Source organism: Cajanus cajan, chromosome 8 (assembly GCF_000230855.2).
Source record: "Cajanus cajan strain Asha chromosome 8, NIPB_CcT2T_4, whole genome shotgun sequence".
In the NCBI taxonomy this organism is placed as follows: Eukaryota; Viridiplantae; Streptophyta; class Magnoliopsida; order Fabales; family Fabaceae; genus Cajanus; species Cajanus cajan.
This window is the reverse complement of record NC_138524.1, coordinates 4,245,369-4,307,902: the sequence shown is the minus strand read 5'-3', so window position 1 is coordinate 4,307,902 and position 62,534 is coordinate 4,245,369. Positions and strand designations below refer to the sequence as shown.

The window sequence follows — 62,534 nt, the reverse complement described above, 5'->3', positions numbered from 1 at the left end:
ATTTAATTATATATATATATTTTTTTTTCCCAACTTAAGAAAATAATTTTTTTTCCTACAATTTGAATTTTTTTTTAATCTTTCTTAAGTTTGTCAATTGAATTTATCTATAATAAAAATGACAAAAATATACATTCTTGTAGATATTTATAGATAAAATCTGTTACAGATAATAAATATAAATACAATGGATAATACATACAAATATTCTTTTTACTTAAAACGGGACGAGGATGGATACAATAATATTTATATCACAAGTACCATTAAATAATATTATTTAAGTATTTATATTTTATTTTACATTTTTATATTATTTTTAATATTTTTAAAAAATTATCATTAATTAAAATTTTAAAAATTAATATAAATTATTTATTTTTAATATTTTGATATACTTAATATTAAATATAAATTTAAAATTATTTATAATATATTTTTAAATTTTAAAAATGATTCATAAATATTCATGATATCTATAAATACTTATAAGTATTTATAAAATTTGTGAGTACTTATAAAAATAGATATCCACACATATATGAAATAAATCCAAAACAAATTTTTATCTTATAGGATGCTAATATTTCCCTCCATAACGCCCCATTGCGATCCTAATCTACAAGCTCATCGAACTGGATATAGACTTCAATTTTTTACTATTTATTTCATATATTAGAGTTATTGAAGCTATAGATCTAGAATTCACATATCTAAACCCTAAACCCAAAAATATCGGGCAATGAGCTTGTCTACTTCAGCTGGGAAATGACAAGTGGTGGGAGCCTCCACAATCTTCTGGAGTGCATATTATAGTGTTCATATATGAAAAACCAATTGGATTCAATTCATATGATGTAAAAGCATAAAAATTTAATAATGTTAAATGTGAAAACGTTTAGTGGCAACTTATTATACACTTGTATATATATCTTTAGTTATTATTCTTAAGAAATCATAATTTTTTTTATTACATTTCTCTTCATTAAAGCAACTTACAAAGTCTAATAATAAAGCCTTTACAGAGGGTTTGCAACAAAAAAACAACTATCATAGTGACAAAATTCACGTGGCATGCTAATGCTACACTGGTTTGGGGTGATTAGTGGATCTGGATGAACAGTTATTTTACTATGGAGGATATTGTAATTGAAGGAGAAGTGTTGAGAATAAATTAGTTTTGTAGAAATATTTTATTTATATCTTAAATATTTAAATTTAATTTATTTTAATTATTTTAAAATTTATTTCCTTATTTTAAAAAAATAATATCAATATTTGATTATTATATCATAATTTTTTTATATATAAAAATAACTTATGAATAAAATTATATTAATAAAAATGTATTTTTATAAAATAAAAATATAAAAATATCCTATCACATGTCAACTAGAATTCAAGATCACATTATCAAGAATAATATATTTGTTTATCAACAAGAATATTTCTCAAAATCATGTAACATTATCTCTAAGCCTAAAGAAATAAGATTAATCACCTATATATGAGGTATCAAGTATATCATTCTAACTCTAATCTTACTCTTAACTTATATTTTCTTTTAATTTAAACGTCATAGTATCTTTGTATATGTCCCTTCAGCAAAGAACACCCTTTCTCCCTTCGAAGCACCTACAAATTCTGGTAACTATCAATCACAAGAGTTATATAATTAAAAATATTAGAAGCATAAATATTATTGGATACAGATATATTTTTATGGAATTCTTTATTTCTTTTACAATCTGCAAAAGATCCATTTTCTTGATTCACACGAATTAGGTTTAGCACCTTGAGATTACACTTTATTTTTCTTAACTTTTGCGTTTCTTCATATTTTTGCGTTTCTTAACGTTATAAATGGTGTTATTTGAACTTCAAAATATTTTTTTTTATCTCGACATATAAGTTTAATTCATTCAAGTTTAAACAACTTTATTAGTTGAGATTTATCTATATTTTGGTAAGGATAAAATAGAGGTAACAAATGAATTTACTTATCTATCATCTATTCAATTCATTCATAAGTAGATTCACCCAATCCATTAATTACAATAAAACTAAATAATGGATCGAATTCAATCCATTCATTTAATTTTATGGATGGTTAGTGATCCATCCACTACTTTTTTATAATTCATTGGATTATAATATGAAATGTTTAATGAATTAAAATTTTAAAAGATAATTTTAACATAAAAAAGTATTTTGTTAATTTTAAAAGATTATATAAAAATATAATGTCTTATAAAGAAAAATGACAAAAATAAAATATTTTTAAAAATAAAAATGATTTAATTTTTAAATATTACTTTTATGGATAGATTGAATATCTATCTATGAAAAAATTATTAATAGATGAATTGGATGAATTTTTTGCTTTAAATAAATTAGATAGATTAATTTTTTTTTGTGAATTTTTAATAATCTAAATGGATTAATAAATTATTTTTATTTAATTTATTATCATATAAATAAAGAAATCCGTATGATAGGGATGTTTTATGTTGAAATAACAGGAGTCTTTCGGTTAAGCTCTGAGAGAAATGTGTTTATAGCAAAATCTTGAGCGTAAGAATGAGAATAGAACATGCATGTAGTATTATTAGTTGTTCATCTTATATTAACTGTAACATAACAATCATCATAATAGTATTCTTGAAACTATCTTGAACATTAATAATTTTCTTCCTTTTGAATAGGCTTTGAAAGAAGAAATGTTGGACCAAAGACTATTATTGAATTCATACAATCCAGACGATTAAAGCAACTCGTTGGGTAAGGCTTCCAAATACATCGTAAGTTAAATTATACCGACAAATGACCTACCTGAAATAAATAAGAAGGACATAATGTCATAATGATGTTATGAATAATCTAATATCAAATAATTATATATTCTTATCAAATCAAAATGTTGCGAATACCAGATTTAAACTCAACAAAAAAACAATAGTATTTCTTATTATTTTCTCTCGTTTTGCAAATCTTGTAATCAAAGATGAAAGTTCTAAATGACAAAGCGCTAGCTTGATGAGTTATTTTGTATTTGTTTATATGTTGGTAGAGATATTTGTCAAGAAAAATATTATATATTGTTTATTAGGTATTTTACACACATGTTGACAATCACATGATATTGTCTATTTTGCACTTTAATCTTAATTTATAGAATTATTTTTTATCATTATTCTAAAGGTCTCTTATTAATTTTCAATAGAATATCCGGATATTTTATAAAATTTTAATTCTTTTTTTTTTCTCTCCTCTTATTCTATGTAAAACTTAGTTTGTATTTCAGCAACATTAGGGTTGACTTAATAGTAGAAATTGGAAAAATATATATGGGATTTTAAATTTAAATTTTATTATTATCAATGTAATTGCTATGAATAATAAAAAAGTTTTAAATAAAATTCGTGGTTTCATTGTATTTATTGATACTGGGGAAAATCCCAAACAAGATCCATTAAGGCATAATCACAGTCCTATTGCATTGCAGTAGTGGAAAACCTTAAAGTTGGGGCCAAAATCACATTCATAGTGTTTTTGTTGGAGATACCATTTTGATTAGAAATTAGGTTATAATTGTGTATATAAAGAAAGATCAATCTCCATCTTATATGTCAATTTTATAAGATTGTATTAGACTCATAACCTACTTTCTTATGATTTTTTTTCCTAAAAAACTAAATTGAACATCTAGCCTCAAAAGGAACTTTACAATCTCAGTTCAGATCTGACAGAGTCTGATATAATTGAACTATTTAATCAAAATCAGGAATCTAAATCATAATGTAAAATGTCTGAATCAAGAAATCAACATTTAACGATTTATTGAACTCACTGTTATTGGCTTGGATACATTTATCATGATTCATGCAACAAGCATCAAGGTCATCACAAGGTCCTTCCCCAAGACAACCACAGTAAAAAAGTCCACAGTAATTGCCATATCTCAATGATGGAGGCACTGAACAAAAGCTTGACTTACATTTTCTGCTGCACTCACTCATTCACTCACTTGTCTCTGTAGCTTGTCATATAAATTAGAACCGTTATGCAAAACCACCCTTCAAAAACTTCCACTAATCTCACTCTCCTCTAATCTTTTCTTTCCATTTTAAGGGTGAAGGAAAGGTAAGAAGAAAGTGAGACAAGTGGAAGTTTTTGAAGAGTGATTTTGCATAACGATTCTAATTTATATGAGAAGCTAGAGAGACAAGTTAGTGAATGCGTGAGTGTAGCAAAAAATGTAAGTCAAACTTCTATTCAGTGCCTCCATCATTGGGATATGGCAATTATTGTGGACTTTTTTTACGGTGGTTGCCCTGGGGAGGGACCTTGTGATGGCCTTGATGCTTGTTGCATCAATCATGATAAATGTGTCCAAGCCAATAACAGTGAGTTCAATAAATCGTTAAGTGTTGATTTATTGATTCAGACATTTACGTTATGATTTGGATTCCTGATTTGATTCAATAGTTCAATTATATCAGACTCAGTTGGATCTGAACTGGGATTGTAAAGTTCCTTTTGAGGCTGTATGTTCAATTTTAAGGTATAAGAATTGTTTTTCACTTATATACACAATTATGACCTAATTCTTCGTCGACGTGGGATCTCCAATGGTTTTTTAAAACCTTGCTTGTAATGGTACCAGGTTTCTTTTCTAAATTTTCCAAAATTCAGAACATAAAGCCATTTTGTAATTATACCTGTAGTTTGGCATTCAATTTTGATATACTATGCTACCTCAATACTTTATCTCTAACAAAATAATAATCTCTACATGTTCGATTCTAGCATGAAACACTAGATTTTTTATTAAATGGATTTTTGGCTGGTTCTCGCAATACTCAATTAATTAGTTGAATGTAAATTTCTTAAAAGTTGTACATGTAACGAGCCACCATAGTCGTTGTTCTGTAAACGTACTTGATAAGTCCTGAGAATGGAAGAGTTATGTCTGTATAAGTTTCAAGCAAAAGGAAAACCATGTGTGTGGCTAAATCATTTCGCTAAAAGTGCATGTAAGCATTGATATTCGGCTCTTATTTTGATCTTAGTAATGTTTATGTTATAAATTATTCCACGTCTTCTATTTTTCTGAGACAAATATTTAATTTAGATGATAGGCTCGAATCTCAGACCTCATGATCTTTAACCATCAAACAGTTTTATATTAAATGAGATGCAACAAAAGACACAGGCTCAGATTCCACTTCACCTCCTCTTCTTTTCACTCACACGTAGTTGCCTTTATTTTAGAGCATTGGAACAAGTAATGCGATTCTTGTTTCTGCAAGAGAGACATGTACAACGGTACTGCACCATTGTTTTCACATCATAATCATGGAAGTGAGAGAAAAAGTATTAGTTGGAGAGTCTCCATGTGGGAGACACTTCTCTTACAATTTTATGGCAATGTTTAGATCCAAATCTCGATTAGTTAGCACTAATCGATATTAGTTAATGATGAGATTCCTTTTGTCCCCAACACCCTTAATATATATTGAGCATATGGCATTGGCAACCAGGTAGATCCAAAACCTGCATTCTAAACTCAACATCTAGGCTTCCCTTTCCCGAGGAAAAAATGGCATTGAACACAAAATCCCATTTCCATGCACGTTCAAACAGCTTGCCCTCTAGACCACACCCTCTCATCCTACAATGCAATGAGCACTTGGACAGGTTAAGGGCTTCCCATGAGACCTCTTCTTCCTCTTCATCGCTTAGCCATAAGCTAGGAGGGTTGCAAGATCTGCATGAATGTGTTGAAAAATTGTTCCAGCTTCCCCTCACCCAAGAAGCACTTCACCACGAGTCTCAAGAAAAGTGGGTTGATGAGCTTCTGAATGGATCCTTAAGGGTCTTAGATGTGTGCACTGCCACCAAAGACTCTCTACTGCATACAAAAGAGTGCATGCGTGATCTTCAATCAATTATGAGAAGGAGAAAGGGGGGTGAAGTGGCAGAGATTAAGAAGTTCTTGACTTCAAGGAAGGTGGTGAAAAAGGCCATCTCGAAAGCCTTGGAAAATTTGAAGGCTACTTCAAAAAATTGCAACATCTCTTCCACTAACAAAGACAATCAAACAGTGGCTTTGATTAGTTTATTAGAGAATGTGGAAGTGGTCACTCTATCAACATTTCAGGCACTAATGCAATTCATCTCAGGGACTACTCAATCAAAGTCAAGCAGTTGGATTTTGGTTTCCAAGCTAATGCAGACCAAGAAAGTAGGTTGCTCACAATTGGCAGATGAAAGTGAATTTTCCCAACTTGATGAAGCATTACAATCCTGCATGCTTTCCCAGACAAGCAAATTTGAAAACATGAATAAGCTTCAAAACCAATTGGAGAAAGTGGAGTCTCTTACTCAAGATCTTGAAGAAGGGCTTGAGTTTCTGTTTAGGCGTTTGATAAAGACTAGAGTTGCCCTTCTTAACATCCTTAATCACTAGTTAAGGTTATTTAGGGCATCCAAATTTTGTAATGTATATATACAATTTTACATAGTAATTGTAAATGAAAATATCTACTTATGATACATTGAAACTGTTTAATCAAATTTTAGTTTGTACTTGTAGTATCATAATTGAGCAATGATCATTTCGTGACCTAAGTTATTTCATGGCAATACTTTGAGTACATATCATAAAGAAAAAGTCATTAATTATCTAAACTGACTTCAATAATCTCCATGTCTCGAATTGATCTTCCATATATAAAATGGATATCAAAGTAGTCCTATGAAGTTTTTGGACATTAAATTTCAATTGGACCATTAATGTTTAAAACGGATATCAATTTAGCCCCACAATATATATTTTCACATCAATTTAATCCCTGGATTTATGCTTGTTTAATTTTACTGTTCGAAGAACCAAATTGATGTCCAAAATATATGGAAGACTAATTTGATCATATACTAAGTATCTTTGGAGGACCAATTTAAGTATTTAATTTAAAAACCATTTGTATTTGAACAAGACAACTCCATGAGTCGATGATGATGATTCAACCAAATCACACTTTTCTCTTCAGAGCATGTAAAACAGTGAAACTGTGAACATCCTTTTCCTTTCCAATTAATGCTGATATGAAGAATGTTTTGGTAGATTGGCTGGCGGATATTGTAGAGGAATACAAGTTTGTTTCACGTGCTCTTTATTTTTCTGTATCTCACGTTTTTAAACTCGAATTCTTTACGTAGACAGAGGCTCCAATCCTACAACTACTGGACATTTCTTTGATGTTGCTAATTGTTTCACAAGTTCACCCATTTGTACAAACTGCAACCATGTACTCGCAAGGACAAGTCAACAACGGATCCATATATAAATCAGAGAAAAGCAACTTAAAATATATGCTACATGTTTTATGATCTGCAAGTTTATGGGACTTCACCAAAACAGAAAAGCCCTATGGAATAAATAACCTCCATTTAGGAAACAAAATAAAGTTTTAATGTCTTTGTTGCATGCTCACCTGCATTGCATATTTCCCTTCCAAGCAAGTTCCTTTTTCATCAAACATTGTATGGTGCCTGCACCCTGTTTGTGGTATAGGTACCTTGCACCTTTCATTTAATGTTTTGATATCTGAAGATGAAAATTCGTGTTGCCTTTAATTTAGCGACAAGTTTGTAGACCGAATGCTGTTTAAGAATAAAAACAGTTCCTCCACGCTCCACCATTAGACAAAAACTAACATTACAATGCATGTTCCACAAATTCTGATTTTTTTATTATCAGCAACCTGCAAAAGATACCATTTTCAAACAACCATGTGATGCTCAATGATGGGCCTCAAGCCCAAATAGCCAAGAGACCAGCTAGAAAAACACAAGATGGATCAGTAAAAAATTTAGGAGTGAGTTGGGAAACCTAGTGAGTAGGAAGCACTGAGTAAACAATACCATCATAGATCTGAGATTCAAATCAAGATGATATAAATGCTAGCCCATTTTGTGACATCTAGGGACAAAAATATTCTTTTTGTCTCCCTCAATTCATTAGCTATATATGGAGCAGATGCAGGTACTAAAACTGAGACTTCAGAACAAATTGTGAATATCATCTCCAACTTCTATATCCCTCTATTGTCTTGTCCAACAAGAGTAAATGGAAACAAGCACAAAGAACTCTCTACACATTCGGTGCAATAGTTTACCCTCATCACCTCACCCGCTTGTATCACAATTCTGATAGAGGAAACAGAAACACAATAATCAACAGTACTAAAGTACGTAGCGAAAATAATTCCCCAACTTGCAAAAACCAATGAGGAGCAACAAAACAAATAAATGGCAGAAAATAATCACAAAGAGACAGATATTTTTAACATGGGAAAACCCTAGTAAAAACCCACGGGTACAAGCCAGTCAATCAAGCTCTACTATGATCAAATAAGGGTACAAGAGAGTCTAATCAAATGCATAAACAAATGCTTACAACCAGCCAATATATTAAAGCAACAAGGTTTTCCAACCGAAGAATAAAGAAGAAGAAACCTCAAATTAGAGCAATTGTAAGAAATTGATTTCTCCAACCATAGACTTCCAATTCACGATCCCCATGGTCAAAACAAAGATCACCGTGTTAAGAATCTGCTGTCAAATTTTCAGCCCGATCCAACGGTAAACGAAGTGGGGATCGAAATTTTACTGAAACTGCTTTGTGTATGCAAACCAAATATTGTTCTCTCTTTCTCTCTTCTTTCTCTCCCTGACCGCTGTGTAATTTTCTCTCTTTTATTCCTAAGAGATCCCTCTCCACTTGGTTTTTAAGTGAGACAAAATTTGGACTTCTCAATTTTGGACCTTTTCTCCACATAGGAAGGGAACCTAATACCCAACAAATTCCAGGAGCACTTGCAGAGATTGAAGGATTCTGAAGCAACCAGCACTTCTTTGTCATCATCTTCAAAAGCTAAATTGGCTTGCAGGATTTGCATGACTATGCTGATAAGTTGCTCCAGTTGCCCACTACCCAACAAGCCTTTGCACAACAATGCAGTGAAAAGTTGGTTGATCTTCTTTTAGAAGGGTCTCTGGGGCTTCTTGATATCTGTAGTGCAGCCCAAGATTGTCCCTTGTAATCAAAGGAAAGCATTCAAACGGTTAAGTCAGTTATACGAAGGAAGGGTGTTGACACTGAATTCACAGTTCAGGGTGGAAAATACTTGACATCTAAGAAGAAGATGAAAAAGGCAATTCAAAAGGCCTTAGGCAATTGAAAGGAATGAAAAATAATTCCTCTTCAAGCAAAGATAATGAGGTTTTGTCTATCCTTGGCATGTTAAAAGAAGCAGAACCAGTCACTATGAGGTCCTTAGAATTTTTGTGGCTGTTTGTGTCTGACCCCAATGGACAATCAAAGCAGAGAAGATGGTCAATAATCTCTAAGTTGATGCAGCCCCATAGAATGACTTGTGACTCTCAAGAATCAGACTCAAATGAATTTGTAACGGTGGATACAGCTTTGCAATCACTCATCACTCGCAAGCCTTTATCTGTTGAGAATCTTCACAGCCATGTGGAAAATTTGGAGATATGCATTGAGGATCTAGAAGTAGGTGTTGAACACCTTTTAAGGCAACTCATTAGAACAAGAGCTTCCCTTCTTAACATCTTCAGCCACTAGTTAGAGAAAAAATCTCAATGTTGAATGTGGACACCCAAATTCAATTTTTGTCCCACAATTGTACATAGATGTGATGTGATCACAACTTTTTTTTGTTACTAAATACAATATTGTACGATATTATAAAAGGATCTGGTTATGGCCAATTAATCTCTTTACCAAAAAAATCTCTTTTTTTATTGATTTCTTTCTTTGATACATACATTCATTCATATTTCTCTTTTTCTTTTGTTGCTATATCTGTTGAGAAATTCCTTTCCTATGTCTAAATTTTGTTTGCTTGATTAAATGGATAGAAGAAAGTGAGTCCCACAGTTGTATAAAGATGCGAGTTTATCTGCTTCTTTTCCCCTTAACTAGGTTTCTTTCTGATGGGGTTATTTTATGAAAGTTATTTTTATAAGATTATTACACAAACATACTCCACAATGATGAGATATTGTCCGCTTTGGGCCTTAGCCCTCACAGTTTTACTTTTGGTCATTACCCAAAAGGCCTTTCGATCATTGAAGTATGTTTGTATTATATAAGTTATTATTTATTGTTTTATTTTATCGATGTGGGACTTGTTTGTATCCCAACACTTTCTTTCTTTGGAAATTCTTACCTAAGTGAAAATGTGAAATTTAGAGAAAGGTTCAAAATGAAATTGCATTTTCATGTTTTAATTGCACTAGTAAGTATGAAGTAAAATTGATTCTAAAATTTTCATATTCTCACTTGTCACGTATGTTGAGATACAAACAAAGTCTTACATTGTTAGAACAAGAGAAGAAATAAGAGTTTATAAAATACATACATACTCCATTGATTGGGAGGCCTTTTGGGTGATGACCAAAAGCAAAACCATGAGGGTAAAAACTCAAAATAGACAATATTTTACCATTGTGAAATTGTGTGTGCAAATACCTACTAAAATACAAAGGAGAAATAAGAATTTATAAAACACATACATACTCCATTGATTGAAAGACCTTTTGGATGATGACCAAAGCAAAAACTAAGGTGAGAACTCAAAGTAGACAATATCTTAATATTGTGAAGTTGTATGTGCAAATACGTACCCACCGAAATACAGAGGAGAAATAAAAGTTTATAAAAACACATATTCCATTGGTTGAGAGACCTTTTGAGTGATGACCAAAAATAAAACCATGAGGGTGAAAATCCAAAGTAGACAATTACCATTGTGAAGTTATGTATGCAAATACCCACTAGTAACCCGACAAACAATAAACAAGATATAACCCCTCATCTTGATAAATATATTCTTATATAAATACCATAACATAACCCTAATAACGTAATCAACCAAGTACATCTTATCAATTAGAATGCCCATGTAGGATTCTAAACTCCACAATGATAAGATATTATCCGTTTTGCACTTAAGTCCTTATGGCTTTGCTTTTGGTTATCACTCAAAAGGCCTATCAACCATTGGAGTATATGTATGTTTTATAAACTCTTATTTATTCTCTATTTCTCTTGTTTTATCGATGTGTGTCCTTATTTGTATCTTAATAGTTCTTTTATTTCATATGCAAAAATTCAATGAACAACGTGATTGTTGTCTTCTTGTAATGAGGGAAAAACTAATTAGTTGTCACTTGTCAGTTCCTTATGTTAATGTGATTCATTATTAGTTTCTTGTGTTCCAAGCAGTTTCTAATCTGTACTACAATAGCATTTATGACCAGCAAGTGATCCATATAATTCCACTATGATTTGCATTTAATGTTATTCTATTTGCCAAAAAAACAAATTTATACCTGCATTTAATGCAATGAAGGAAAACCTAGCAATCAGGCAATGCCAGTTGTGAGTTTAGTGCATTGATAACACCAATATGATCAATGAAAACGTGGGTTGAGAGAAGAAAACAAGTCCCGAGTTGGAGTGTTCCTATGCAAGAGACATTGCATTAACATTACTGATATCTTTTCGATAAATCTGAATGAGTCAGTTAGCCCATTTATTTTTGTTAATATTTGATTCCTTGTGTCTCCTCAACTCCCGATGTGTATTGAACTAATCTCAATGGAAGTAAAGTATATTCAAAGACTTTGAATACTTGATATAATTAGTGACTTTTTCCTTATGATATGTACTCAAAGTATTGCCATGAAATAACTCAAGTCACGAAATGATCATTGCTCAATGATGATACTACAAGTACAAACTAAAATTTGATTAAACAGTTTCAATGTATCATAAGTAGATATTTTCATTTACAATTACCATGTAAAATTGTATATGTACATTACAAAATTTGGATGCCCCAGATAACCTTAACTAGTGATTGAGGATGTTAAGAAGGGCAACTCTAGTCTTTATCAAATGCCTAAACAGAAACTCAAGCCCTTCTTCAAGATCTTGAGTAAGAGACTCTATTTTCTCCAATTGGTTTTGAAGCTTATTCATGTTTTCAATTTTGCTTGTCTGGGAAAACATGCAGGATTGCAATGCTTCGTCAAGTTGGGCAAATTCACTTTCATGATCTGCCAATTGTGAGCAACCGACTTTCTTGGTCTGCATTAGCTTGGAAACCAAAACCCAACTGCTTGATTTTGATTGAGTAGTCCCTGAGATGAATTGCATTAATGCCTGAAATGTTGAAAGAGTGACCACTTCCACATTCTCTAATAAACTAATCAAAGCCACTGTTTGATTGCCTTTGTTTGTGGATGAGATGTTGCCATGTTTTGAAGTAGCCTTCAAATTTTCCAAGGCTTTCGAGATGGCCTTTTTCACCACCTTCCTTGAAGTCAAGAACTTCTTAATCTCTGCCACTTCACCACCCTTTCTCCTTCTCATAATTGATTGAAGATCACGCATGCACTCTTTTGTATGCAGTAGAGAGTCTTTGGTGGCAGTGCACACATCTAAGACCCTTAAGGATCCATTCAGAAGCTCATCAACCCACTTTTCTTGAGACTCGTGGTGAAGTGCTTCTTGGGTGAGGGGAAGCTGGAACAAATTTTCAACACATACATGCAGATCTTGCAACCCTCCTAGCTTATGGCTAAGCGATGAACAGGAAGAAGAGGTTTCATGGGAAGCCCTTAACCTGTCCAAGTGCTCATTGCATTGTAGGATGAGAGGGTGTGGTCTAGAGGGCAAGCTGTTTGAACGTACATGGAAATGGGATTTTGTGTTCAATGCCATTTTTTCCTTGGGAAAGGGAAGCCTAGATGTTGAGTTTAGAATGCAGGTTTTGGATCTACCTTGTTGCCAATGCCATATGCTTAATATATATTAAGGGTGTTGGGACAAAAGGAATCTCATCATTGACTAATATCGATGAGTGCTAACTAATCAAGATTTGGATCTAAACATTGCCACAAAATTGTAAGAGAAGTGTCTCCCACGAGGAGACTCAAACTAATACTTTTTCTCCCACTTCCATGATTATGATGTTTAGAATGTGAATCATTTACTATAAATTGAATAATGTAATTCATGTGCACGAGTGGAGTACCGTGATGGCTAAAACAATGGGTATGGTATTAGAATAGTGGATTGAAGCCTAACTCAACCCTACAAAACCATATGCTTAATATATATTAAGGGTGTTGGGACAAAAGGAATCTCATCATTGACTAATATCGATGAGTGCTAACTAATCAAGATTTGGATCTAAACATTGCCACAAAATTGTAAGAGAAGTGTCTCCCACGAGGAGACTCAAACTAATACTTTTTCTCCCACTTCCATGATTATGATGTTTAGAATGTGAATCATTTACTATAAATTGAATAATGTAATTCATGTGCACGAGTGGAGTACCGTGATGGCTAAAACAATGGGTATGGTATTAGAATAGTGGATTGAAGCCTAACTCAACCCTACAAAACCGGCTTGTAAGGTGAGGGTTGTTTTCCACTTATATACTATTTAATTGCCTAATCTCTAGTCGATGTGGGACTTGGGTTTTTCTCAATACACCCCCCTCACGTCTAGCACTATTGGGTTTGGTACGTAGATAAATGATAGGTGGCCCTTTTTAATGATCTAGGATTGGCGGGACTTGAATACACCCCCCCTCATGTCCATGGTGCATGTATTAATGAATGGTAGGTGGCCCTTTTTTAATTGACGGGACTTGAATACACCCCTATTTTCCAGTTATATACTATTTAATTGCCTAATCTCTAGTCGATGTGGGACTTGGGTTTTTCCCAATATATGGTATAGTTGTACATGTCTCTCTTGCAGAAACAAGAATCGCATTACTTGTTCCAATGCTTTAAAATAAAGCGAACTACGTGTGAGTGAAAAGAAGAGGAGGTGAAGTGCAATCTGAGCCTGTGTCCTTGTTGCATCTCATTTAATATAAAACTGTTGAATGGTTAAAGATCATGAGGTCTGAGATTCGAGCCTATCATCTAAATTAAATATTTGTCTTCGAAAAATAGAAGACGCGGGAATTTATAACATATATATTACTAATATCAAAATAAGAGCTGGATCGATGCTTACCTGCACTTATAGTTAAATGACTAAGCCACAGTTGCATGGTTTTTCTTTTGTATGAAAATTATACAAACACAACTCTTGCAGTCTCATGGATTTATCAGGTAAGTATACAGAACAAAGACTTTGGTGGCGCAACAGTGTGCGTGACTTGTACGACTTTTAAGAGATTTTCATTCAACTTATTGATCACATGGAGGAGATATATTGTGTGAACCAGCCAACAATCCATTTAGTAAAAAATCTAGTGTTTCATGCTAGAATCAAACATACAGAGGTTATTATTTTGTCAGAGAGAAAATATTGATGTGACATTCATGAGTATCAAAATTGAATGCCAAAGGTAGAAGTTATTATATTTACAAAATGGCTTGATGGTATGCTGCCACATGCTCAACATGTATAACTGAAGATGCAAGGAATCTCATCTTCAACAAACATCAACAAGTGCTAACTAACCAAGACCATTTAGATCTAAACATAAGCTTATTAAAATTAGTGCAACGTGCTTCCTGACACATGTTTATCTTAATTAACATGCAATAATGCAACGCCTATTTTGGCAATTAATTTCAAAACACAAATTTATTTCATTGTGTCACCCCTCGTGTGCATGTGTAAGCTAGTTAGATGGCTAAAACACAGGCTTGAGTCTCGTTTGGCATGGGGAACAACCCAACAAATGCTGCATCTCTTGTGCCCACTATGCCCATGGCGTCATCAAACTCAATGTTTGGTGCAGCAATATATCAATTGCAAAAGTCAACAATTTTTTTAGTAGCACAAGTGTTTCTGTCTATGGACAAGTGAATAATGTGAATTGGGCTTTGCTAGCTCAAGATATAATATGGGTACAGAGGACACAATAACTCTCATGTTAACAAATCTCAGTGAGTTCTAATTAATGTAAATCTGGATCTATAAATAAGGTCAGAAATGTTAGAGCAATGCTCCCACAAGGGAGGCTCTCCCGCTCAATACGTCTTCTTGTTTATTTCTCCCTTGCACAATTATCACATTTGTACATATTATTATATCCAACAAGCTAGTGACATTATCTGATGCACCATGCGTTTATTGCTTCGTTGCAATTGATTTACAAAGAAATTTAACTGGACTGATGGTGAATAGTTGGATCTGGGCTGATGAGCAGATTTTGTTGGTTGCCGTGATTTCTTGGTGGGCTGAGAGCTTGGCCCAATAATCTGCAACAGGATCCATTCACTTAACACGGCTATGATAATTAGCGTGCAATTAATTATATACATCATCTTGATTTGAATCTTAGCTTCCTAGCAATTCTTCCCATGCATTAATCTTCCAAATCATACTTCAATTTTTTAACTCATAAATCACACGGATAGATTATTGAATAATATCATATTTGCGTGTTGCTGATATAACAACTGAATTAGGGGTCTTGGGGACACTGCAAAGCATACATATTTATTGATTTAAAATACACATCATAGCTGTCAATCTCTAATCAAGGGCTATGTTTTGCGGTGTTCCCAATTCCATACCTATTAATTAATCAATACTAGAATACATGCATGTTAGCTCCAGATTTTGTAATGGACTATATATTTGATGACAATATACTAGTTCACTTGTCCTCTTTAGATGAACATAACCAGCTTATTTTTCATTATCCTTAGCATATAAAACTTGAGAACATGTGCAGGCATTAGGTTTTGATTAATCAATAATCGTCAACCTAATGGCAGTTGTAAGATTAACAGGTAGGATATGCCTTTATCTTTTCATTTTATTTTTCCCAGAAAGAAGAAAGAAAACTTGATTAAAAGATATGATTAGCAATATGGCTTTGGTACCTGTAACATGTTTACAAATTATAAACAATTGACTTTATCATCTATCGGTGGACTAAATAAAAGGAAAAAGTTACTAAGCAGTTGATTTTCTTCTTTTGGGACTCTAGAAGTGAAAACGTGTGTTTACTGTTTTATTTTCTCTTTCCTTTCACTTATTTTAATGGTGAACATTTGGAAGAAAAAGGGAACTTGGAAGATGAGATGTTGAGGGTAAAAATAGGAACTGGACAAAAGAGATATGGACGCTAAAGCAACAATAGTTTGATCCTTAAATAATATGTATTCAGTAAAATATAAACAGATTTAATCACATCCATGTACAGTTGCGTGACACTCAAGGGGGAAAATTGAGTGCACCAAAATCATATAGATACTATGATTAGTGGTTGAAGATGTTAAGAAGGGAAACTCTGTTTCTAATTAATTTTCTTGAGAGGTGATCAAGTCCTATTTCTAGATCTTGAATGCACAGCTCCAAATTTTCCACGTGACTATGAAAATTCTCAAGAGATGAAGGCTTGTGACGGATGAGAGACTGCAGAGCTGCATCCACCTTTTGAAATTCATTTGAGTTTGATTCTTGAGAGTCACAAACTACTCTTTTTGGCTGCACCAACTTGGATATTGCTGACCATCTGCTATGCTTTGAGTGTCCTTTTGAGCCAGATATAAACAGCAACAAATGTTCTAATGAGCTCAAGGTGACTACTTCTGCTTCTTTTAAGAAGCTGAGAATTGAAGTGTTGTCATTTTCTGAAGAAGCTATGAGTACACTTTTCATATTTTGCAAGGCCTTTTGAATTTGCTTCTTCATCTTTTTCCTCAAAGCCAAGTATTTTACACCCTCAACCATGAATCCAGTTTCGTTGCCTTTCCTTCTTCGGATGACTGACTTTAAGTCACACATGCTTTCCTTTGATTGCAGAAGGCAATCTTTAGCTACACTGCAGATATCTAAGAGCCTAAGAGACCCTTCTAGTAGTTCATCAACACATTTGCCATTGCACTCTTGTGCTAAGGCTTGTTGTTCTATTGGCAATTGAAGCAACTTATCAGTGCAGTCATGCAAATCCAGCATGTCATTAAGTTTGTGGCACACTGAAGATGATGACAGCAAAGAAGTGGCTTCAGAACCCTTCAATCTTTGCAAATGCTCCTCAAATTGTGAAACAAGAGGGTGAGCTGCAGAGGGCAAGCTGTTGCTGCGAAGATGTGTTTTCTTTTCAATGGCTGCCATTTTTTCTTCTTAGGAAACAGATACTTAGAACTTAGGAGGTATTGTATAGAGTTTGTTTCAAAGCCTGACTTATTTTGGGTTGCTTCTGGCCTTTTGCTTTATATATAGCAAATGAAGTAACAGAATATGGGAGACAAGAGGAATATTTTTTCCTCAAATGTCACCTAATGAGTATACAATTATTTTTTCATGATTTGGATCTCAGCATCCTAATCGTTATCTGACAATGTTTGCCATGCAGCATGCATCCAACTCATCTCTCAATTTTTTACTTTCAAGTTGGGAATCACATGGATCCTTGTAAAGTGGCATATCTTTACAATATAGTAGTTTATGCTGTGTGATGCAGGCATTGTAATGAGAGCTTCTGTCTGGAGGATGAAAGGTGCTGTTTCCTAACATAATTGACTCAGCCTTTGAAATTGTCTACCTACAACAAGACAGATTAACGGCAAGAGGACTCTTCATTTTCAGATACTAATATATCAGTCACTTCTTGGTGGCAATGTTTATATGTTTATGCAATGTCTCCAGCTCAATACCTATTAATTAATCCTCTTCTGCCACCATTTTGTATGTTGTAAGTTACCTGTCTCATTGACATGTGAAAAACTGATTGATGCAAATTGGTTTGCAGAATTTTTCTTTATTTTTTTTCTTTTCAGAATATTCTTTTTCTCAAGTGGAGGTAACTAGTAATTTCTTGTTGCCTTTTCTCTTGATCCTGTGATCAAAAAATTATCAAGGACAGCTAAGAAATCATGTACTCACTGCTTTCTTGCCATTTTTATCATTTTGTTTGTAAATGGAAATCTCAAACCTTCTTCCTTAGGTTTGTGCTATTCTTCTCTCCACAGAAAGGAGGACTAATTGGTAGCTCAGGACAAGGTTTATGCAACCCAAAGATTATGGTGGATTGGTATATGTTTGGAGGAGACGTGGGGTTCTGTTAATCCAAACCAATCTTAGGGTCTAGGTGTTATAGAAAAATTATAGGTGATTTATGTTGCCTGGCTTTCAAGTTTCAACCTCCATCAAAGAATCTGGTTGACCATGGAATTTCTTCTCACAACCACGTTTTTTTAATGTACAAGACTCGTCTCAGACCTTACTTAAGGGAACTAAGTCCAATACCACTTGAATTAACGACTTGTTGATAAATTTTAACTGCCTTTTGCCACTCATGGTTTGCATTAAAATGGAGAGTTAAAATTTAAAGTTACCTATGCTAAGGTATATACAGCAATCTTCTTGAGGCTTTGATTGAAAAGGAGTTGTTGAATGCATATTTGGAGTTGGAGAAGACTTAAAATTTTAGGGAAATGAAGTTTCTTTGGCATCTCATCATCAAATGATTCAGTATTAACCATCAATATCTTTATGTTATAGATTCATTCCTTCAATATCACTTGATCCTTATTCTAACTGTTAAATAGAAGTGGAAGCAAGAGTTCAGGCTATTAGCCTAATAGAGCTTGTTGTTTGGCTATTCGGCCTCCAAAATATGGAATACTTGCACATTATCTACTAATCAAGAATTTATTTATTTTTTCAATCTAGAACTCTTGATATGAAAAGAGTGGATTATTTGAACCACCTTAATTCCTCCATAAAAATGGAGATCCCTAAGTCACGTTTGATGTGACAACATGGAGTATTTGGTTATAGAAGAATGACATTTTGTATGGGCAAAGAAAATAATGATTTCACCAGGCACAATGCTCAAAGAAGAGAGCTTGATATCACAACAGTGCTTTTGAGAAATTTAAGAATACTTGTATACAATACACTAAAAGCCATTAGAACTTTATTTATGGGGTTGTTATCAGGGATGGCAAAACGGGCCAGCCCGGCCCGTTTTGGCCCGGCCCACCATTGGCCCGCCAAAAATGGACCGGGCCGGGCCGGCCCGCTAATGTAAAACGGGCTGGAGATGCTGGCCCGCCCCGCCTAAGGGCGGGCTGGCGGGCCAACCCGCTTACAAAAATAAAAAATAAAAAAAAATGGAAAAAAAAATATTTTATGGTCAAATAAAATTTTTTTTGCTACAAATAAATAAATATAATCATATGAAATTAAAAATGCATACATATTGTACTTAATATATGTTCAACAAAAACAAATTACAAACTTAAAACAAAATCAAATAGAAATTAATCCATTTACACCAAAATCAAAACCAAATTATAAACTTACAAATTATTTATAAACTAAATTTTTTGATAGTCCACAAAACAAGTTTAAATACAATTAATTAACTTTAAATTTTTATTTTAAGAATATTAGAAGCTCTCTTGAAAGAAGTTATCTCTACTTTTTTTCTTAATCATCTTCATCCTCATCTTCTACATCAAAATAAAATAAACATAAAAATAATTAAACTAAAAAAAAATATATGCGGGCCGGCGGGTTGTGACGGGCCGGCCCGCTATTTGGCCCGGCGGGTTGGTGGGCTTGGCGGAACGGGCTTGGCGGGTTGAAATGATTGGCCCGGCCCGCCAATTTTTGGCGGGCCAACGGGCCGGCCCGCGGGCCATGACCCACTTTGCCATCCCTAGTTGTTATTATCAAAATCAAAAGATGCAGGGAAAAAAAAAACACTTGTGTCTTATAGCCGTTTACAAGGAATTAGTATATATCACGGTATGTAAGCTACAGAGATTAGATAAAGCTTTTCAATTCGATGTGGAAAATGCATTAAAATGCCAAAATTATGCCAAGTTCATATACACAAAGGAGTTACTGAGGTAATAAACAACATATGGAACAAGAAAAAAAGGAAACGAAGGATGTTCATCTAAAACTAAATATTAGATGCCAAAATTCTTTGACATAATCACAAAACATTCGCACAGATTTGTACAATTAGTGATTGAGGGTGTTGAGAAGGGAAACTCTAATTTTGATAAAACGTTTAAAAAGAGTTTCAAGTCCTTCCACAAAGTCTTGAATGACTGACTCTAGATCTTCCAACTGGTTCTGCAAATGATTGATACTGTCTGACTTTCTTGTCACATGAAACACAAACGATTGCAATGCAGCATCTACATTGGAAAATTCATTCTTATCCGACTCTAGTGTGCAAATAACCTTCTTGTTCTGCATTAGCTTGGAAACCAAAGACCATTTACTTGGTTTTGATTGTGCTGGTCCAGAAATGAAGTTCAGCAGTGACTCCATTATGGAAAGAGTGATTACTTGCACATCTTTGAACAAGCTAGCCAAAGTTGCGGTTGGATGGTCCTTGTTGCTAGGAGCAAATTTTGCTTTCTTCACAGTCACTTGTAAATTCTCCAACGCTTTGAGGATTGCCTTCTTTACTACCTTCCTAGAGGCCAAGAACTTCCTGACCTCAGCTGCAATCTCCATTTCACCTCCCCTTTTTCTTCTCATAATCGATTGAAGTTCGCGCACACATTCCTTTGTGTGAAGTAGAGCATCCTTTGCAACAGTACACACATCTAGGAGCCTTAAAGATCCATCCAGAAGCTCATCAACCCACTTCTCTTGACGCTCTTGGACTAGGACTTCTTGAGTAAGAGGCAGAAGAACAAGGTTTTCAATACAATCATGCAGAGTCTGCAGGCCAGTTAGTTTGTGTCTGAACAATGATGATGAAGAGGAAGTGGCATCAGAAGCCTCTAAACTTCCCAAATGTTGGTTGCATTGTAGGATAAGAGGGTGTGGTCTACATGGCAAGCTCTTTGAGCGAGATTGGGGATGAGAATGAGATTTTGGGCTAAAAGAAGTGGCTGCCATTTTCTCAGAGAAGAGAGAAAGGCTTTGCGGTTGACTCTATACAATTGAGTTTTGGATATACCTTATTTCCACTGAGATTAGTTCAATATATATTGGGAGTTCAGGAGACAGAAGGAATCAAATATTAACAAAAATCCAAAAGGGCTAACTGACTCGGATTCAGATTTATCAAAGATCTCAGTAATGTTAATGCAATGTCTCTTGCATAGGAACACTACAACTCAGGACTTGTTTTCTTCTCTCAACACACGCTTGCAGTAATCATATTGGTGTTATCAATGCATTAAACTCACGAGTGGCATTGCAAGGTCTTTCTTCATTGCATTAAATGCAGGTATAAAATTGTTTTTTTCAAATAGAATAACCTTAAATGCAAATCATCGTGGGATCATATGGATCACTTGCGGGTTATAAATGAACTGTTGAACAGATTAGCAACTGCTCGGAACACAGGAAACTAATAATGAATCATATTAATATAAGGAACTGACAAGTGACAACTAATTGGCTTTTCCCTCATCACAGGAAGACAAAAATCACGTTGTTCATTGAATTTCAGCACATGAAATATAACATGTGCAGACTCTTAATTTTGGCAATTTTTTAATCATCAACCTAATTGCACTAGTAATCTTGACAGCGGGCTATGGATTCAATTTCAAACTGACTTTGAATCCCATGTGGGCATAATAATTGAAATGGAGTGGTTTCTGATTAAGTAATTATTATATTATGCTACTATGCCTCCTCTATCCTTCATTTTGTATACTTTTTTTTTTTTTATTTCTGATATGAGAAATAAACTTTTATTTAGAGATAGGAATAGAAACAAGGTGATCGAATATCCAGAAATATTGGATTTGAAATGGGTTACATAATTTGTAGTAGTGGCATTAAAGAAAAAATGAAAATATTATTCTACGGCTCCTCTTCATTCAACTTTAGTCGGCAATAACTTGGTATATATATCAACCATTGTGTTGTTTAGGCATTACAATGAAAAAAAGTTATATTTTACCCCATTTTTCCTTGAGACTGCCTGGTCCAGTACGTGACAAGTGAGAACATGAAAATTTTAGAATCAATATAACTTCATACTTAATAGTGCAATTAAAATATGAAAAGCCAATTTCACTTTCAACCTTGCTCTAAATTTCACATTTTCACTTTCTTCTATCCATGCAATCAAGCAAACACGATTTAGACCTAGGTAAGAATTTCCAAAGAAAGATACATAGTAAGGGGAAAATGAAACAGATAAATACACATCTACGTCTGCGGGACTCACTTTCTTTTATCCATTCAATCAAGCAAACAAAATTTAGACATATCCATAGGCAAGGAATTTTGCAAAGAAAGAAAGCAATTAAGCTAGCAGGAAAAAAAGAAAACAAGCAAGAAAGAAAGAATGAACAAAGGATGGAAAGCAAGCATGCAACAAAAAGAAAGAAATTAATAGATAAAGAAAGCCAGAAAGAATATAAGAAAGAAAGAAATAAACAAAAAAAGCAAGAAAGATAGAAAGAGATAAGTTGGCTATAACTTGATCCTCTGATAATATTGTATTAATAACAAAAATGTTTTAATCACATCTATGTACAATTGTGGGACAAAAATTGAATTTGGGTGTCCACATTCAACATTGAGATTTTTTCTCTAACTAGTGGCTGAAGATGTTAAGAAGGGAAACTCTTGTTCTAATGAGTTGCCTTGAAAGGTGTTCAACATCTACTTCTAGATCCTCAATGCATATCTCCAAATTTTCCACATGGCTGTGAAGATTCTCAACAGATAAAGGCTTGTGAGTGATGAGTGATTGTAAAGCTGTATCCACCGTTACAAATTCATTTGAGTCTGATTCTTGAGAGTCACAAGTCATTGTATCAGGCTGCATCAACTTAGAGATTATTGACCATCTTCTCTGCTTTGATTGTCCCCTGGTATCAGAGACAAACAGCAACAAAGATTCTAATGACCTTACAGTGACTGCTTCTGCTTCTTTTAACATGCCAAGGATAGACAAAACCTCATTATCTTTGCTTGAGGAGACAATCATTAACTCATTTTTCTTTCCTTTCAAACTGCCTAAGGCCTTTTGAATTGTCTTCTTCATCTTCTTCCTAGATGCCAAGTATTTTCCACACTCAGCTGCGAATTCTGTGTCAGCACCCTTCCTCCGGATTACTGACTTAACCGTGTGAATGTTTTCCTTTGATTGCAAGAGACAATCTTGGGCTATACTACAGATATCCAGAAGCCCCAGAGCGCCTTCTAAGAGGACATCAACCAACTTGTCACTGCATTGTAGAGCAAAGGCTTGTTGAGTAGTGGGCAACTGGAGCAACTTATCAGCATAGTCATGCAAATCCTGCACGCCAATTAGTTTTTGGCTTATTGAAGACGATGACAAAGAAGTGCTGGTTGCTTCAGAATCCTTCAATCTCTGCAAGTGCTCCTGGAATTGTGATACAAGAGGGTGAGGTGATGAGGGTAAACTGTTGCATCGAATGTGCAGAGAGTTCTTTGTGCTTGTTTCCATTTACTCTTGTTGGATAAGACAATAGAGAGATATAGAAGCAGGAGATAATATGCACAATTTTTTCTGAAGTCTAAGTTTTAGTACTTGCATCTGCTCCATATATAGCAAATGAATTGAGGAGACAAGTGGAATATTTCTGTTCCTAATGTCACAAAATGGGCTAGCAATTATATCATCTTGATTTGAATCTCAGCTCTATGATGGTATTGCTTACTCAGTGCTTCCTACTCACCAGGCTTCCCAACTCACTCCTAATTTTTTTTACTTGAGCATCACATGGTTGTTTGAAAAATGGCATCTTTTGCAGGTTGCTGATAAAAAAATTCAGACTTGGTGGAGCATGCATTCATTGCATTGTAATAGAAGTTTTTGTCCGATGGTGGAGGAACTGTTTCTATTCTTAAACAGCATTCAGTCTGCAAACTTGTCTGCTAAATTAAAGGCAACACGAATTTTCGTCTTCAGATATCAAAACATGAAATGAAAGGTGCAAGGAACATATACCACAAACAGGGTGAAGGCACCATACAATGTTTGATGAAAAAGGAACTTGCTTGGAAGGGAAATATGCAATGCAGGTGAGTGTGCAACATAGACATTAAACTTTATTTTGTTTCCTAAATGGAGGAGATTAATTATTCCATAGGGATTTTTTGTTTTGGTCAAGTCCCATAAACTGTTGCAGATCAGAAAACATGTAGCATATATTTTGTTACGTTGCTTTTCTCTGATTTATGAATCAGTTGTTGACTTGTCCCTGCAAGTACATGGTTGCACTTTGTTCAAATGGGTGAACTTATGAAACAATTAGCAACATCAAAGAAATGTCCGGTAGTTGTAGGTTTGGAGCCTGTCTACGTAGGGCATTCAAGTTTATAAACCAATCAACCTAAGATATAGAAAAATAAAGAGCAACTGAAGCAAACTTGTATTCCTCTACAATATCTGCCAAGTGCCAACCAATCTACTAAAACACTCTCCATATCAGCATTAATTGAAAAGGAAAAGGATGTTCATAGTTTCACTGTTTTACATGCTCTTAAGAGAAAAGGGTCGTTTTGTTGAAGGATCATCATCATTCATGCCTTCATGGAGTTGAGTCTTGTTTAAATACAAATGATTTTCAAATTAAATACTAAAATCGGTCCTGGAAAGATTCCTTGCATATGATTTGTCGAAAAGCCCCACATTGTCTGCCTCAATTCTCCGGGTATGTTTTATATATCAGTTAAGCAACATTATTTAATGCCGATTGATTTTAAGATGAAACCTAACATGATAAAGTTAGTTTTCCATATATTTTGGACATCAATTTGGTTTTTCAAAGTGTAAATTTAGGTATTAAATTGATGTCAAAATATACATTGTGGGGCTAAATTGATATTCATTTTAAACATTAATGGTCCAATTTAAATTTAATGTCCAAAAACTTTGCATGAATACTTTGACACCCGTTGTATATTTGGAAGATTAAATTGAGACATAGAGATCTCTAAAGTGAGTTTTGCTTCTTCCAACAAAGTTTCCTTTATACATATGGTCAAGAATCAAACTCCTGCCAAAATGTTTAAGGAATCGAGTTATCTACCACCTGGGGTATTTGAGAATTTATATTTAGTCTAGTTTTTATTTTACCCTTTTTCACTTCACATATTTTGAAGTTGGAGTGTGAAAATAAAAGATAACTGAAAGATGAGATGTTTGTGGGAACATATTAAAGGAAGAAAAGGGAGAATAAAAGTGACTATAATTTGATCACATAATATATACTCAGTAACAAAACAAGATCTAATTACATTTTTTACAACTGTGAGATACTTTGGGGAAAATTGGATTTGTGTGTCCACAATAATCATATGGTTTTTTCTTTATTGATAACTCCCCATGTTGTCTTTATTGATAAGAAACATCCATAACTTGTTGATGATGGGAGCAATCCTTTTCAGAAGATTTTAGAGTGGATAAGGGGTGTATAGTTAAGGAGTTTTTGCAGGGATATAATTGTACTAAGTAGGTTAAGGCATGGGTTCAACTAGACAACATCCCTTTTTGTTTCACACAATTTTCCTGATTAGGAACAATTGTTTTTCATTCTAATAAGCTCACAGTGACTACATCTGCTTCTTTTAAGATGCTATGCATGGTTAAACTCTCATTGTCGTTGTTTAAGGAAGTAACAATTTGCTCATTCTTGATGATTCCTTTCAAATTTGCTAAGGCTTTTCGAATTGCCTTCTTCATATTCTTCCTAGATGCCAAATATTTTCTACCTTCAATTGTGAATCCTGTTTCAGCACCCCTCCGGCAAATTACTGACTCAAGTTCATACATGCCTTCCTTTGATTGTAGTAACCTATATTTAACTATACTGCAGACATCCAAGAGCTTCACAGACCCTTCTAGCAGTTCATCAATCCATTTGCCGCTGCAATCTCATGCTAATGATTGTTGAGTGACTGGCAATTGGAGCAACTTATCAGTGCAGTTATGCAATTCCTGCAATCCATTGAGCTTTTGGCTTATGGAAGATGATGACAAAGAAGAGGAGGTTTGAAAATCCTTCAATCTATTCAAATGATTCTCTAATTGTGGCACAAGGGGGTGAGGTGCAATGGGCATGCTGTTGCTGCGAAGATGTAGAGAACTCTTTGTATTTGTTTCCTTGGTTACCATTTTCTCTACTTTGCAAAAAGAATTCTAGGAGATGAAATTTACAAGTTCTGATTTCTGGAGTTTTGAAGAGTTTGAGAATTTTTCACGTTTCCATATATATTAAACGAATCACAAGAAGAATATTTTTCTTTGGAAGTGTCAACAAGTTGACATGCTAAGTCTGTCATGATTTGGTTTTCAAAGCTGCCACACAGAATTGTTTAGTCCATGTTTCCCACATACCAAACTTCCCAACTCATCCATCAAATTTTGACCTGAGAATCACATGAATACATCTACCATAGATGTGATGGGATATGAAGAGGCGCCATTGTGGACTTAGCATCATAATTGAATATTTTGTCTCTAGGAAGAGTTGTTTCTTTTTGTAATACCAATTATTCTCAACTCGCTTGCCAACAAAAATGATGTCAGTGGCTGGTCATACCTGGATGGCTATGTTCATGCATTGTTTTCAATTTTTGTATATCAAATAACTACTGAATCTTTAAGTACACGCTCATATACCAAAAAGACGTTGTGAATCAAAACGCTTGAGAAGGAAAAGTTGATCAAATGATTGAATTTGAGTGTTCAAATTCAAGGAATGCAAGTGCAACAGCCTGTCAACTAGGGAAATAGACAACATTGTACAGTTTGACTATATTCTATCAATGCTACAAAGTCCTAATAATCCATGTTATATTTCATAGTATTGCACAGTTTGATTAAGGAAAACTAATAAGATGACAAAAAGCTCTTGTCAAAACTAAATGACAGTTTAGTCACAGTTATTAAATAAAGAAAATATCAAATTAATAAGTAAAAATATTAAATCACACTCACAGTTCCTGAAATGATAAAATGTTTTATCTTTGCAACGTCATTGAGTAGTCAATGAATGATTCATGCACACGTGATTCTTTGTTTTATCACACACAAATTGCGTTTTTTAATCAAAGGCAGGCGTGTGAATAGCTGAAGCTGGAAAAAGAATTGTGAACAATTTTCCTAGGCCACTTTTACATTGCAAATTTGTATTATTATTCTCCATAATTATCACAGATTAGTTTAATAGTTAAAACTTAAAATAAAACGTGAAGTATTTACAAGTAATTTAAGAAAAAATATACATGCCGAACTGGGAATATAATTTGTAAATAAGAACACACTTAAAACATTGCATCAATTATATGAAATTTTCTTTTTCCCTAGTGGGCTTAGGTGTTAGGAATCCATTTCTTTCCAATCCTTACAATAAAAATTATAGTGAGTAGGCTTCAACGTCAATGATTAATTCTCAGAAGAAATGCGCACATGCTGATATAATTATTCATTTTGTCTTGCAGGGTTATTCTAAATCTGAGAATCAGGAAGAGAGAAGTGAGATATGGAGGGTTAGAAAGATTGACACATGATAAAATATCTTAATACATGTTAACTTTTTTCTTTCATCACATATATGTACACGAGTTTGTCATGGGGGAAAACTTTTTTGACTAGTGATTGAAGATGTTGAGAAGGGAAACTCTGGTTCTAATTAGTTGCCTTGAGAGGTATTCAACTCCTACTTCTAAATTCTGAATGCATATCTCCAAATTTTCCAAATGGCTTTGAAAATTATCAATAGGCGAAGGCTTGTGATTGATGAGAGACATCAAAGCAGCATCCACCTTTTCAATTACATTTGTGTCAGCCTCTGGAAAGTCACATCCCAATCTATTTGGTTGCATCAACTTGGAGATTATTGACCGTCTGTTCTGTTTTGATTGTCCCTTTGAGCCAGTTATAAACAACAACAGGGATTCTAATGAGCTCATGGTGACTACTTCTGATTCTTTTAAGATTCCAAGCATGGACAATGTTTTATTGTTTTTGTTTGAGGAAGCAACCATGAGCTCATTCTTGAATCCTTTCAAATTTCCTAAGGCCTTCCGAATCACTTTTTTCATCTGCTTCCTAGATGCCAAGTATTTTCCACTTTCAATTAATAATCCATCTTTAGCATCTCTTCGCCGGCGAATAGCTGACTCAAGTTCATGCATGTTTTCCTTTTGTTGCACTAGACAATCTTTAATTGTATCACAAATATCCAAGATCCTCACAGATCCATCTAATAGTTCATCAACACATTTGTTGCTACATTCTCCTGCCAAGGCTTGCTGAGTGATTGGCAATTGGAGAAGCTTATCAGCACACTCATGCAAATCCCGCAAGCCATTTAGCTTGTAGTTTATTGAAGATGATGTCAAAGAAGATGTGGCTTCAGAATCCTTCAATCTTTGTAAATGCTCTTCAAATTGTGATGTAAAGGGGTGAGGTGCAGAGGGCAAGCTGTTGCTGCGAAGATGAAGAGAGCTTTTTGTGTTTGTTTCACCAACTGCCATTTTCTCTTCTCAGAGAAGAACTAGCTTGGTGATAAATAAAAAAAATACAAGTTGTTCTAAAGTTCTGATTAGTACTTCCACTGTTTGGTAATGTACTCAATATATATATATATAGGGAGAGCAAACTAATTGAATAGACATGAACAACATTTTTAATTTCAAATGTCACAAAGTGAGCATGCAACTAAATTATCCTTATTTGGATCTTATCATTTCAGTGCTACCACAACAATGTTTGCCCAATGCTTCCCTTGAACCAAGCTTCACAACCCATACTGCAATTTTTTATTTTGGGGATCAAATGAATATGGCATCTACCTTAGATGTGATACAATTGTGATATCTTCATCATTTGAGGTCCATGATATAAAAACTCAAGCTGTGAACTACACGAGAGAAGGGTATTGGAGTAGCATTATAATCTGATTTTTTTGTCTGCAGGAGGAGAAGCAGTTCTATTTATAAATAAGAATTTGTTTCAGGACAAATAAAAGGGGGTATCTCTTTATCTTCAGACATATATGGTTGGTCATGTCTGGATTATAATTTTGATGCATTGTTCCCAACTCATAATTGATTTGTTGATGTTAATGTACATGCATGTAGCTAATGAATAATCATACCCTGCCCAGCTACAATGCAATAATAACCACCTTGTATATATTTTATAATTCCATATCCGATTTGATTCATATGAACGTGGAATCAGTAGCAATAACCATAGATTTTTCTTATTTTTTGGGTACCAAACACTTTACCTTCTCATTTTCTGTGTGTAAGAGAAATAATTACCATATTTACGAGTTTTCAATCCCTCTGGGTTGACTGATATGAAGCGATTCGACAGGTGAAGAGGTTCCATCTACAAGAAAAAAAATAATACAAATATACCGAGAAATATATGGAATAAAATAAAATAAAATTATACTAGAGCAGGAAAATTGATCACGTAAGTCATAATCCCATCATTCTGTTTATCCAATGCAAATACGAAAATAGATATATTTGGAGCAACCTTTTTATTACCCCTGGTTTTATCAAAGTATTAGCTTGCAAAATGGTTAAATTTACAAACTAGAATTGTAATTATTATATATCATGTTATTTCATAAAATTTTATCATTAAAATAACAATTGAATTATCTAGACATAGACCCGCACGATGTGAGAATAAAAAAAGAAATTGTTTAAATTAAAAAATATTATTTTGTTAGTTAATATATAAGTTATATATTCTTTTTTAATTATGTAATATAAGTTTTTTATTGATTTTTTACAACAAATAAATTTATTATTATTTGTAATAGGATTTGTAAATAAAAAATATTATTATAAATATTTTTTATATTTCAATCGTTATTTTTTTTTTTAGATTCAAATTCAAAAATATAAGATTCAAGTAAATCTTTTAAAAAGTTCAAAATTAAAGATAATATATTCAAATAAATATTTTTATAACTAAATTATAAAACAGTCTATTTCAATATTTTATCAATTACTAATTTGATAGTAAAGAATATATATATATATATATATATATATATATATATATATATTCATTATTTTCAAATATGTAAGCCAAATTTCTTTTAATTGTTATTTAAAATTAATATTAATAAAAAAAATTGATTATTTTTCTTATTAATGAACATAAATGTCAATTAATAATAATTATTAGGGTTTGACAAAAGTAATTTTTTAATAATGATTTATAATTAACATTAGTATTAATATTAATATTAATTACTATAATATTTATTATTTTTTTTGAAACAGAAAATGTAATCAAATTAAATTTTTTAAATAGTAAATTAATGCTCGAACATTTTAATCTACGATTGATATTAATTAATATTACTTCATTTTTATTTATAATTAAAATTAATTTGTTTGTAACCAAAAATTTAACAAAATCTAATCTCTAAATTAATAAAATCATTAATTCATATATAATGACATATTAAACGTAATTTTAAATTATCACACATGTGTGACAAATTGAGAGAAAAGATAAAAATTTGACAAAGATTATCACGTGACTATGTATCAATTCTCATATTATGCCTCACAAATTGAGAATAGTAAAAAAAGGATGAAAAAAGTAATACCTTCTATTTCTGACGAAGATTATTATGTGAGATGAAAATTAAATAAAGAGGGTAGAAAATAAATTAAATAAAATGTAAATATCTAATATAGAGGATTGAGGAGAAAAAAAAGGAAGAAAAAGTAGTACCTTTCAATTTTGACAAAAAATTGTCATGTGAAATGAAAAATAAAGGAAAAAAAAGGAAGAGAGAAAAAAGTAGTAGCTTTTTGATGACAATGATGATGAAATAAAAATTAGACAATAAAAAATAAGAGTTAAATTAAATAAAATGTGGAGAGATGTAATATATAGAAAGCAAAGGAAAAATATAATAGAACATAGAAGTTTAGAGAATTTGCCACATTGAAAAATATGTTGACATGACAATGTGTAAAATTAGTTTTATAATGACATGTCGACGTAATAGAATGTAACTCAGCTTTTATATATAAATAAATAGATAATAAAAAATAAGAGTTAGATTAAATATAATGTAGAAAGATGTAATATATAGAAAGTAAAGGAAAAATATGATAGAAGATAAAAATTTAGAAAATTTGCCATATAGACAAAATATGTTGGCATGACAACATGTAAAATTAATTTTATAATGACGTGTCGATGTAATAGAATGTAACTCAGCTTGATAAAATGTAAATATGTAATATAGAGGGTTGAGGAAAAAAAAGAAAGAAAAAGTAGTACCTTTCATTCTTGACAAAAATTATCATGTGAAATGAAAAATAAAGAAAAAAAGGAAGAGAAAAAAAATAATAGCTTTTTGATGGCGATGATGATGAAATAAAACTTAGATAATTAAAAAATAGGAATTAGATTAAATAAAATGTAGAGAGATGTAATATATAAATATGATAGAAGATAGAAGTTTAGAGAATTTGTCACATAGATAAATATGCTGACGTAACAACACGTAAAATTAGTTTTATAATAACGTGTTGACATAATAGAATGTAACTTAACTTTTATATATATTTTTGACAAAAATTGTCATGTGAAATGGAAAATAAAGAAAAAACAAATGAAGAGAGAAAAAAGTAGTAACTTTTTCATAACCATGATGATAAAATAAAAATTAGACAATAAAAAAATAAGAGCTAGATTAAATAAAATGTAAAGATGTAATATATAAAAAATAAAAGAAAAATATGATAGAAGATAGAAGTTTAGAGAATTTGTTACATAAACATATTAGTTTTATAATAATGTATTGACGTAATAGGATGTAACTCAATTTTTATATATAAATAAATAAATAGATTTATTGATTGATTGTGCACAAGATGCTATATATTGAAAAATATAAATGCCCCTAGTTCGTTCAACTAGTGATTGAGGATGTTGAGAAGGGCAACTCTGATAGTATACATAGAAACGTGATGATCTGAATTAGACCATAAGTCTAATTATTTTAATGATTTATAAGTCTAATTATTTTAGACAGTAATGCCTCAAACTTCTTAACACCTTAACTGTTCTAGCGTACTTGTTTCCAAACGAAACTCGAGTTATCTCTAAAGGAAAAGTGATACATGGGAGGTATAATAGAATTTGAGTGTTGGATAATATATTGTAATTAGTAAAATCTTAGTAACAATCATATCTAGTCTTGTAATTAGTAAACTCTTAGTAACAATCATGTACAAGTATGTGATACTCATAACGAGTCAAATGCTCAATCAATAAGGTCAAAATGAATTCAGTGATTATAGATGTTGAGAAGAGAAACTCTTGTCCTAATCAGTTGCCTTTCAAGGCGCTCAATTCCTGCCTCCAGACCCTGAATGCACAACTCCAAATTTTCCATATGATTTTGGAAAATCTCAACAGAAACATTACAGCAAGTCTTGTGAAAGAGAGACTGCAATGCTGTATCCACCTCCTCAAATTCATTTGTGTTTGATTGGTCAAAAACACAGTATACTCTATTAAGCTGCATCAACTTGGAGAAAATCAACCACCTTCTGTCTTTTGGTTTTCCTCCTGAGCCAGACATAAAAGATAACAAAGACTCGAGTTGAACCAAAGAGACAGTTTCAGCTTCTTTGAATTTGCTGATCATTGACAAAGTCTCATTGTCTGTGTTAGAGGAAGTTAAAACGATACCCTTCTTAAATCCCTTGAATTTTTCAAAGGCCTTCTGAATAGTCTTCTTTGCATTCTTCCTTGATGACAAGTATTTGCCACCCTCAACTTTGAATGCTTCTTCACCACCTCTCCTCCTGCACTGAAGTCCATTTATGCTTTCTGTAGATTTTAGCAGGACATCCTTGGCAGTACTACAGATATCAAGGAGCCTCAGAGACCCTTCTAGTAATTCATCAACCCATGTTTTGCAGGATTCTTGTGCCATGGCTTGTTGTATGGTTGGCAATTGAAGAATCTTGTCAGTAAGTTCATGCAAAGCATGCAAAACATTGAGTTTACTGCTTATTGATGATGAGGAGGTGGCTTCAGAAGCCTTCAATCTGTTCAAGTGCTCATCATGTTGTGATATGAGAGGGTGAGGTGCAGAGGGCACACTATTGGAGCGACTGTGTGATGTTTTCATGTTTGTAGCCATTGCAAGTCAAATTTCTTTCTTAGACAACTGAGACTATTACAATGATGTACTTGCTGCTACCATATGCTTCATATATATAGCCAAGTTGCCGAGGGAGACAAGAGGAATATACTTCACTCAAAGTGTCACAAAGTTGGCATCGAATATCATCGTCATGATATGGTTGTTTTGGACAACTTGGTGTTTGGTGATGTCTGTGAACTGCTTCCCTCGCACCATGGTTCCAGCTCATTGCCAATATTCAACTCAGGAATCTGCCATACAGGGTGCTACTGCTATGTGTCTCTGTGCATTCTTAACATTAAACAAGTCTCTGATTTAAAAATGAAAGGGTGCGTGTGAGTGATTCAGTGAAACTGTATCTTATCAGGTGATGCTCGATGCTTGTTTCCAAACCTCAGACCACTAACAATTAATGTATGAAACGATTTTTTTTTTTTTTTTCATTTTACATAAACGCCAGAAAGCTATTACTCTGCAAGATTGTTTACAGCTACTTTTATGCTTGGTTATGCATGATTCATTTGACTACAATATTTATTGTAAGTTGCTAGATAATACCCTAAACCATTTTGGATTTGTACACGGTGACTGCGAATCCAATATATTATACATATAGATAGACATCACCTATAAGTTAAAAAAATTATATTAAATCTTATATCTTCCATAAATTTTTGTATAAAATAAATTTAATTGATCAATCCGTTAAATTATATAATATTATATTTAAAATTATATGTATCAAATTTCACATAATTTTAAAATTATTTAGTATTTATTTTATTATATAATATGATACTTAAAATATGTGTAAATATTTATTTTTAAATAATATGTTTAATTAATTTCAAATCATATGAAATATGATATACATGATTTTAAATATAATATTATATTATTCAACAGTTATATCAATTAAATTTGTATTATATAAAAAAATTATAAAAGTTATAAGATTTTGTGTAACATGAATTTCCACGACATAAAATACAAATAAATAAATAATGTCAAATGGTGTTTTCCATAAATTCAACCCCTTTAGTTTAAGAAACTATACTCATTACCTTTTTTTGCCTGCACAGTAAGAGGCGTTTTAATGCATGCAAGAAAGGCTAACACAAATATTACTTGCTGAACACAAATTCCAGATCTTTACTTACTATAAAAAGCTAGCTCATTTGATTCACACTTTCCGTGGTATTTATATTTACAAAGCTAGCATTTACTTTTTCAACCCGATACTTACTATAAAAATTTAAAATTATGACGAAAATTTGTACAAGGATTTAGAATTTTTCTTACTTGGCTAATAAATATTTTTTCACTTCACTGCACGAGGCAAATGAAAAATGAATTCACGGTAATTACTATGGTTCTATTTTTTTTTTTTTTTGAAAATAACATTTACAGATGTTTCTTGACTAATAAAACTAGAAAAATATATTCTAAAATAAACTTTTTTCGTTTTTTTCCAAATAAAGTGAAGTGAAATGAAGAAAAAAATAAATAAAGAAAATGACAAGCAAATATTTTTGTTTGATAAAGATAAAAAATATTACAAAGATGGTGAGGATTGAACCTAGATCCTCGTACTTCTAACTACCCTAATTCCTCCTTATCTAACTACTAAGCTAATCCCAGTGATAAATGACAAGCAAATATAATTTCCCTTTCAATATTAAAAAACATTTCTAGTGTTTAATTTTAAATGAATGTCCGTCCATGATATGCGAAAAAGATGTTTTTACCAACAAAGGTGTGGATTATCTCAATGACGGGCAGAGTATCTGTTGTTGTTTTCTTTCCTCGTGTGTGTTTGTTTTCCAATTTTTTATTAAATATTTCTAAATCCTCCTGAAACGTCCTTTTCTTAATCCTATTACTTATTTTGTACAATTTTCATTTTTAAACATTAATATGTAGAGAAGTGTAACTTTCCTCTTTTTCATTTGCCATTAATATGTCTTCAATTGTAATGCTTGCATATTTCTACTAGTATTAATTTTCTCATTTTTCTTAAATGAAATAATGTAAAATGAAAATATAAAATAAATTAAAAGACTTAAATATATTTTAATTCTTTAAATTTAAGGTAAATTTATCTTTATCCCTTAAATTTAAAATTATTTATTTTTAGTATATGTAATTATCAAAAATTTAATTTTACTTAGATAATCAATAACATATTTAAAAATAATAAATTAAGACATAATATCAACTTAATTTAAAATGATATTCTCATTAACAAAATCAGTAATAGATAAATTTTATACAATATTTGACAAATTATTTAACAAAATTTAAATATAAAAATTAAAATAAATTTTTTAAAATTAAAAAACTAAAAATACTAGGTTAATTAAGTAGCTCTTTTTGTGAATTTTTTGATTGACTAGGATTGGATTAACTTTCTTAATTTATTTTTGTAAATCACTGTATATATAGGTTAGAGTACTTTTTGTACTCTTGTTAATTTTATTTTGCTTATAAAAATAAACTAAAAATACTAATTTAAATTTGAATGATAAATAATAAATTTACCTTAAATTTAAAAGATTAAATACATATTTAACTCATTAATCAACCCCAGACTATTTTAGAATTTCTGTGTATTTACATCTTGGAACACTTCTGTGATTGAATCTCAAGACACTATGAATAACCAGAGAAAATCAACATGTCGAGGCAGTCCATTAGCTTGGGGTATATAGTGAATTGTTCAGACACCCAAGTGAAAAATCAAATTATGTAAGTATTATAATATATAAATCAACATTCCAAAATTCCAAATATAAAAATGCTCGACATACTTCAGTCGTTTAGGGTGCATTAGTGAACTAACATGAATTAATAGCATAGTCCTACATTTCACATTGGAAAAAGGTTGAATTTCTAAAATTTGTTATTGCATAGTCCTACTGTTCAAATGAAGAATTTATTGGAACAAAATTATCTGAATGCATGTAATAACTAGTATACCCACCCAACTAAATCACAAATAATAAAACACCAGGCACAAAAGTCTTCAAATTGGTTCGTTTTCAAAAATAAACTCTGCCACATTAACAATTCAAGTAAACAAAACAAGAATAAGACAACTGTCGAAAACACATGAAAGGAAACCAAAAATACAATCTCAGCCTTGGATTCGGCAACAATCTTGAACTGATAGAAGCTAGTATGAGATGCATCTCAAACTTCAAAAGAACAATACTTCACTATTCCTATCAATACTCCATAAGCTAAGATCAGTGCCACATCTAGGTGTTTGTTGCTCTGGTGTAAATTTGCTGACTAGCATGGGCAGATACCATCCTGATTGAACCTCTAGCCATCAATTCTCTTATAGCCTTCCTTGCAAGTGATCCATTAATCTGTAAAGTGCAGTAAAATGATAATATATTATTTATTAATTTATTTTTGCAATAGAAAATCACTCATATATTGCTCACCAATTGACAATAATAATGATCTTCAGTGCATACAAGTGCAAGTATGTATGTGCATCACAAAAGGGAAACTAATATAAGAAGACAAAAATGTGTGTGCATAACATTGTGAAACTGAAACTGTTAGACCAACAAAACATACAACAGACTGTCAAGTTTACGCACTAATACAATGCTAAACTTTAAAATGACCTTTTATAAGCACAGACATCGAACATAAAGGTACCAATTGCAAAATGGGTAAACACAATGGGCTGATCAAAATGCATAACAAAAACATAAGTTAACACCTGCATGTAAGGATACTGCCACAAAGAAAATTTACAAATACAAATCTGAATTTTAAACCACAGGTACAATTACATATAGTGTGTCCTAAGAGAGGGCAACTCTTGAATCAGACATATATGCAGTATTTGTTGACTTGTCATAAAATTTTACCGACACTAAGTTCATTTACAATGTTACTTGAATACTGCCCTTGTAAACAAACAATTAAAGTGGGCAATTACCAGGAAAAATACATACAAGCCTGTAATAAATTTAGATCCTCCAGAAATTAAGAAGCAATATGAAGGTAATGTATGAAGTTGATCATCATTGATGGAAAAATCAAACATTTTAGTCTTTCAAAACATACAAGCAACCGAATACAAAGTCAAGGATGCGAGAGAATACTGTCTCTTGGTATTCTGTGAACAATTTACCATTTGCAATTTAAAAATTCAAATACCTAAAATCTAACCAAAACACTAGCCAACAAAACAGTATAAGAGAAAATCACGTGTACAAACTTAAATGGACAAAAGACTGTCAAAGTTGTTTACACACAACAAGAATTCCTGGATTAGTATATGTTTGGTTCAGCTTAAGTTTAGGAAAACAATTCACTTATTCTTTAAAAGTTTTCTAGTGAAACTGACAACATATAACAACAATTTCTCCAAACACGCATTTAGTCTAGGGTAATGAATCAGCAAGGTGTGAAATAACACAAAAAAAGAATCAATGACAGACCAAATAATGTGGTAAGCACAGACTCAAAAAATAAAAAACAGCAACAGACATGAAAGAAAAACCGATATATATGATATTTCATCAATATGAACAAATCTGGATAACAAGAAATTAATAAACAAAAAAAAACATACCCTCAAACGATCAGAGAGAATGGAAGGAGTGATGAGCTTGTATTTGGGTGCTTCAGAGAGAAGCTTGTCATATGTGCCCTGATCAAACAGCACCATGTTGTTCACCTTCTCCTTTTGCTTTCCCTTGCTCCACTTCTGTTAACACAAATTTTACCATAATATCACACATCAATCACTCCTATTGCTTTAATGACACAAAAAAAAACCCTAATTTATGATTAAAAAAAACAAAGGTAAAGGCACCGACCCAGTGTTACCCAATAGACCAAACGACAATTAAATTAAGAAAAAATGAAACTTTAAGAAAGAAACGAACCTTCTTCTTCTGCTTGCCACCGCCAGATTTGGCAGGCTTGGAGGAAGGTGGGGGAGCCTTGTCCTTCTTTGGTGCCTGCAAATAATTAACCCACCAACTCAATTACAGGGATGAGATGAATATCATCGAGGAGGAACAGAAAAAAAAAAAAATTGCAGAGAAACGCACCATGATGAATTCTGTTGTGACTTGCGAGAAGGAAAAGCCAAGATTTCACTCTTACAAGCAGAGGCGCAACTACATGAGTACGCAAACCCTAGGGTTTTTTATAAGAGACACACTACAAGTCATAATGCCATCTGGTTTATACCACGTCGTTTTACCCGGATTTGGGTAGGCCCAACGCAAAGCCCAATAGGATGAAGTTTAAAACTTAATGATACTAATTTTATTTTTTGGACTACAGAGGCTAAAAGCCCAAACTAGCCATTACAAAAAAAAAACAGTTACTTTAGAGATAAAGAACTGAATACATGTGAGACAAGTTTTGAACTGACTTTAAAAAAATAATAAAATAAAACTGAAACAGATTTAATCCTTTTCATTATCATGAAATAGACCAAAATAATATGTAAAAAACAATGATGTACCACAAATAACAAATAAAAAGTATTAAATATCAAAAAGTGGGAATTTGGAAATTAAGAAAATATTCCACGTATTGCTCGCTTTTGATATTAAAACTATAAAAATATCATATTATGGGGGTAAGAATAATATTGTATTCATTATTATTGTAACAAATAAAAAGGTAGCGGAACAACTCTCACAAACAATATTATCAACCTTATACTTTGAATAAATAAATGAGGAGTGTTGTATAAAATTAAAACTTAAGTTTATTTTTTTAAAAATCTGGTCTTATCTATTAATTTATTTAAAAACTTATTTTATATTAATAAAATTAAATAAATTAATAAATTTAATTTTTAAAAATCAATAAATTAATTTTTAAATATACGTGTAAATTTTTTTGAATTTATGTAATAAAAAAATAGTTTAATTTATTATTATTATTATTATTATTATTATTATTATTATTAAAATTTATAATTTAAAATAAAAATAAAAGTTAACGTAAGAAGAATAATCCATGCACAAGTGTTATAAAAATAAAATGATTAAAATATTAATAATTTGATTATTTTTTATCCAAAGAAATTTTTTAAATATTCTTCATATCTTATTTGTAATATTCTTAATAATTAATCGTGAAGATAAAAGAAAAGAGTAGATAAAGATATAGTTACTAAATTTTCTATTTTTTATTGCTTGATTTGGTATGAAAAATATTTAAGAGTAAAATATTGATAATTTAATTATTTATATTACAAAATTATTTAATTGTCATGTAATATATATATTTTATTATATTATTATAGAAAATAGACTGATTTATCCAATCTAACAATTTTTTTAAGTTCAAGTCCAATCTTTTTAAATAAATAAATTTTTGAAATTTAATTAAATAAATTATATCAAGTCAAATCATAAGTTTTTATTCAAAATCTGACGCATTCTCATTCCCACTTATATTAAATTCATTTAGTAAATAATATGTGGAGACATTCCTCTATACAAATAGTTCCTTCTAGTAGTTATTTTGGATATCAATTTTAATTTTAATATTTTTTTATTTTTCTTAAATAAAGTTAATGATATAAAAATTTATATTTATATATATATATATATATATATATATATATATATATATATATATTCAATAAATGTTTAAAGTACGAACTTATTCTTTTTCTAAAAAATAATATAAGCCGTTGAATTTTATAATAAATCAGTAAATAATTATACAACAATAATTTTTTATTGGTCGACAATTACTTTACATTATTTGTACGTGATCATTAAATTCTCAAAGAATTCTACTTAAAGAATATATAATATATTATATTAAATATTTTATTTATTTAGATATTTAAATATTTTGTAACTTTTAACATGATAAAATATTCTTTTAAAGAAGTTTCATGAAATTCTTATTCAGCCAATTTTTAATTTCTAATTTCAGTCAACAAATAATCTTTGAATCCTCTCTTTTTAGACCACACGCACAGAAAGATCCGTCAATTAACTTAAAATTAGCTAGTGAACTTGAGAATGATGTATACATTGAATTTCTTTCTCTCTCTTTTTTTTTTTTATCTCTATATACCACAAGAGCCTAACTCAGTTGAATTGTATACATGCCAACATGAATTATTGTAAATCTCCGAATATCATATTAGATTTATATGAGTAATATAAATATGAAAACTATCATACTTTTTAGTAATGCTATAGCAGAAAAGCATTAAACTAACAACTTTTTTATGCAGTCTACTGACGTATTCAAGTTTTTGCAATAAATTTCTAGATGGAACCAGTTCCAATTTTTGTCTTTATATAAGAGGTATTATCCTGTATTCTATTTGAAATGCCATAACCAAGCATGCACCTGATCTTTAACTTCAAACCGTGGGGAATCAGTTTGGTAGCTACCTACTATAGCAGCAAACAAGTTATGCTTGAAGGGAACACCCATATCTATAGTGCCCCCATTGTTTTAATGATTCTGTGGAAAGAACCTGCATGATGTTCAATAATGCAAGAATCTGGAACCATATCATAAGAACCTTGGAATGACTGATTGAAACATTAATGTCACATCAGTTTTTATTCTAATTTTGTAAGACATTGATTATTGATTATTGTTAAAATTATTGTACATATCTCTATTAATTACTCGCATTGGACTAAGATCATTTTTAAGACAATTTATTATTACAATATGAAAAATGCCATGTAGATGTCAACTTTTTTTCTTCTCTCCCTTAGTATTTTCAGTTCATAGATCATGGACTAAGTTTATTTATTAATAATGTGATTATAGCTAATTCGAAAGATCAAGAATGAGATTCTCAATTAAATATAGGTCGATTTACAACGTGTAAATGTAATATGTCTAATATTATACGCATTGAATTATTTGAACAAATAATTTTTCTTTGGTGCATGCAATGTTCCATGGAAAGGCAGAAGTTCCATCTTTTTTCATTATTGGTGGGTCTATTATTGGGGTATGAAGGGGAACTGGAAACGTTTGAAAGTTGAAGCAATTAAGGCTTTTTGAGCTTTGAGGGAATATAAGAAGAAGAAAAAATGCAAATTAATAGAAAAAGAGTGCATGTCAATTTCTAAGTGAGAAATAAGTTAGGAATTTCTTATTTCTTTGACAAGTGTATGTAGTTTTGGGATATGCTAAAGGGATAAGGCGTGTATAAGCAGTGTTTCTCAATATTTTAGTATCTTACTGAAAAAAAAAAACCCAGAATACACTTTTTGACACAATTCTAATTTTGATTTTTTACATCATCGTTTATTTTCAAATTTGATTTTATTATTTCAATCGTGTAATTTTGATTTGTTTGTAAATTTGACATCCAATTAATATTTAAAGAAAGTACATGACACTAATGATAGTATACATTCATGTCAACATAAGAACACATCAATGCCGACACCGCATCAATATTTCTGTCAAATATTAATTATTATAAAATTAATAAGTTGATCGAAATTCTACATATAAAATAATTAGGATCCAATTTACAAATTAAAAAATAGATTTAAATATCTTTTTAATCCCTTAAATTTAAAAAATTTATTTTTTCCTCAAATTTAAAATTATTGTTTTTAGTCCTTATAATATTCAAAAAAATTATTTTAGTCTCTTAAGTTATCAATAACATATTTGAAAGTGATTAATTAAGATAATTATGCAATATCAACCAGATTTAATGTGATATTTTCACTAATAAAAATACCAATAGGTAGATTTTATGTAATAATGTTTGATAAATTTTTTAACAAAATTTGAATATAAGAACTGAAATGATTTTTTAAAATTATAGAAACTAAAAATAATATTTTTAAATTTAAAATATTAAAAATAAATTTATCTTAAATTTAGAAAACTAAAAATATATTTAAGTCTAAAAAATAATACGATGGATGGTTAAGATTGTAATAAGAGAAAAAAGTGTAGATGTGGACAATGAGGACAATGGTGGACCTACATACAGTTTAGAGACTTCATTTGTATCTTCTGATTTTAAAGGTAATACAAATATGTCTTCTGTGATATAATTTTTGGCTCCCAAAATATATAATTTTAACTCATTCCTCTTGATTTCTTAATTATTGTCTATTTTTATCTTTTATTAATTAGTTTGTTTTTTTTTATATTTTAATTTGTTTTAATTCACTTTTTATTCTTAATGATTGTTTCATTTTTTCATATAATATTTATCTTTATTTTCACATAATAATAAATTATGATGGGTATAATACTTCAATAATAATTATTTTAAAAATTATACATACTTTTTTTTTTATTCATTAGTTGAAACTTGAAAGTGAATAAAAAGTTATGATAGTATATAGAAACTAAACTCTGGATTTTTTTATTATTTAATATTTTATAAAATTAAAAATATAATATTACAAATTTTAGATCAAGTTTATTTATATTTCATAAGAAAAAAAATTACATAAATAATTGTTATTTAATTTTATATATATCCTTAACTGCTTATTCATAAAAAAATTATTATAAAATAGTTAAAATAAATTTTGTTTCATATCAAAATGATAGAAAAATCATTACATGTATAACATAATAAATAAATTGTATGCATAGAAGATAAAGACATTATCTCATTATTTTCTATATACCAAAAGGGGCATAGTATTTTGTCGCCTGGTGGTATTCTTTTGCATTGATAATTGATTCCTGTGTCATAAATTTTTTTAAAAAAATAATAATAAGTTAAATAATTATGTTTATAATATTTCATAACTAAAGTCAGATTATGTATAAATATTTTACTTTTTTTTTCTTCACTTTTATCAAGTAGGAAAATGAATTCCATGATACCTTATTTAAATATTACCAATTGCCATCCCTCATGACAGTGATAACCAATAAAGCAATCAAAATCGATACCAAGATTATTCCTCTCAGTCCAAAGATTGTTTAGAAAGAATAACATCCAAGGTTCGACACATAATTCAAAGTATTTTTCACTTTTTACTTAAAATTATTTTTTCACTCAACAGGTGACATACTAATTTCTCATTATAAGACCCTCTTATATATAATTTTTATTGGTAGACCCTCTTATATATAAATTTTGAAAACAAACCTAAAATTAACTTCTTAATTAATACTTCTTTTGAAAAAATAAGTCACAAAATAAATATTTTATTATTTTTTTAATATAATATTAATTACTTCTTTTCTATTTACATCTTTCATAGTATTCTTTTAAAAAAATATTATTGTAAGACTATACTTATTATAAAACAGAAAAATTAATTATTTGAGGTCATTCTACTTTGACCAATACATGATATATCATGATTCAGAGGAGCATCTTATATGAATTTATACTTAAAAAATCGTGAAAACATACTTTTATCTTTTATTTTTTAATTTATTATACTAATTTAATTAATTTGGTGTTATATTACTAACTATAACAGATGTCACATCAAATAAGATCACACATTGTTGAGGTAATTTACTTGTGAAGAATTTAGTATTTGATTTTAATTATTTAAAAAAAAATCTTTTAGATTAATATCGTAGTAGATTAAAAGATACTTATAATAGGACAATAAATAAAAAAACAAAACCAAAGTAATTTTCTTAAATTTAGAAGATCAAACCAGAAAAAGAAAAAAAAGATTATAGATGTACATTTTAGCCTTTAAAATTGAACTCAAAACAATTTTTTTTTTTGTAGTAGTGATAATTTTTCCATTATTTTAATATATAAAAGGTTTGATTAATAAAAGTATAAAACTATTTAACAATATGCCCTTGTCAATTCATTAAGAGTGTGCTTGTTTGAAGTTATTTTATCATAATTTTTTAGAATATAGAAGTAGAAAACATATTTTTCGATGTCTGTCAAAATATTAAAATTTTATCTGGAGGAATAGAACAAGTTTTGAAAAAGAAATAACTTTCATGTTTCATTAATTATATATATTTACATAAGAGATGTGGATAAGTTGATTTTGATAATGTAATTTTTTTTAATCAATAAAAATCAAATTTGTCACTTAAAAGTCTATAATAATTCAAACTCTTAATTATTTGAATTAAATTTTTTTTTACTCTCATTTGTATATATATTTTTTTAGAATAGTGGATTTGAATTTAATTCAACATTACAAAACTAACTTATAAGATGAGGGTTGTTTTCTCTTTATATATTATGTAATTGTTTAATTTTTAGTAGATGTGAGACTCAAATTTTTTTCTAATATACCCTCTCACGTCTAGTACTATTAGACTTGATATGTAGATAAATGATGGGTAATCAGTTTTTAATGATCTATGATAGGCAATTCTTTTTAAGGATTTATGATAGTTTTAATACCATATTAAAATAGTGAATTTAAGTCTAACTCAATCTTACAAAACTGATTTATAAAATGAGAAATATTTTCCTCTTATATACTATTTAATTATTTAATCTCTATTGAAGTGAAACTCAAATTTTTTCTAATAATTTGAATTTCTTCCGCCCTCACTTTCATAAAACAAATCATCGACATTAACCAAACATTTTTTTTAAAATATCTAAAAATACCATTCCCAATTACATTCGTAATACTAAAATCATAATAGATAGCATTAGCAAGTCAGGTGCCATGGTGAATGACGCAGCAAAAAGGGAGATATAATTTGATAAATATTATAACACAGGGAAAGGATAAGAAAAGTAGATCATGGAATATTTAGAGATTTTTATTTAAGCATTTTTAAAAAGCTTAGATTCTTGTCTATAAAAAAAGAGCCGAGCCAAAGCAAGAGGAACAGCACCACTTCCTAGAACCAAACAAACCCACTCACTCTGTTTTCTCTGTTCAAACAGAGTTCACTTCACATAATAATAATAATAACAACAACATTTAACTTTCCTTCGTTTCTTCACTCTGTTTCCATGCTTCCCATAACACTGTTCTTCACACCATCACGTTCCGTTGCCATCGACAAGTTTCTATTCCCCTTCCAGTGACTCTCTCTCTCTCTCTCTCTCTCTCTCACACACACACACACACAAACACACGTTGTTCTATAATGGACTCGTTCAGTTTCAACAACCTCCAAGCAGAGAAAGCCAACGCGATTCCGAAACACCGGAAGCTCCAAAGGGTTGCAAGCTTGCTGCGAATCCTGGAAGTGTGCGCTGTTTTGGTCTTGGTATCGAGGGTCTCCATGCATCTACCAGTTGCACTCAGAAACTCCGGCGAGTACTTCAGAGACTTGTCTCTCTTCATGCATAGTCCTCGCTTCGTTTTCTTCGTCGGAAACGTCATCATCATCACGCTCTTCGCGCAGTTCTCCGCTCAGGGCTCCGCCAGAAACCTTGGAGAACAGAACCTGTATCAGGAGTTTGTCCACAACAGCGCAAAAGATCAAAGGCACGTGGAAACGGTGGTGGTGGCAGAGTGCGGGAAAAAGAAACAGAGGATGAAAACAGGGGAGAAGAAGGTTTATAGAAGGTGTGAGACGGAAGTGGTGAGAGAGAAACGACGTCGTGTGCTGAGAAGGTGTGAGACTAAGAGGATTGAAGGTGAAGAAGTGGTGAAAGTCTCGTGCCCTGAAGATGGGATGAGTAACGAGGAGTTTCGTCGCACTGTGGAGGCTTTCATTGCAAGGCAACAGAGGATTCGAAGGGAAGAAGAAAATGATTATTATTATTATTTAATGTAAAAAACTGTATTATGTGTAAAGCATGTAGATAAAGTGTTGAATGAAAAAAATAAAATGTATGAATGTGTATGTGTGAACAAGGGTGCAAATTGAGTATTATTAATGCATGTCATGTCATGTCATGTCATGGGAGTATTCTGATTCTTTATATGTTAGAATGGTATGCAGTTGAGACTTGAGGGGACTTCCAGGAGGCACAACACACAACAGATGCTATTCTCCCTGTTCGACTAATTATATGCATTTTCATTTTTCATAAAATAAAATATCTTTGATGCCAAAGTTGCCACGTGCTTTATTTAAGGAAAAAAATTAAAGGAACATTCCATCTTCGCTTGTGTTTGGTCTAGAGAAAAACAAAAGGATGAGAAAAAAGTGAAAAGAAATAAAAAATGAAAGAAATAAATAATAAAATAAAATAAAAATTTGGTTATTTAATTGAAGAAAAATAGATTAAAAAAAAATGTGTAAGAATTAAAATATATATAAGAAACGAGAGATAAATAAATAAGTGAGATTCATTACTTTTTTACTTCTCTCATCACTGTTTCTCTTCAACCGAACAATCTTTTTTATTTTCACTTTCTTCATCTTACTTTTTATCTATTTCTTCACTACCAATCAAGACATTAGCTCTATGGCTATGGGCAGAAAAATTAATAGATGAAAATAAAGAAAAAGAAAAAAAAATGAAGTAAAAATGAGATGGGAGAAAGTATAATAAAAAATGTTAATGTATTCTTTGACACTATAAATTATTCCATGAATTAATTCAACATGGTACATGAGTTGTTGCATAAGTTCGATTTTCACAAATAAAAAAGAGAACTAGTATTGTAGCACATTTTTATGATTTCAAAATTTCAACTAATTTTCATGTAAGATGTATCTGAAATTTGTAATTTACAAAAAAGAAAAGAAAAGAAAGGTTAATAACACTTAATAAGATTAGTTGAGACTAAAATAGTTATGAAACATATAATATTTTTTAATATACTTTATTATTGATCGAAGTATAGTAGAAATTACATTTGTATAGATCTCACTTCATACTACATATTTAACAAGTCTTGCCGATAACTTTATAATTTTTAATAATTTTAATAAATAATAAAGAGTGTTAAAAAATATTAAAAATATGTTATCAGCGCTTCTCATGATAATAATAACCTTTTATTTAATATTAAAAAATAAAACAGATAGTATTCTCGCTATAAACTTGTCTCTTCTGGAAAACAAGGGAAAACATGACCATATTTGTCTTGAGGCATAAATTATATTTCAACAATTTTGATGTTATGGTAAAAGTAATAATTAAAAAGTAAACAATTGTGGATTAAAAGTTACATCTAAATAAAAATGTATCGAGCAAATAAGCTTCAAGGAATAAAAAAATAAGAGGATAAAGAATATGGGTATAGAATATAAGGATTTTTAATCTGCAGAAGCTCAATATGCCGATCTCTGTCATGTGACACTACGACTAGCATTATATTTCCGGCTTTTGCATTATGACTCACTTTTGAAAAAAAAAAAAATCTACAAATAGAAGAAAATGTAGTAACTATTGGCACTCTTGTCATTCAAGCTTGAGAACTTATATAGAGAGAAAGGAGAGAAATTATATTTTATATAATAAGTATGTACAACAAATTATAGAAAAAGAGTAAGAGAAGGAAAAAAAAAAAGAAATATGTAACTTATACAAATACATTATCATTTATATAAAATAATATAAATTATGCAAATAAGAGAGATAAAAATGTGGGAAAAAAAAGGGTGATGTAATAGAAAGAAATAGAAAAAAGAATATAAATTGTCCTATAATTTGATTATTTAAAGGTGGTATCTCTTGTCTCTTGGTGCGATATTTTGATTTTCTGTGAATAAAAGGCCTTCTCCGTCAGGCACGCTTGATTCCTGAGAACACATGCAAGTGTGAGATATTTGTTGGTTCCTTTATCGCTTTTCTCACTCGTGTGACCCAACCCAACTAATTAACAAGACCATTGTATGTAAAAAGATGAAATTAATCACGTGTTTTATATCACATATATTTCCTCTCTTCTTAATTATTATTTTTTTTTAATTTTTTTCACATCTACCTAATATTTCCGTGAGAAATGTGTTTCTACGTGTGTGCTAGTATTTGCTGTTGGGCAATCCATCCTAGCACTGGATCAGATTTGTTAGAGATATGAAATAGTGTGTGAACTATATGAACTTGTATTGCACTTGATATTTGATTCACTCAATATTCTTAATTCCCATATCAAGTCTTTACAATAAACTCTTTTTGTTTGGTGTGTCATCCGAATTTTAACTTAAGTAACTGGACTGTTATGTTTATGTGAATGGTTCCAAGTTTGGTACATGGTGCTTAGGAATGAGAATTATATCTACCATATATTTTACTACACACAAACCTAGGATATTCATATGGTAACTGATGCCAAGGATTCACGTTGTTTTAAGCCTTTTAGTAAAAGCCATCTTACCCAAAAAAAAAAAAACAAAAGGTGTACGGTAAAATAATAAAAAGAAAGGCCCAACCCAAGGACACGAGAGACAGCCCAATACGAACAACCACCAAATGACCAAATTCAGACCAAAAAATAGAAAACAAAAAGGCATAAATGAAGGGTTGATGATATATACACCTCTTTTTTTCTATAAGTACACCTCCTTTTTTTAAAAACTAATTAAAATTTAAAATATTTTTACCTTTTTATTTTTAATTTTTTAATTTTACATCCATAATATTTAATTTAGTATTTTTTTTCACACATCTTTCCTTTTTTTTTCAATTTTTACATGCATCTTCTTTCCTTTCCTTCACTCTACAGGTATTTTTAATTCTTTTAGTTTTACATCACTTCTCCCCTCTCCTCTTTCAATTTCCGTACTATTATCTCCTCTCTCCCCACTTTTATTTTTCACATGTGTAAAATATAGAACTAGTTTTCAACAATATTACAAGGGTGTGTGTGGCTTTTTTGACAATATTATAGGTATGTGCGACTTTCTTGACAGTTTTTGCCGAATTAAACATATTATTTTTTTCTTCTAACACTTTCTTTATTGAGTACATATGAAAAAGTGGAAGAGGTGAGGGAAGAATGTAAGAATCAAAAAAGTTAAAATTACCTAATAAAATAAAATAGGTGAGAAATTAAAAGAAGATAAAATAATACATGTGAAATCTATAAAAAAACAAAAAAGAAGAACGAACAAATTGAAGGTTGAAAAAAAAAAGAACTACAAATATTTTATAATTTTTTTTAAAAAAATAATGTACTTATAAAAAAAAGAGATTTATATATGATGAGGGTAAATGAAGGCGTGTCGTACCTGAGTCTGAGAGAAGGGTAATTGTGGAATTGAGGAGCATTTGAGAGCAGCGTGCGTGAAGGGGAAGTTTACCAGCAGCGCGAGAAAGAAGGAAGACTTGGTAGTCATCGTCACCGAAGAAAATGCAAAAGAAGGCTTACTAGCATAAAAAACCTCACAAAAACGACGACCAAAATTGAACGACCTAACAGTTTTAAATTGCAAGAATAAAATCCTAATTCACATACTGAATTCCAACAGCAGTCAAGCCCGGCCCATTCGAGCCCAGTACGGCCCAAGAATGACTCCCAAACTCCAAACAGTAGTCTCCACCGCAGCCTCGGTGGCAGCCACCGTGATGCTCCTCCGGTCCATCGCGCGCAACTACCTCCCGCCGGAGCTCCACCGCTACCTCCGGTCAAAGGTGTCCGAGTTCCTGTCGTCATTCTCCTCCGAAATCACCCTCGTGATCGACGAGTTCCACGGCCTCACTCCCAACCCTCTCTTCTCCGCCGCCGAGCTCTACCTGAAGCCCCAGGGCTCCCCCGGCACAAAACGGTTCCGCGCCACCATGCCTCCGAAGTCGCGCCACGTGTCCATCCTCGTGGACCACAACCACGAAATGAGCGACTCCTTCTCCGGCGCCACCTTCCGGTGGAGGCTCGTCTCGCAGCGCGTCCCCCCCAAGTACGTCCAGCAAGACGCCTTCAGCGGCTCGTACATGTCCGAAGTGCGATTCTTCGAGCTTCGGTTCCACAAGCGGCACAGGGAGATGGTTCTGGCGGAGTACCTGCCGCGCGTCATGGCGGCGGCGGAGGAGGCGCGGCAGCGGAGGAAGACGCTGCGGCTCTTCACTCTGAGGGATCTGAGAATGAGCATGGGGAGGAGAGGGGAGATGTGGGAGTCCGTGAACCTGGATCATCCCGCCACGTTTGAGACGCTGGCCATGGATTCGGAGACCAAGGAGATGATAATTAGGGATTTGGATAGGTTTTTGGAGAGGAAGGATTTGTATAAGAGTGTTGGCAAGGCGTGGAAGAGAGGGTACATGCTTTCTGGCCCTCCTGGTACCGGCAAATCGAGTTTGATTGCTGCTATGGCCAATTATCTCAACTTTGATGTCTATGACTTGGAACTCACTGATCTTAGGAGGAATTCTCAGCTCAGGAATTTGCTCATTGCCACCAACAATCGCTCTATTCTTGTTGTGGAGGATATCGATTGTTCCCTTCAGATGCATGATAGGCTTACAAAATCATCACAATCACAAGCCCTTGTTACTACTCCATTCCCACGGCTTTACAACCTACCTGAAAAACCACCACCCCAGGTATAATATAATTAAAACCACCTCTTACAAGTTATCTTTCTTTTGTTTAATCGTAATTTTTGCATGCTGTGTTTCACATTTTTGCTAATTTTGTTGATTAAGTAAATTAGTTGATTGCTGATGTAACATGTTAGTCGATATTGTAGTTTGTTGAATAAGACTTACAAATGATAATTGTTGATGTAACATTAGAGTTAATGTATTTAGGGAATGACTAAATGTGGGAAAATTAAAAAATTTGGTGGCTAAATTTGCAAAATCATGAAAACGGGTGAAAAAAAGGTAATAAAGTCTTTTTCTCTAAGACAATGTTTTTGAAAGAGTATTATAGATCACCGAAGTATTGTTGGTTGACTAGGGAATTGACCTTCTGTCAGCGTGCCTAAGAAAATCAGCCATTCTGCAACTGTGTCTGACCTGTGGGTTGTTGAAAAAATTTATGTTATGTTTGTGTTTCTTGCAGGTGACGTTATCGGGGTTTCTGAATTTCATAGATGGGTTGTGGTCTAGTTGTGGGGATGAGAGGATCATAGTGTTTACGACAAATCACAAGGACAAATTGGACCCTGCTCTGTTGCGACCTGGCCGAATGGATGTGCACATCGACATGACTTACTGCACCCCATGTGGGTTCAAAATGCTGGCGAACAATTACCTTGGGATCACGGAGCACCCACTTTTTGTTGAAGTTGAGAGATTGCTTGGGATGACCAATGTCACTCCTGCGGAGGTGGGGGAGCATTTTTTGCAGAACGAAGACCCGCAAGTTGCACTAGAAAGCCTGATGGATCTCCTTGTAGAGAAGGGACGAAATCATCATGATCAAAGCACCTCTCACCAGTTACCACTCAATGGTTTGAGTCCAGCGGGAAGTTTTGAAAATGAAGGATGATAATCGTAGTTTGTATAAAAATAAAAAGGGAAAAGAAGAATAACTACAAGTGTGGCCCACACAATAGATAAAGACAGGATTTTAAGGATCAAACTCGTCTCATCTTTTGTCTCTCATACTCTATTCTCTGCTTAATTGAAAAGAATCTTTTAGGATTCACGCAGTCGAGAGATAAATTTTGATTAATGATTGCTGCTTATAGGTATATATGTATGGAAAAAGCTTTAAAATTGTTTAACGTTAAATTTTAAATTCTAAACCCTATTATATGATGAAGAGTGTTTTAAGCTTAACAACAATAATAAAAAAATCTTTGACATGAAAAATGTTTTCTGATTAACAATAATAAAAATTCTTAACATAAATAACTTTAAAATCAACCACAATAATAAAACTTTTAATGTAAAAAGTGGTTTAAAGTCGATAATAATTATAAAAATCTTTAATATGAAAAACATTTAAAGGTTAGTGACAAGAAAAAAAATTATTAACATGAAAAATATTTTAAAGTCAACTACAAGAAAAAAAAAATTGTTATGAAAAATGTCTTAAGATCGATAAACAACCAATACCATGGTATAAAAAAGGTTTTAAGATCCTTACTAAATAAAATGACACAAACAGGATAGAATTGAAATCAATCATAATAATAATAATAAAAAAATCTACCTGATACTATTTCTAATAAACTATCTAATAAAATACAACTCAAAATGCAAGATAACTAAAAATAATAACTTGATTGACAGCTGATCAATTATAAATTATCTAATAAAATACAATATTTTTAAAGTACAATCTTGACAAATGATTGATCAACTATTTAGGCATTTGATAAACACATTCGACAAACTATACATCAATTATTTGAGGACTAAGAAGAAGATCGAGTATTTATAAACTAATCGATGAAACACATTTGAAGAAATCTTGATTCTCACGATAATCAATCAAACTCTACCTTAGACACAAATGCATAAATTGATTGAATATCGATTTTAAGCGAAAACATCTTGGATCCTAACAACCAAAAACACTCCAATTAGCCAAAATGCGCAAGTAACAAAATACAAGAGCAAACAACAAGTCGAAACTATTAAAAGTCAAAAGACAATATAACGTGGCACTAGTCTATGGATCATTAAGACTCTTTGTAACCATGGTACTTGAGATTGAAGGGTTGTGCACCTACCTGACTCTCAACAGCGAAGTAGACTAATCACTTAGACTTTTTGCACCTTTGACACTCGAGCTTGAAGGGTTATGTACCATATCAGTCTCATGCCGATAAAGTGAGTCAGAGTATATAGGTTCTTCTTTACACTTTCATGCTCGAGCCTAGAAGGTTGTGAACATATCAATCTCTCAGAAACCAAGTATTTCAATCACTTAGACTCTTCACGCCTTTAGCATTTGAGTTTAAAGGATTGTATACCATATCAATCTTCCATCAATTTAGTGAATCGAGCTTACCCTTCGATTAATGGTCAATCAATTTGTCAAATACACCTTATAACAAGACTTATCAGTTTTCGAACCATCTCCACAGTAGTTTGGACAAGGTGTAATAATTTGCAGAATATGTACCATAACGACCATAAAAGTTAAAATTTATAGGTCTATTAATGATAATAATGACACAACATGATTCATGTTCATAATATTATTTTTATATTATATATATATATATATATATATATATATATATATATATATATATATTATAGGGACTCCTAAACTTAAGAAAAGATTAGTTTTCACACTTACTAAATGCTCTAGACCAAGAGAACTACTAGATCATTTTAAAGAAAGTTTGATATTGAAAAAAAAATCATATAATTAACAATGTAAATTTTCTAAAAGCATTTCTATTCATGATAATAAATGTGATTCTTCTTATTAAGCATTACTTCATAGTAATATGCAAATCTTGTGAAGCATTGATTCAGAGGACTTATTTAAGCACGTGCTTATCACTGTTTGTAGGAATTAAGAAAGTAAAAAAAATTATATATATATATATATATATATATATATATATATTATCTAAACGTATTTATAATTATTTTGATAAAATGTATAGATGATTGGTCATCTACGAGACTCACTAGCAAATTTTTAAAAGCTTGAAGATAAGAGTTGTGTAACACCGGATCTCTTTAATATAAAATGAAACAAAATATATAAAAGTAATTGATAGAAGATGACTAATAACTTCTTTAAAAGTTATATAAAAAATAGCTCCCTGGATTGACAAATTAAAATATTTTACATTGACATGCACATTAACTGTAATGGTTATATAATTATTAAACAAAGTTTTTACTACAAATAACAGTTGGAATATGATTTTAATAAGATATTAGTTGGTATATTATTATTTTTTTAAGGGAGTTGGTATATTATTAAACGGTTTTTACTACAAATAACATTGAATGTTGTACATTTTAATAAGATTTTATGCCTATAGACTTCACACATTAGTTCTTACACATGCTTTTGAATCTATTTTAATTTGGTCATCCAATATTGTAGAGTAAAACAGATTAAAAAAAATTGTATATACAAGGATTAAAATGAGTTAAAAATATACGTAAAAAGACTAAAAAGTAAAAATTATATGTAAAAATGTGTCAATATTTAGAAAAAATAGATTTTGTGCAGATGATATAAATCAGTTTTACAATAAAATTCAATAACAAACTATGTATGATAATTTGATAATTTCTATGACAACTACCTTAAAAATCATACTAATAATGACTTCTATATATATATAAAAAAATGTGATTTCTAATTAACTAACTGTATAAAACTAACAATATATGATCATTAAATCCTAATTATATTTAATGGTTCAAAATTAAGTGTACTAAACTTCAAAACAAAAGAGCACCAAATAATTTATTAAGATAATCACAACTACCATGGATAGTGGGCAAGTGATGTTTGAGGAGGAATCCCTACGCACGCACGCACGGTGTAATCTCTAAAGTCTACAGGTTTATTTCTCTTACCCCTAGGACATTGACACCTTAATTCACCCAAAATCCAGACGACTTGGACTGCGTAGACTAAAGTTAATATTTACAAAAAAAAAAAAAAAAAAAAAAAAAAAAAAAAAAAGAGAGAGAGAGAGAGAGAAAGAGCAACAGCAGCCCACGTATCAATGGATAATTTAGAAAAAAAATGGTAAAATTTAAATAATGTTCTTTTAAGTACCTTTGGTTTTTATACATAACATGAATTTTTTGAGCCATCCCTTCCCCGTTTCCCCGCTGGTCTCCAAATCAGAACGGAAAAATGGCAATACAGAAGCACCAAAAATAAGAAACAACCAACAGTATCAAAAGAGGAAACAATGCCAGAAAAAAGGTGTAGCAATGCAACATCCGATAGTGATTCTAGGTCATTCCCTCCTTTCCTCTTTCTTTTTTTTTTTTGGCTGGGGCCGGAGGAGGCGGCGAATCACAATAAAATAGCCAACACAAGACGCCTCTAATCTCAAAACGTCAATTTTCTGATCCATCAGAACTCAAAAGTATACCAGAACGTCTATATGAAAAAAAAAATGAAAATGCAGTTAACCTAAATCACCTTAGAGCCACGACAAATGTGGAACTAAAGGATTCCCAATAGTAACATGTAAAACTTGAAGTATGTCCAACCAGTATTCTTTTATTTGACCAGAAATTTACCATATACGTCCTATGGTTATGCCTGAAACAATGAGAATACCATGTTTCAGTATAATATGGAACCAAACAAGCACCTAGACATTAAAAAAAATATACGGTGTACTACCTATAAATTCACAAGATAAAATTCGCTAAAAAGCAGAGACATTAATAATATGTATTAAGCAAAACTAGAAAATTACTAGTGAAATTGGTTTTCAAAATTTTTATGTAAGGTACCTAATCAAATTTTGAAAAGCCAATCTTACGTCATCTGTTTTAATTTTTTAAGGGCGGATCTTACTTTATCAGCAAGTAAAACTAGTTCAAAATGAATCCAAACCATCTGCTTTTCGGTTTGCCACACTGCCCAGGTGACAAGTACCAACCAGATAATACAGAAATCTCTTTTACATAAATAAAATCATGAAGAAAGAAACAAAGATATAGTGCGTGTTTGGTAATACGTTTGAGATCCACGTTTTTCCCTATTTTCACGTTATAACGCAACAAAAGCAACTAATAGTTGCTTCTCAAAATCACGTCCAAGTTTTCAAACGTAAAAGCAAACAGGCTAATAGATTACTTGCCTCATTTCAGAAAGCATAACAGCCTCAAGAAGGGATTGAGAATCTCACAAGATTCCTAGACAGCCATCTTCATTTCTATCTTCTGGTGAGGATCATATCCTATGAGCTTGAAATCAGCAGCCACAAAAGAATCTATATCTTTCTTCTTTGGGTTTATCTTCAAAATCTGAATTGAAGTTTAGGTAATCAACAAGGGAAAGGCAATTTATACGAGTGCATAATGGAAAATATTTTGTGGGCATCTACGCTAAAGCAATTGATTTCCTTAAACATTTACACACATACCGGAAAAGGTTTTGGTTGGTTCTGGAGCTGCTCCTGCAAAGGTCTCACATGATTGCGGTAAACATGAGCATCCCCGATAACATGGATAAAATCACCCGGAACAAGGTCTGACAAGAACAGGATAGGGATCGTCAGTCCGATATCTGATATCAATTTTTGTTTTATATAAAAGTTGTATTTCTCTACGTAGGATTATCAATCTATATACTTCTGAACCCGCCAACACCCAAACTTAAACGGCGAAACAAAAACATCCCAATAAATTTTCCAAACTATATGTAATTTTTTGAAAAGTGCGTTCTAATTTCTAAGCAAGTCTGACTATTTGCATCCAAAAGGACCATTCTACCCATCCACACAAAAAGTACGCGACTCATAATACAAATTTTTTGTGAATCACAACCTATTAATTAGCTTAAAGCCATTTATAATCAAATAATAACAAAACTCTATTGAACCCATGAAAGTAGGATTGAAGATAGCATGTACGTCTGAGTACAAATTTAAGTGTAGCAAAAGCTGGCAAAATTTGCATACCACAAACATGAGCAATCATGCATGTCAGGAGCGCATAAGATGCAATATTAAATGGCACACCCAGACCCATGTCGGCTGATCGCTGATACATCTGACACGATAACTCCCCATTCGCTACATAGAACTGCAGGAAAAAAGAAGTAGACAAAACTTCAGGAGAGAGAAGAGAGAGAGAGAGAGTTCATCCAAAGAGAAAACCAAATATAGCTGCCGACCTGCGCAAACATGTGGCAGGGTGGAAGTGCCATCAATTTAAGATCAGATGGATTCCAAGCTGAGAGAATGATCCGTCGATCATCAGGATTATGCTTTATCTTGTTAATAACATCTAAAAGCTGATCAAATCCTTGGCCGGAATAGTCAGCATGCATGTCGGTATACCTGTAATATGTAAGATAGGAAATAGAGAGCTAAGCAATCCCACAAGATGCATCCTAATCACTTACAAAGATAAAGGTACATCCACCTACTTGGCTCCAAAGTGCCTCCACTGAAACCCATAAACAGGTCCCAAGTCACCCTCCTCCCTTTCTGTCAAACCAATGCTGTATATAAAATGTAAATCCAGTTAATAACTACCCAGATTAGAAGAAAAAAATTTCATACAAAAATTAGTAGATGGTCATGCTTGCCTATCAAGGTATTCTCTGGATGCATTGCCATCCCATATATGAATGCTTTTTTCCTGCAGAACCTGTCAAAATAAAATGTTTCCTGAATAAAATTCATCGTAGGCATGTCTAATGAACCGGTAAGACAATCTAGTGAACCCAGAACACTTCATGCAATGCAGTAAAATAATTGAATTTTGGTCTAGAGGCATTTTTCAGAGTATTAATAATGCAACAAACAGGTGCTAACCATGTCATCATGAAGCCGTTTTATACTCATTTTATACCATCAGAAATAGATTAAAATATTTACAGCATACACAATAAAGTCAACTCCATGAACTTCCATAAGGACCATCGGGATCAAATATCAAAAATAGAGTCGACATAATTAATTAGCCAGCCTGTAACTTTTTTAATTTAGTGACAGCCTGGCTAATTGCTATTTCACTAAAGAACTCAGAAAAGCTTAATCAAACTCGTCTTGACCTTGGGAAGCTATATGGCACATTTATTGTTTCTTCTGTATCTTGACATTCAATCTTGACTGTTAAAATATCGAGCATAAAAGGTATTAATATTTTATTCACCCGTGTATAGATTAATAAGAATCCAATCATATTATATAGGTTTGATCAACAATGATAAGTTGATTAAAAATTTGAAAACAAAATAATACTGAAAATAGTGAGATGGGTTGGAGATTCCAAAAATGAGCCTGCCTATATTCTCCCCCAAGCTAAAATATTATCAAGATCAAGTACATCAACCTCAAGTTCCCCAGTATTTGGCCCACGCTAGCTAGTTTAGTTTATGAATTTTAACTTAACTAGAAAAGATCGCGTGTATGTCTGTGAGTAGGAAGGACCGGTAACAGATATCATTACCTTAGCACTTGTTGAGCCACTGATAAACCAAAGAAGCTCTTCAACAACTCCTCGCCAAAATACTTTCTAGGAACCAAATGATGAAATCATGTCAACTTTTATATCAAGATGTACAATAGATATTCTTCAGTCTTCTTCAATAATCTTTTTGAAGTAAGAAACACAAACAATTACATCAGAATCACAAAAGGAAAAGGTGCACACGAATAAGAAATTACTGTGCAGTGGTTTACACAAATCCAGAACCCAAAATCATACATACCTTTGTTGTCAGAAGCGGAAAGTTTCTGCGCAGATTAAACCTCATCTGTGGAATTTTAGAGGATGAAGTAAGCACATAAATTATAGCATATTCTCAATGGACCAATCAAAATGTTTACCTGGCAGCCAAATTTTGACAAGGTACCAGTCCCTGTTCTATCATCCTTAGATGTGCCTTCAGAAATGATTTCTTGAACCAACCTAAGATACTTAAACTCCTCATGTCTCTCATAAATCATTTTAGGAAGAAAAGAAAATTTCTTCACCTCAAACTCTAGAGAGCCTGAACCATTATCAAAAAGTGGTTCCGTATTCTGACCCGGGGACTCTTCCGAAGAACTCCTTACACGCACATAAGTGGTGAAAGCATATCGGAGATTGTTTTCCACCAAAGGGAATGACGAATACCATGGCTGAAATACAGAGGTATCAATTCGAGGCATAAAAGTGTCACACTCAATGCTCGCCTCAATTTCTGTAATATGGGCAGCTTCACATCCAGGTGCATTAAGTGCCTCTCTGTACATGACAATTATCAGCTACAACAGTCAAAGAGCTTAACATGACTACAAAAGAGAAGAAGCACGAAGACTACAAAAATATAAATATACCTAAATATCTCTCCACCTCCTGTAAGAAATACTTTCTCAATCGACAGGCAGTAAGGAGAAGCAGCCAACAGTTCCATGGCAGAAGACACACTTCCACATATAACAACATTCTCTGCTGTTGCAATATCAAAGCTACCAGAGCGAGTCAGAACAACATTAAGGCGACCGGAAAGAGGCCTTTCCTTAGGAGGGATGCTCTCCCATGTTTTTCTACCCATCACAACGGCATTCTTCTTCCCAGGATCAGTTGTTGTTGTAGTGATATCGTCGAAAAACTTGAGATCCGTGGGTAAAAACCATGGTAATTTTCCATCCTTGGAAATGCCCATATCTCTGGTTGCAATCACCACTGCTTGGTAGGTCCTCTGCGGATCAGGCTCTGACTTAGCGATGCCATTGCCATTGCCATTGATAATCACAAATGAATCACCAGCCATAACAGGACTCAAAAGCCTGCACAACCACCAATTCATGTTAAAATGAAGCAGAACCTAAACCCGACAAATCAATATGTTCAAACACCATGAGAAGAAATGAACAGCAGTAAAACGAGAGCTTCTCAAAATCCAGTTGCCTACTAAAACTAGATTAACAAAAACACAAAAAAAACAGCAGTTCCACGATCATCTTCCTCACTGCATCACGATAACCTAGTTACAGAAACACGCTAATGAAACTATCAAAACAACAGAGAAAAACAGAGAAATTAAGAAGCAATTTTTTTTTCTTCTCAATAATAATAATAATAATAAAACAAATCACAGGACATCGTCCATACGCAGCGTAAACAACACATGCAACGGATTCACGAACACAGAAAGACTTGGATAAATGCAGGAGTGGAAATGCGAAGAAGGATCTAACAGAGAAGAGCGAGATTTCGGAAATGTTCTGACCTAGAAACCTTGCGCTGACAGTTTTCCGCTTACGACAATGCCGAAATCCGAAGCAGAGAAAAAGCGAAGCTGAAACTGAAAGTGAGAGTGTAAGAGAAGAGAAGGAGAAAAATGAAAACGGTTGGAAATGCAGAGTTTGGAATGGTTTGTTGGCAGAGAAAACAACGGAAAGCGAATGTGAAAGAAAGAAAGCGAAAGAGAGAGAAGAAGAAAAAGAAAATCCAAAACCACAGTTGACGTGAAGTGCCGCCAAGGACCGTATGCGTGGGTTTCTTCCTGAGTGAACGTTACCGTATAGAGGACCTTTATACCAATTCTTCCACAAATGCCCTTCTACCAAACCAAATAACTCAGGAATTTTACAATTTTAGATAAACATGATTAACTCCTCGTATATATATAAATGAACCACCGATTTATTCCGGTGAATGAACCAAATAATCCTTTGTTTAATATAATTAAATTTATAATAAATATCAGTTAAATAAGTTTTCCTCCATCAACTTCTTAAGTTAAGAATTTAATTTTTAATCTTTTTTATAATAAAAAATCAATTTTTAGTGCTCTATTAATTTTTTTTCCCATCAATTAATTTTTAAGATTATGTCTCTTTTGTTAAGTAATGAAATTGATATATTGATAAATTATTATTAGTTCGATTATTGATATTCATGTGATTATTTAATAAATGTCAAATCATATGATAAATATAATTTTTTTATTTGTTCATGATCAAATAATTATTAAAACCTATGTAACACGATTTCAGACATGATATGAAAATCCAACACGAATATAGGAATACCACAAAATAAAAAATATATATAAGACATGTGGGCACGACATATATAATATAATATAAATAACTTGACATAAATATTATATATTAGTATAACAATAATTTACTAGGTCTCAAAATAAACATTAAGAAATATCATATTCATAATTTTCTTTTTAAATCTTGAATCCTCCCTTCATTGTTTTAATTTTTATTAAATTTTTTTCTTTTCTATTAGGTGAAAGTTAAGTAAGGAGAGATAAAATAATTCTCGACATTATTTCTATTTTTATCAATTTGTTTCTTTTTTTTTAAATCTCAAATCTTACCTTCTTTGTTTTTATTTTTATCAATATTTTTTTTTAAATCTCAAATTCTCTCTTTTGTTTCTGCTATTAAGATTTATTCTTCTTCGTTTTTTTAGAAAAATCTCAAATTATCCATTCTTTATTTCTATTTGTATTGAGATTTATTCTTAAAAAAAATATCAAATTTACGTATCAAACAGCACATTAAGATGAAGACGTGTTCATTTGTAGGTGTTTGTGATAAAGACATGTCAATTTTATAGGTGTTCGCAATAAAAACACGCCAATTTTGTAGGTGGTCGTATGGAGATATGTCCAATGTCTGTGGACACAATTTGTTGAAGTGTCTAATGTGCATCCACAGCATGTCCACTCCTAAAAAGTGTCAAACTCAGGGACATGATAGTCCTATGTCGTATATTAAAACAAATTCACTCCAATGATTACCAATAAATAGTCAAATGATACATATTATATGATTTGACATTTATGCAGTTGTGTGAACATCAATAGTCAAGTCAGTTATAATTTATTAATATATCCTTGATTTTAAAGACTAATTTATATGATAGAAAATTAACGATGGATTAAAATTTGAAAAAAAAAATTAAGAAGGACTACAAATTGAATTCTTAAAAAATTAAGAGACTAAAAACTTATTTAATCCTAAATATATTTATAAATATGTAAAATGTGTTATAATTAAAATTTATTATAAATAATAATAATAATTATTATTATTATTATATAAGTTATATTTTATATTGATAATAAATCATTTATATTGTGATATAATTTTTAAAAGTATTAAATTTTAAGTTTGAAAAAATAAAAATGACAAATTTAAAAAGTATAAAAAAAACTACCAAGCAAGTTGTTAGTTCAATTAGTATTCAACTAAATATTTTAATGATTTTGAATTTGAGTATTGTATATAAAAAATATAATTGAAAAATGAGAGTTCAATAAAAGTGATTAATGAAATTTCTATAGAAGATTAGTCCTAAAGTTGATCACCCAAAAGATTAATCATTGACGAAAGTAAATACTTTTTATTAATAATATAACTAAAATAAATAAGTTAAAAACAACTTACAAACATCCTCATATAAAAAGAAAATTCTAAAATATTGTTTTTTGAGAATAACTTAAAAAAAATTGCAATGTAGGTATTTTTATTTATATCAATATATTATTTCATGAATAAATAAATAAGTATCAATCTTTTATCCATTTTATACAAATTGAAATTATTATTGATAGAGCATTTTTAACAACTATTGTTAATAAGTGTTTTAAAGGATTTTTTTAGGATGAAATTTATAATTTTTTGTAATTCTTATTTTTAATGTATTTTTCAATTTATTTTTAAATTATATTTTAATTTTTTTTAAAATAATACTGTAATATAAATTATTATCATAATTTTTACATTAAATTTTTTTTATTTATTATATATTCCATTCCCATATGTTTACTTATTATGAATTTTAGTTATATAAGACAAACAATTATCTTGTGTGTTACACAAGTTAAAATATCACACATATATATAGAGAGAAAAAAAAAACCTCTTATCTCTATTAAATGATATATTATTTTTATCTTTAAATTGAATTTAATATA

The 62,534-nt window shown here is 31.5% G+C and overlaps 11 protein-coding genes and 1 non-coding gene across 15 annotated transcripts; 4 read left to right on the top strand and 8 right to left on the bottom strand.

Moving 5' to 3' along the window:
- The first annotated feature begins 4,021 nt into the window (after positions 1–4,021).
- On the top strand, positions 4,022–6,639 carry LOC109800374 (uncharacterized). The gene has a single exon (XM_083062296.1). It carries the CDS (start codon positions 5,603–5,605, stop codon positions 6,470–6,472), a length of 870 nt encoding a protein of 289 aa, XP_082918422.1. The 5' UTR covers positions 4,022–5,602; the 3' UTR covers positions 6,473–6,639.
- Positions 6,640–9,253: 2,614 nt separating this feature from the next.
- On the top strand, positions 9,254–9,655 carry LOC114915984 (uncharacterized). Its single transcript, XM_083062460.1, has one exon. It carries the CDS (start codon positions 9,254–9,256, stop codon positions 9,653–9,655), a length of 402 nt encoding a protein of 133 aa, XP_082918586.1.
- Positions 9,656–10,992: 1,337 nt separating this feature from the next.
- On the bottom strand, positions 10,993–13,135 carry LOC109800375 (uncharacterized). The gene has a single exon (XM_083062295.1). It carries the CDS (start codon positions 12,821–12,823, stop codon positions 11,951–11,953), a length of 873 nt encoding a protein of 290 aa, XP_082918421.1. The 5' UTR covers positions 12,824–13,135; the 3' UTR covers positions 10,993–11,950.
- A 3,077-nt stretch (positions 13,136–16,212) lies between these two features.
- LOC109800376 (uncharacterized) lies at positions 16,213–17,254 on the bottom strand. Its single transcript, XM_020361163.3, has one exon. The coding sequence runs from the start codon at positions 17,201–17,203 to the stop codon at positions 16,346–16,348; it is 858 nt and encodes a 285-aa protein (XP_020216752.2). The 5' UTR covers positions 17,204–17,254; the 3' UTR covers positions 16,213–16,345.
- Positions 17,255–19,712: 2,458 nt separating this feature from the next.
- LOC109800377 (uncharacterized) lies at positions 19,713–21,084 on the bottom strand. The gene has a single exon (XM_020361164.3). The coding sequence runs from the start codon at positions 20,960–20,962 to the stop codon at positions 20,069–20,071; it is 894 nt and encodes a 297-aa protein (XP_020216753.1). The 5' UTR covers positions 20,963–21,084; the 3' UTR covers positions 19,713–20,068.
- Positions 21,085–22,328: 1,244 nt separating this feature from the next.
- On the bottom strand, positions 22,329–23,572 carry LOC109800101 (uncharacterized). The gene has a single exon (XM_020360797.3). It carries the CDS (start codon positions 23,499–23,501, stop codon positions 22,623–22,625), a length of 879 nt encoding a protein of 292 aa, XP_020216386.2. The 5' UTR covers positions 23,502–23,572; the 3' UTR covers positions 22,329–22,622.
- A 3,730-nt stretch (positions 23,573–27,302) lies between these two features.
- LOC109800379 (uncharacterized) lies at positions 27,303–29,624 on the bottom strand. Its single transcript, XR_014428756.1, has one exon. It is a non-coding gene; the product is annotated as an uncharacterized LOC109800379 (transcript).
- Positions 29,625–31,220: 1,596 nt separating this feature from the next.
- LOC109800380 (uncharacterized) lies at positions 31,221–36,085 on the bottom strand. The gene has a single exon (XM_083062315.1). It carries the CDS (start codon positions 33,208–33,210, stop codon positions 32,347–32,349), a length of 864 nt encoding a protein of 287 aa, XP_082918441.1. The 5' UTR covers positions 33,211–36,085; the 3' UTR covers positions 31,221–32,346.
- Positions 36,086–36,231: 146 nt separating this feature from the next.
- LOC109800767 (small ribosomal subunit protein eS25) lies at positions 36,232–38,428 on the bottom strand. Its single transcript, XM_020361628.3, has 4 exons — positions 38,298–38,428; positions 38,130–38,204; positions 37,814–37,948; positions 36,232–36,587 (listed from the first exon to the last, which is right to left on the bottom strand). The coding sequence occupies exons 1-4, from the start codon at positions 38,298–38,300 to the stop codon at positions 36,474–36,476; spliced, it is 327 nt and encodes a 108-aa protein (XP_020217217.1). The 5' UTR covers positions 38,301–38,428; the 3' UTR covers positions 36,232–36,473.
- A 6,575-nt stretch (positions 38,429–45,003) lies between these two features.
- Positions 45,004–45,995, top strand: LOC109801374 (uncharacterized). Its single transcript, XM_020362430.3, has one exon. The coding sequence runs from the start codon at positions 45,280–45,282 to the stop codon at positions 45,913–45,915; it is 636 nt and encodes a 211-aa protein (XP_020218019.2). The 5' UTR covers positions 45,004–45,279; the 3' UTR covers positions 45,916–45,995.
- Positions 45,996–49,249: 3,254 nt separating this feature from the next.
- LOC109800710 (AAA-ATPase At3g50940) lies at positions 49,250–51,743 on the top strand. The gene is made up of 2 exons (XM_020361551.3): positions 49,250–50,575; positions 51,039–51,743. Exons 1-2 carry the CDS (start codon positions 49,547–49,549, stop codon positions 51,465–51,467), a joined length of 1,458 nt encoding a protein of 485 aa, XP_020217140.1. The 5' UTR covers positions 49,250–49,546; the 3' UTR covers positions 51,468–51,743.
- A 2,888-nt stretch (positions 51,744–54,631) lies between these two features.
- LOC109800919 (bifunctional dihydrofolate reductase-thymidylate synthase) lies at positions 54,632–60,115 on the bottom strand. 4 transcript variants are annotated; one of them, XR_002239977.3, is made up of 13 exons: positions 60,051–60,115; positions 59,823–59,897; positions 58,927–59,379; positions 58,435–58,834; positions 58,317–58,361; positions 58,055–58,120; positions 57,189–57,250; positions 57,027–57,101; positions 56,772–56,937; positions 56,557–56,680; positions 56,020–56,126; positions 55,735–55,900; positions 54,632–55,187 (listed from the first exon to the last, which is right to left on the bottom strand). XR_002239977.3 is itself a non-coding variant. In XM_020361843.3 (12 exons), the coding sequence occupies exons 2-11, from the start codon at positions 59,361–59,363 to the stop codon at positions 55,790–55,792; spliced, it is 1,593 nt and encodes a 530-aa protein (XP_020217432.1). In that variant the 5' UTR covers positions 59,364–59,379; positions 59,823–60,044; the 3' UTR covers positions 54,632–55,187; positions 55,783–55,789. The 4 variants fall into 4 exon arrangements, 1 of the variants encoding a protein (XP_020217432.1); XR_002239976.3 differs by having other exon boundaries at positions 60,054–60,105; XR_002239975.3 differs by lacking the exon at positions 60,051–60,115 and having other exon boundaries at positions 59,823–60,044.
- Positions 60,116–62,534: the final 2,419 nt, after the last annotated feature.

Bases quoted from the DNA above. Each gene is read 5' to 3' on its own strand.
- LOC109800374 (XM_083062296.1), top strand. From the start codon at position 5,603: ATGGCATTGAACACAAAATCCCATTTCCATGCACGTTCAAACAGCTTG.
- LOC114915984 (XM_083062460.1), top strand. From the start codon at position 9,254: ATGAAAAATAATTCCTCTTCAAGCAAAGATAATGAGGTTTTGTCTATC.
- LOC109800375 (XM_083062295.1), bottom strand. From the start codon at position 12,823: ATGGCATTGAACACAAAATCCCATTTCCATGTACGTTCAAACAGCTTG.
- LOC109800376 (XM_020361163.3), bottom strand. From the start codon at position 17,203: ATGGCAGCCATTGAAAAGAAAACACATCTTCGCAGCAACAGCTTGCCC.
- LOC109800377 (XM_020361164.3), bottom strand. From the start codon at position 20,962: ATGGCAGCCACTTCTTTTAGCCCAAAATCTCATTCTCATCCCCAATCT.
- LOC109800101 (XM_020360797.3), bottom strand. From the start codon at position 23,501: ATGGAAACAAGCACAAAGAACTCTCTGCACATTCGATGCAACAGTTTA.
- LOC109800380 (XM_083062315.1), bottom strand. From the start codon at position 33,210: ATGGCTACAAACATGAAAACATCACACAGTCGCTCCAATAGTGTGCCC.
- LOC109800767 (XM_020361628.3), bottom strand. The intron at 37,949-38,129 runs GTTCGTTTCTTT...TTGTGTTAACAG, and splicing joins GTGGCAAGCAGAAGAAGAAG to AAGTGGAGCAAGGGAAAGCA. The intron at 36,588-37,813 runs GTATGTTTTTTT...TGCACTTTACAG, and splicing joins TTCTCTCTGATCGTTTGAGG to ATTAATGGATCACTTGCAAG.
- LOC109801374 (XM_020362430.3), top strand. From the start codon at position 45,280: ATGGACTCGTTCAGTTTCAACAACCTCCAAGCAGAGAAAGCCAACGCG.
- LOC109800710 (XM_020361551.3), top strand. From the start codon at position 49,547: ATGACTCCCAAACTCCAAACAGTAGTCTCCACCGCAGCCTCGGTGGCA. The intron at 50,576-51,038 runs GTATAATATAAT...TGTTTCTTGCAG, and splicing joins CTGAAAAACCACCACCCCAG to GTGACGTTATCGGGGTTTCT.
- LOC109800919 (XM_020361843.3), bottom strand. From the start codon at position 59,363: ATGGCTGGTGATTCATTTGTGATTATCAATGGCAATGGCAATGGCATC. The intron at 57,102-57,188 runs GCAAGCATGACC...TTTTATATACAG, and splicing joins TCCAGAGAATACCTTGATAG to CATTGGTTTGACAGAAAGGG. The intron at 56,681-56,771 runs GTCGGCAGCTAT...TTTTTCCTGCAG, and splicing joins CCTGCCACATGTTTGCGCAG to TTCTATGTAGCGAATGGGGA.